This window comes from Benincasa hispida, unplaced genomic scaffold, assembly GCF_009727055.1.
Source record: "Benincasa hispida cultivar B227 unplaced genomic scaffold, ASM972705v1 Contig544, whole genome shotgun sequence".
Lineage (NCBI taxonomy): Eukaryota > Viridiplantae > Streptophyta > Magnoliopsida > Cucurbitales > Cucurbitaceae > Benincasa > Benincasa hispida.
This window is the reverse complement of record NW_024064913.1, coordinates 111952-184040: the sequence shown is the minus strand read 5'-3', so window position 1 is coordinate 184040 and position 72089 is coordinate 111952. Positions and strand designations below refer to the sequence as shown.

Sequence of the window (72089 nt, the reverse complement as noted above, 5' to 3'; positions counted from 1 at the left end):
GTGGGCGGTCCCGTAGACCCATGCTCTGAAGGTGACCCTCAACCACTGTAGTCGTGAGAGCTTTCGTAAACGGGTCAGCAACATTGTGCTCCGAAGCGATCTTCGTGACTATCACGTCCCCTCGATGCACTATTTCGCGGATCAGATGATACTTCCGCTCTATCTGTTTCCCGTGCCTTTAACTCTTGAGCTCCTTGGAGTTCGCCATAGCATCACTATTGTCACAATAGAAGGTGATGGACCTAAACATATATAGAACAACTTTCAACTCTATCAGGAACTTTCTGAGCCAACCGGCCTTCTTAGCAGCTTCACGAGCTTCTATGTACTCGGCCTCGATCGTGGAGTCGATGATCAGGAACTTGCCTATGTATAGGATATAGTGGTATGCGGTCATCTTGCCTATGTGTGAGAGCATATGAGCGGGAATAGTGACTTAGAAATAAGGTCTCTCGAAACTATCGCATATACATCGCATGAGTCTACATTAAGTGTGTATAGCATGATCGCATAGCATGCGTTGGCAGGGGTTACCTTTGCGGTCAAGCTTAGTGTTGCGATGAAGACATTTTCGCTATTTTATCCATTTTCCCATGCATTTTACTATGCATTAACAGTTTTCGTGTCTTTATCTCTCATAGTCAACTTCCACTGCTTAATCTGTTAGTTAGGAGTAGGAGTAGCGCATAGCCAATAACCCTCAACATCCATTTATTCTTCGCCGCAAACACGTTACTTCATGACATTTAGCTACAAGTCTCTGAGTTTGACCTCGGATCACCTGAGAAACATGCGATCTCATTATACTTAGCGAGAACGCAAGAAAACTTGTTATAGGAACGCATGGTAATTGCATATAAGATTAACACATACTTTCCATTCCAACGCATGATCACCGATGCATGAGAACAAACGCATGGCCTAAGACATGCATCATATGCACTTCCAAATTTTCATCATCAAGTTTTTGAAACCTCTTTGATTTTCTTTGCAGCTTTCGACCTCTGTGCATTACCATTCCTTCGGTAAAGAAAGGAGCAAGCGTCGCGAAGGACACTCTCCTGAGCCCAACTACAACCCATAGATCGAAAGAACATTTTGAAGAAGACAGAGAAACAACTACTGACAACAAGAAAGAACTCCCAGAATTGCGGAATAACTAGAAGAAAGAGTCGCAAATGCAAACAACATTATGGCAAATCCTATCCTCTGGCAAAGGATTGCAATAGATCCATCTGGGACTATGCTTCACCTAACCTGTATGATTTCTCCCCAGGAATCATGCGGCAAGATTTGGATGGATCAAGGTTTGAGATGAAGCTGGTTATGTTACAGTTGATCCAAACAGCTTAACAGTTTGGTGGACGGCGTGGCAAAGATCCTCACGCCCATCTCCGGAGCTTTATTGAAATTTGTAACACTTTTGTGTTCCCGAATATCTCTACTGAATAAGTTCGACTCAAGTTATTCCCATTTTCGTTATGCGATAAGGCAAGAAAATGGGCATACTCCCTTGAACCGGGTGAGATAACTTCATGGGAACAGGTTGTCGAGAAGTTTATGAAGAAATATTTCCCTCCTACAGAGAATGCAAGAATGAAGAAGTTAATCACAAATTTTGAACAAGAAGAAGACGAATCGCTCAGCGGCGCGTGGGCGAGGTTTAAGAGATTAGTGCGAGATTGCCCACACAACGGATTACCAGACTGCCTCCAGATGGAAATTTTCTACCATGGATTAAATCCTGCATAGCAGATAGCTGGCAATGCAGCAACAGCTAATGGTCTGCTAGACAAGACTTATGATGAGGCTAAGAACATTCTTGATCATATATCAAAAAATCATGACGATTGGCAAGAAAGCGATCAACGAGTAAAACCCAGAGAAGGTAACGCAAATAATGGTGCCATCGCATCTTTGCAAAATCAAATTAATGTGATGATAAATTTGTTACAGGGCATTGCAATCGAAAATCCGGGAACGCAAAGAGGGCAAGTTAACCCAATAGAATAGTCGAGCACTAGTTGTGCTACATGTGGAGAATCGCATTCGACTGAAGAGTGTCCATGAAACCCGCAGTCAATCTACATTGTCAGGAATAACCCTTTCTCAAATACATATAACTCCGGGTGGAGAAACCACCCTATTTTTTCTGGGAAAAATAACCAACAACAAGGTTACCAACCTATGGCGCGAAAAGAAGGACCACTAGGATTTTTTCAACGAACTAACGGTCAACATCAACAACAAGCTAGCAACTCGCAAACACCGCCATCATCCTCTCTAGAGAACCTGTTAAAACAGTACATTGAAAAGAATGAGACGGTCCTCCAGAACCAAGAGACTTCCATCCGCAATCTAGAAATCCAAATAGGACAGATTGCGGGAGAGCTGAAAAATAGATCGCAGGGGACATTGCCGAGCTCAACTGAGCTCCCTCACAACCCGGGGAACACAGGGAAAGAGCACTGCCAAGCAGCCACCCTTTAAAGTGGAAAGACAACGACAAAAGAAAGGAAGAAGCCCAGCAGGACCAATACGAATGCGATGGAATCAAAGAAACCATTGACGCAAAATGAATGAGAAGATCCCGAGATGATGGAACCTGAAGTTGCGACCACTTTTCAGCCTCTAGACCACGGAACAGTGAAAGTACAGTTACCGCTATTCCAATAAAGTCTGAAAAAGAAGCAAAACGATGAAGGTCAGTATCATCGCTTCATGGAAATATTAAAACAACTACACATCAACATTCCATTTATAGAAGCAATAGAGCAAATGCTGAAAATGACAAGTTTTTGAAGGACATGGTGTCAAAGAAAAGAAGCACAGGAAAATTCACTACGATGGCATTAACGCAAGAGTCAAACACTATAATCCCACCGAAGATGCGCGACCCAGGCAGCTTTAAGATACCCTGCTCAATTTGGCAGATCAACATCGGTCAACGCACTATGCGATCTTAGTGCCAGGATAAATTTAATGCCCTTTTCAATCTTCAAACAGTTGAAAGTGGGAACAGTTGATGCCCACGACGGTGACTCTCCAGCTTGTAGATAGGTCCTAGCACACCTGAATTGAAAGTTGAAGGATGTCTTGGTCACAATCAACAAATAATTCTACCAGCCGACTTCATCATTCTAGACTATGAGGCGGACAAAGATGTGCCTATCATATTGAGACGACCATTCCTGTCTACTAGTCGTGCCCAAATAGACGTGCACAAGGGAGAGATCACGATGAGCATCAACAGAAAGAAGCTCAAGTTTAATATTTTCAAAGCGATGAAGTATCCAGAAGATGAAAGCCTATCAGAATCTGACGATGAACAAAGTTACGATGAAGAATTGAAGCCCGAAAAAAGATGAAGAAGGAGAGAATGCAACAACATCTGTAGAAACCTGCCATGTAATAACGGAGACAGTGAATAAAGATGAAAATTTGAATTTAAATGAAGAAAGAAAAACACAAGAACCTTCCTTAGAGCAACCACCAACCTTGGAGCTGAAAACTCTGCCAAGTCATTTGAAGTATGTTTTCCTTAGGCAAAATGAAACCTTGCCGGTAATAATATCCTTTACGCTCCCGGAAGAGAAAGAAAATGCGCTGCTCAAAATTTTGAAGATGTATATAAAAGCAATCGGGTGGACGCTTGCAGATATAAAAAGAATTAGCCCAACATACTACATGCATAGAATTCAACTAGAAGAAAACCAAAAAGGGTCTGTCGAACATCAACGCAGACTGAACCTTGCGATGAAGGAGGTTGTGAAAAATGAGATCATTAAATGGTTAGACATTGGCATCATATACCCTATCGCCGATAACACGTGGGTTAGCCCCGTGCAATGCGTTCCCGAGAAGGGCAGAATGACAGTAGTCCCGAACGAAAACAACGAGTTAATCCCCATGAGGACCGTCACTGGCTGGAAGATTTGTATGGACTATCGAAAGCTCAACGCGGCGATGAAGAAGGACTATTTCCCTTTACCTTTCATTGATCAAATGCTAGATTGGTTAGTAGGGAATGACTACTTCTATTTTCTTGATAGGTATGCGGGCTACAACCAGATAATGATCACACCAGAAGACCAAGAAAATACCACATTCACCTGCCCATATGAAACGTTTTCTTTTTGCCGCATGTCGTTTGGATTATGCAATGCATCGAGCACATTTCAGAGGTACATGAAGGTAATCTTCACCGAGTATCTCAAGGATTCAATATAAATTTTTATGAACGATTTCTCAGTTTATGGGAAAACATATGAAGTTTGTCTGAAAAACTTGGAGAAGATACTAAAATGATGCGAAGAGACCAATCTGGTGATGAATTGGGAGAAATGCCATTTCATGGTTAACGAAGGAATTGTGCTCGGACACAATGTTTCATGGGAGGGGCTAAAGGTGGATAGAGAAAAAATTGAGGCCATTGAAAAACTTCCACCTCCAGCAAACATGAAGGCTTTAAGGAGTTTCTTGGGACATGCAGGGTTCTACCAACAATTTGTGAAGGACTTCTATAAGGTAGCTCGACCGTTGAGTGCATTGCTAGAGGCCGACATAACTTTCAACTTTGATTCAGAATGCCTCAACGCATTCAAAGTACTGAAGGATGCGTTGATTTCAACGCCTATTTTGATCGCACCCGATTAGACAAAGCCATTCGAGCTAATGCGCGATGCCACTGGTCATGTGATGGGGGCAATATTAGCACATAAGGAAAAGACAATGTTACACCCCATCGCATGTGCAAGCAAAACATTGAACTCCGCCCAGGCGAACTACACTACCACAGAGAAAGAGCTTCTATTGGTAATATTTGCGATTGAAAAATTTAGACCTTACTTATTGGGATCCAACGTTATAGTTCACACCGACCACTAGACAATAAGATATTTAATGACAAAAAAAGATGCAAAGCCGAGGCTAATCCAATGGGTTCTTCTCCTTCAAGAATTTAACATGGAGATAATTGACCGCAAGGGAACGGAGAACTAGGTCGCTGACAAGTTATCGAGATTAGAGAATCCTGAATAGGATCGCATTCAGTTGGATGTGAACGCATCCATTCCAGACAAGCAGCTGTTTAAACTTGAAGAATTATCGTGGTATGCAGATGTTGTCAATTTCTTAGTCTGTAACCAATTTCCAGAAAATTACACAGCCTACCAAAAAAGCGGCTCATTCATGAATGTAAATCCTATTACTGGGACGAGCCGAATCTTTACAAGAGGAGACCAGATCAAATCTTGAGACTATGTGTGCCAGAGATTGCTTTTCAGCGCATACTTTTTCAATGCCATGACTCACCCTATGGCGAACATTTTGGGGGACAACGCACAGTAGTAAAAGTCTTACAAAGCGGGTATTATTGGCCAACTCTATTTAAGGATGTGCGAGAATATTCTATGAAATGCGATAAGTGCCATTGCACTGGCAACATTTCAGAGAAAAATGCGATGCTGATGAACATTATATTGGAATTGGAACTTTTCGACGTTTGGGGCATAGATTTCATGGGACCATTTTCACCATCAAATGGTCATAAGTATATTCTGTTTGCCGTCGATTATGTCTCCAAGTGAATTGAAGCGGTATCATGTGTCGCAAACGATGCGGTGACAACATCCAAATTCTTACGAAGAAATATCTTCACTCGTTTTGGTACCCCACGTGCCATAATAAGTGATGAAAGATCTCACTTTGTCAATTCCATCATTAACAAACTATTGCTCAAATACAATGTCCATCACATGATCGCCACCGCATATCAACCCCAGACAAACGGCTAAGTCAAGGTGTCTAGTCGAGAAATCAAGCTAATTTTAGAAAAGGTGGTGAATCCCTCACGAAAGGACTGGGCCATGAAGCTTGACGATACCTTGTGGGCATATAGGACTGCCTATAAAACACCCCTAGGCACGTCTCCATATGCATTGGTGTTGCATGTCATCTACCGCTGGAATTAGAGCATAAGGCGTTGTGAGCAGTGAAGAAGCTTAACTTTAATCTAAAGGCCGTAGGGGAGGAGAGAAAACTTCAGTTACTCGAGCTGGATGAATGGAGAATTCAAGTATATGAAAATGCCAATATCTACAAAGAACGTACAAAGCGTTGGCATGACAAACGACTGCGTGAAAAGAATCTCCATGTTGGTCAAAAGGTCTTGCTATTCAATTCTACGCTACGACTCTTTCCAGGCAAATTGAAATCACGTTGGTACAGACCATTCATAATTAAAGAAGTATTCCCGCACGGTGCGGTCGAATTAACAAATGAAGAAGGGACAAGCGCATTTAAGGTAAATGGACAAAGAGTCAAGACGTATCATGGAGGAGATTTTCATCGCGAGAAAACCTCCGTGGACCTGAGGAATCAAGAATGAAGAAGAAACGAGTAGTCCCTGCATTGATATGCAACACAAACTCATCAGGGACAAATCCTTTTTTTGAGTATCTTTTTGATATTTTTCTTTCATGAATTTATCATACTTTTTGCATAACCACTACTCTTTAAAATTACCAACTCTATCGCTCATACTTTTTACCCTCTTGATATTTAGCAATGATCTATTGAACAATTGCTATAGAGCTATTCGATAACCTAAAAACACGCGACCGGTTCGATCAGCCCATCGCAATCAAAGGATCAACCCACTGCAAGAAAAGATGCGATAAAAAATGATGCGGGCAACAGAGCAAATTTGGGGGTTGTGTCTTTCCTTGACTCATTTTATTTCAATTTTTCACTTCTCGCATTTCAAGTTAATTTTGCTCAATTCTACTAACGCATCCTCTTTAGTTTGACTCAATCTTGAAATTATGATTACTTGATTTAGTCGCGCATTCTTCCTCGTACCAATTATGACTTCAATGATAAAATTCATGCCTTTATTTATTACCGTATGTACTAGAGTCAAATTAATTTATGGACAGTCAATTCATGAAACATTTCTAAAATTTAGCGGTCTACCAGTTTTCCTTCAAAACTATTTTTATGAAATTTCCTAAGTCCATGGCATGAGTTATTTCGTCTATCAGCAATGAGGACATTGCTGTGTGTAAATTTGGGGGTTCTAGTATTGTTATTTTCAACCTTGTTACATTAAAAAAAAATTATAACGTTGAGATTGGATCCTGCTCGTAGTTAGATGTCCGCATGACACCCGTGGGGGCAAGCCAAAATGAAGGTGGGAATCGTGATCAATGCATAAATCAAGTGATCGCAACTCCGCTGCCAAATAAAGAGAGGGGCATGAGTTTTGACTGAGAACGCCTTGCTCGTAGTTGGATGCCCGCATTACACCTGTGGGGGTAAGCCAAAACGAAGGCAAGAAACTTAGATCGGCGCGAGATCACAAAAAGATTATCTGAATCGCACAAGGATAAAAATCACTTGGAACACCTCGGTTGGAGAAAGTTGGAAATAAATCATGTGATGCCCTGGAAACAAATAAAATTTTTTTGAAGGTTAAACTTGTAGTCCCTAAAGAGTAGAAATATTTTGGGAAAAGATTAGGATAGAAATTAAAAAGGCATTGGTTCATGAAATTTGAATAAGGCACTGAAGAGAATTTTTTAGAATAATAACTCTACTGTCAACGCAATGAGGAAACCTATGTTGATAAGAGTTAAGTTGTGAAAGGCATTTACCCGTAGTTGGATGTCTTGACACTGGAGCCTCGAATCATATGTGTGGAAAATGCGAGATGTTTGTGGAGTTGAACAAGATGGAGAAAGGTAATATTGCCTTTGGAAACAATTCTTTGGTCGCCATCAAAGGAATAGGTAAAAGTCTCATTTGATTAGAAAAAGGAGAAAATCAAATATCACAAATGTTTATTACATTCCCAATGTAAAAAATAATATATTGAGTGTAGGACAATTGTTAGAGAAAGGTTTTGAAGTTCAAATGAAAAAAATTGTTTGTATTTGAGGGATAATCATGACAAACTTATTGCTAAAGTCTCCATGACCAAAAACCGAATGTTTCCTTTGAATATATGTAATGATGTTCCAAAATGTTTGAAGAGGTGTTATGAAGATCTCTCTTGGATATGTCATCTACAATTCGGGCACCTCAATTTTGGAAGTCTAGAAGATTTGTTGAAGAAGAAAATGGTGCGGGGTTTACCACATCACAAGCCAAACCAAGTGTGTGAAGGGTGTTTGCTTGGCAAACATCATCGAAGTAGTTTTCCGAAGGAGTCTATGAAAAGAGCAAATAAGCCTTTAGAACTCATCCATGCCGATTTTTGTTGAATGATCATACCAGAGTCTCATGGTAAAAGTAAATATTTCCATGGTAAAAGTAAATATTTCCTTCTCTTTATTGATGATTTTTCTAGAAAAACATGGGCGTACTTTTTGAAGGAAAAATCAAAAGTATTTGAAATCTTCAAGAGATTTAAGGCACGTGTGGAGAATGAAAGCAACCTTACAATCAAGGCCATGAGAACCGATCGAGGTGGTGAATTAACATCAAATGAGTTCAAACAATTTTGTGATGAAAAATGTATCTGACGTCCGTCAACAGTCCCAAGGACACCACAACAAAATGGCATGGTGGAGAGGAAGAATTAGACAATCTTGAACATGAAATGAAGCATGCTAAAGATAAAGAAGATGCCGAGGGAATTTTGGGTGGAGGCCATAGCTTGTGCATTTTATTTGACAAATCGAGCACCAACCAAAAGTGTGCTTGACAAGACGCCTCAAGAAGCATGAAATGGAAGAAAGCTTGGGATTGGTCACTTCAAGGTGTTTGGGAGTATTGCATATGCTCATGTGTCGGAAGAAAAAAGGACCAAGCTCGATGATTGAAGCGAGAAACTCATCTTCATCGGCTATGATGCAAGTTCAAAGGGTCATTATCTTTCCAATCCTTTGAATAGGAAGGTAATGATTAGTCGTAATGTTGTTTTTGATGAGGAAGCCTCTTGAGATTGGAATATACAAGAGGAGGAGTATGATTTCCTTCCATATTTTGAAGAAGACGATGAAAATGAGCCAACCAAGGATGAAATGGGTGAAGACGCCCATTCCAGTGCCACCTCATTCGACAAATCGATCATCATCTGAAGGTTCATCCAGCGATTCCGAGAACGAAATTGGCCCAAGAGGAACTCGAAGTCTACGGGAACTTAATGAGGTAAATGAAAATCAAAATGACATAATTCTCTCTTGTCTTTTTGGTGATTGTGAGCCTATTAGTTTCCAAGAAGCCATTGCAAGTAAGAAATGGAAGGATACAATGGATGAAGAAATTCGAGTGATAGAGAAAAATGACACATGGGAGTTGACCAAGCTTCCAAAAGGGCACAAACCGATCAGAGTGAAGTGGGTATACAAGACAAAGAGAAAAGTCAATGGCGATGTTGAGAGGCACAAGGCGAGACTAGTGGTGAAAGGGTATAGCCCTTGTTGACTATGATGAGGTATTTGCCCCTGTTGTTCGCCTTGAAACTATTCGTTTGATTATTGGTTTGGCAGCCCATAATCATTGGAAGATACATCAAATGGATGTCAAATCGGAATTCTTGAACGAAATTCTTGAGGAAGAGTTCTATGTGGAACAACCATTGAGTTATGAAGTCAAGGGTGAAGAAGATAAAGTTCTTCGATTGAAGAAGACACTTTATGGTTTAAAGCAAGCATCAAGAGCATGGAATTCAAAGATTGATGAGTACTTTCAAGAGAAGAAGTATATGAAGTGTCCTTATGAGCATGCCCTTTACATCAAAATGCAAGGTGAAAGCATACTAATCATTTGTTTATATGTTGATGATTTAATATTTACCGGAAACAATCCTAGCATGTTTGATGAGTTCAAAAGAGAGATGGCAAAGGAGTTTGAAATGACAGACATTGGTCTCATGAGTTACTATCTTGTGATCGCAGTCAAACAAGGTGAAGATGGGATTTTTATATCCCAAGAGGGCTATGTTAAAGAGGTGCTTAAGAAGTTCAATATGAATGATGCTAATCCAGTTGCAACACCGATAGAATGTGGAGTCAAAATCACCAAGCAAGATGGAGGAGAGAAGGTAATTTCTACATATTTCAAAAGCTTGGTTGGAAGTTTGAGATACTTGACACGTACAAGACCGAATATTCTTTATTCAGTTGCAATTACTAGTCAATTTATGGAGGAATCGATAGCAACACATTGCAAAATGGCAAAAATCACTACATCAAAGAGACGATTGGGTATGGTCTTTCCTATGTCTCTTCTAGCAATTTTGATATTGTTTGTTATTATGATAGTGATTGGAGTAGTAATTTGGATGATCGAAAGATGTAAAACTCGGATTTTCATTTTTTCTACTTAAGCAGGTGGTTAAGAAAATTAACTAAGTGAAAGTTAAATCCTATGTTGATGTGAAGGAAATTTCTAAGTGTTGAATAGATTTTCCTTGAGTAGTTTTGAGTTAAGCTTTAATTGAGGGAGTTTGCCTAAGTGTAAGGTCAAAAGGACCCATGCATGAAGTATTAGGAGACATTAACGCATAAGTTGAGAAGGCAACCATGCATTTGTAAGGTTAGACGCATGATTGGCCAAAATATTTGCAAGAGGCATTGCCAAGAGTTGTCATGCGTTGGAAGCCAAGGAGAAAAATGACTAAGTGTTGTACTATGCGTTGATATGGTGCCTTGCGTTGGCTATGAAGTATTGAGAGGTTACTTGGGCATGGAGAGAGAGGCTGAAGTATGGCCAAGAACAATGCATGCGGCGGCCAAGTGTTTTGAGAGGTTAGAACAACGCATGTGGCAGCCTCAAGTTGCACATCCAAGGGTGCTGGATGTTGGATGCGATGGAAGCGATGGATAGAGGCATGTGGCGATGGATGCAGGTGCGATGGATGCGTTGGACGCGACAGTATACGGCCGATGGTTTGCGACCGAAGGGTTGCATTGGTAGCATGCGGCGATGGATGTCATGCGGTGATGGGGGTATGCGTCGATGGTATTTGGTAGCACTATGCATTGGTGTCACACGGTGATGCTATGCAACAACGTTATGCATTGATGACATCGGCGGTGCTATGCGTTGATGACATGGGATGGTGCTATGCATTGTGCGGTCGAGGGCATGCGGTGCAAGGGTATACGGTGATGTGAGGACATGTGGTGCAAGGGTATGTGGTGATGCAAGGGCATGCGGTGATGCGGCCTATGGTATGCGGCCGAAGGAATACGTTGGAAGTATGAGATGGCATGCGGCGATGGATGCGATGGCATGCAACGATAGATGCGATGGATGCAGCGACCTTGCTAATGTATGAGCTAGGAGATGGAATGAGCTAAGATGAATGCATGGTGATTTTTCCTTGCATTGTTAAGGCATGCGGTAACAAGGTAAATGAGGAGGGTTGCGTTGGTTATAAGAGATGTGTTAGCAAGAACCTAGGCGATGGTGAGCTATGCCTTGAGGTGTTGAGTTAAGAACCAAGTGGACCCAAAGGTTGTTATGCGTTGGTGATATGTTATGCGGTGGTGATATGCTATGCGTTGGTGATGTGTTATGCGTTAGTGATGTGCTATGCGCTGGTGATATGCTATGCGTTGATGATGTGTTATGCGTTGGTGATGTGCTATGCATTGGTGACACGCTATGCGTTGGTGATATGCTATGTGTTGGTGATATGCTATGCCTTGGATATCCGAGGCTAGCAGTATGCGTTGAAAGGGGTGTTTGTCATCATCCTAGTTGAATGCATATTGAGTTGGATGGACGCATATGAAGAATGAACGCATATGAAAGACATCATCCGGACATGTGGCTCTTTGGGAAGAAATCTTAAGCCTTAATCAAATGAAGTGGATGCATAAGAAGACATGAAAAGTTGAGGGCTATGCATTGGTGAAAGGGGAGCAAGACACCTTGGGTTGTGCTGATGCAAGATTACGTTGATAGTGTGGAAAAGAGACACTTGGACATGCAGCCAAGTAGGAGGTGCCAGCCTTAGAGCAATCTTGGACGCATATAAATAGGGCCAAGGAATTCAGATGAGAACTCAATTTCTCTTCAAAGGACATAAAGAAGAGTGTATTGGGAGGAGGCTATGCGTATTGGAAGGAGGCTATGCGTTGATGGTAAGACCATGTGTTGGCCAAGAGGTTCTAAGAGGGGAGATGTTGTCGGACAGAAAGTAGCATCAAATTTGGAAGAAAAGTTCTCCCAGAATACTCGTGCGTTTGATGTGATTTTAAAGCCATCTGAAATCTATGCGAGTCTAGTTTTCAGAAATGCTGCGAAGAAGAATCTCCAAAGAATCGGGCTGGAGAATGAGGAAAAGACAGAAGGGTCGAGCTGTCGGGTAGGCTGGGCCAGTCTTGATGTTTTGATGTTTCCGGCCAAACCACGAGAATTTATGAGCTAAGATTTTGAGTAAGCTTCTTGAGAAATTTTAGAACATGTTTGCAGAAAGAAGTATCTTAAAATAAGTTATGGAACTATGAGTAATCTAAGCTGATAATTAAATCTGGAATTTAGGGTTCAAAAGGGAACCAAGGAAACCTAAGGAACTTCGGAAAGGAAAATTCCTAACCAACCAAGGTGAATGGTTATTATGTTGTTGTATTGCTGATGTAATTTCTATATATAGGGAAATGTATATAGAGGATAATGTTAAAATGGCATGATTAGGGATATATGTTTGTCTTGTTATGATGCTTGTTAAGATATTGCTTGTATGTTTGTGTTGGAAACTGAAATTGTACTCGAGATGTATAGTTAGCATGCTTGAAAAGGTACTTGGCAGGAAAATATAGTCCGCTTTGGTCGGCGAAAAATGATAGTCGGTGACGACCGACGGGAAATATAGTCAAGTTACCTAAGCATAGCTAGCGGAAAAATTGTCGATGTGCACATTGGCGGGATAATAAGGTACAGGGAAAGTTTCCACAGGAATTGTTGTTATATTACTTTAATGTAGGATCATGCCAGGAATAACCAGTGATAAAGCTGGGGATGTTTACTTTAGGTGATGACCAGCAGTCAAGCTGGGGTTGTTTGTTTTAACCAGGAGTTGAGCTAGGGATAATCTAGCGGTCTGGCTGGAGAAATAATTGTGAACTTGTGGTAATGTTCTTGTTGACTATGTATTGATTTCCAAAAATATATTTATGTAGTCAAAGTTATTTGTTTATCTAAAGGCACCACTCACTGGGCTTTATAGCTCATGTTTTCCATGTTTTATGTTTTATCCCTCCCCAGATAGCGGAAAGGTGAGGAGTTCCAAGGTGCTACTAAGGTCAAGGTCTGCCAAAAGCCACAGTTACACTTCCGGAGGGTTTTACAGTTATTGTTGTAGACTTTGTTATTAATTCTTGGAGTTGTATAAACGTTACATTGTCTTAATAAAATGGGCCTACTTAATCAGTTGTTGTTTGCCTCCTTGATTTAATTAGCCGGTTGTTGAATTTGTTCATTGGTATCAGAGTTATTTCCGCAAGAGTTATTAGGCAGTAAGTGTCAACAAAAGGGTTGATAACTGCTGCAGTTACGCCCTTTCTCAGGCTCAGAGGGTAGTCTGGGGCAGGGTGTGACAAAAGAGCACTATAGGGTTTGTGTTTTTTATTGATAAAACGGCGTTCACATGGATGTCAAAAAAACAACCCATAGTCACATTATCAACATGTGAGGTAGAGTACGTCGCAGCAACTTCATGTGTATGTCATACAATTTGGCTAAGAAACTTAGTGAAGGAGTTGAAGTTTCAAATGGAAGGTCCAATGGAGATTTCTGTTGACAACAAATCAGCCATTGCCTTAGCCAAAAATCCGGTATTTCATGGGAGGAGCAAGCACATTGATACCCGATTTTACTACATTCAGGATTGCATTACGAAGAAAGAAGTGGAACTCAAATATATCAAGTCACAAGACCGAGCGACAGACATTTTCACAAAGCCCCTCAAGTTGGAGACTTTTATCAAAATGAAGAGTTTACTTGGTGTAACAAATAAAGTTTAAGGGGGGGTGTTGAAAAGTTTGTCATTATTAAACTTTATTTGTGACATTTAGTGTGACTTTTGGGTTTTGTGACTTTTAGTTTTTTGTAACCGATAGTGATTTTTGAGTTATAGGAGTTATGTGAGTTACGAGGATTTGATGATATTTATAACTTTAAACTATTGGCATTCCTATGGTTATGTTTGTAAGCCTATATAAAGGCATGCTTAGTTGAATGAAAAATATATATCTCTCATTTTTCATATTTGTCCTCCACGTTTTTTTCTAACATTCTTCTCCTTTTGTAGCCTTATTGAATGGGTGAATTGAAATTTATTGAGGATGTAAAACATTTCATGATTTATAAAAACTATTTCTTCTATTTTTTTAATTTATAATTACAATTTGTATTATAGACATTGTTGCTCCATAAGCATTTTAAAAATTGTGAACTATTTTATTTTAGGTTGGTATTACTGAACTTAAAGTTGCAGTTGAAAAGACTGGAGGGCTCATGGTGCTTGGAGAAAGTTTTGGCCACTTGTTTTTTGGAGTTGAGGGCTCTCCATTGCTGTTGCATCCTTCAAAGTCATGCAAATGAAGTGAAGAAAGAAGGTTCTACCTAGAAATAGTTGAGATTGTATGTTGTTTATGCATGATTTTTTATTGATGACTTCATCCATCATGTCTATGTATCAAAACTAATGTAACTAGTTCATAGGTTACTTAGTTAAGCAATTGGTCACTTTCTTTATTGTGTATTAGTTAATTTTTCTTTTTTTTTTTTTGTTGAAAGTTGAGTTGTATATATAAAAGATTTAAGATTTTGTTTTGTGTTTGTGCATGTAAAAGAGAAATACTATTGATCTACACTTGAACAAATAGTATATATATATATATTACTTTTAAGCACCAAAAAGATGACAGACATCGTCTGTCACATTTAATGACGGACAACCAACATTAAAGACAACAACATTGAAGAAGGTGTTATTTAAGGTGTTTAATGTCGATTGTCTTTATTGTCTTTATTATCGGTTTAGAATCAACATTAAAGACAACCACTTTGCAGAGCCACTCTGAACATGGAGGTACAAATCAAGTAGATACCTACATCTTTCTATACGATGCAGAAAGTTAAGTTCCCTAGTTGTCTTGAGAAAAATCAAAAGGAAGAACGCAAGGTTATAACTCTCATGAGTAGTAAGGCACTGATGCAACCTGCTGTGGAAGTGGTAGCTATGCATGAGAAGGTGGAGGTTGAGAACCTGGATGCAAAGAAGAAAGAAAAAGAGATTGAAGAAAGGAATAAAGTTGATGAAGATAAGAACAATTTTCCTAAATAATCATGTTCTCCAGAGAAGTTTTTCTGATCCTAATCCTTTTGTTCTTAAAAGTCTCCCTTATCCTCAATGTAAAAAAAATAAAAAATGGATACACAGTTTTCTCGTTTTCTTATTCATTTTTAAGAAAGTTTACATCAATATACCATTTTTTGAGGCACTTTAACGTGCCAAACTATGTGAAGTTTATGAAGAAATTGTTATTCGATAGAAAGAAGTTTGAGAAGAATGAAACAATAAACCTAACATAGGAATATAGTGCATTTTTGGAAAAGAAGCTATTGCATAAATTGAAAGACCCAGGTAGTTTTACTATTTTCTGCATTATTGACTCTCTTATTTTTAAAAAAGTTCTTGTGTGATTTAGGTTCTTCTCATTTCTTTGTCAATCTACAAGAAACTTGTACGGAGAGAGAAATGGAGGGAGGGAAGGAGTTTATATTAAATTTAATCATTATGAATCCAATTCATATAATGTATATTTGAATTTTTTTTTTTTTGAAAAGGTATTGTAATTAAAGTGTAGGGTAAGGGATCGAATCACGAGGTTAATAGTATGAACACTATGTCAGTTGAGCTACGCTCTAGTTAGTAATGTATAATTGAATCTTATTCAAATATTTATTTCCTCTCATAAATGCTATAATGTATCAAATACATTATAATAATTATATCATATATAATTAAATCCCTCAATTAATTCGAACAATGTTCAAATTAATCTAAAATTGATTCTTATTTAATCCTATTGAGCTACCAAGGGAACCTCATGGACCTGTAGCTTCAAACACCAACGGTACATGAATAATTAATCAAACTCTTTAATTAAATTATTCACCATTCGTTAACTATTGGACACTCCACTAAAGACCGACAATTGTATTATTTGCACTACAGATATATTTCTATGTCGATTGGATATAACCAATCAACAGTACGGTGGCCCTTCACAAATTGTTCGTAAGTACAACTAGGCCAAAAAATACCGTTTTTCCCCTTTAGTTACATCTAACTCCTTAAGTACTATTGATCTCTTTAATGAACAATAGATTATAGTCCAACTATGACTAATCCCCTCTCGGGTTAGGAGAGGGTGTGGCACCATATTGTTCAACCCTTGACATCAGCCCTTAAGGGAGCAATTTATCTACTTACCCCGACCATGGGGAATGAGTGAATTCCTTCTGGTGTAGTTGTGTTCCCAACTCTCCAATTGGATGAATCCCCAAAATGGTAAGCTTATTGAGTCGGCAATCTAGCCATTCTCATCCATACAAATCAAAGGATCGCTCTCATATGGAAGAGTTTACAACTCACTCAGGATTCAGGTCATGTTACCGATGGTCATCCTGGTAAAATGTAAATCTTTATTATGAATAACGTTATATAATGAGACTAAACATTTCGTGGTCCGGTCTTATACAAACTCCTTTGTATAGAATATCCCAACTCATATGTCTATACATGAATGATCAAAATACGATCATTTGTAGCACTTTATAACAATTGTAACACCTATAAAGCGGGCCACACTCATAGTGTCACCAAGATAAGGTACCCAATCTTATCCATCTACTACAGACCATTTAGGTTATCACCTAAACATGATCCATGTTAGTTTATTGGTTTGTGGTTGATGCAACTAAAATATGGAATAAAATATCATATATTTGATTAAATAAACAATGAGATTGTAAAAAACATTTACAAACTATAGGACCCTGTGAGATTCGACCCAACCATTAATAATATTACCAATGAGCATGAGATTGTCGTTTTTGATAATCATACTAAGAAGAAAATGAATTCTGCTTCTGTGGATTTTAATTATTATGAGGTGACTGATGACCCTCCTTAATAATGTTGGTGGTTTATCCACTGAGCATGGTTCAACATTTTTATTTCAGATATAATACAAAGAGTGATAAAGAAAAACCACCTTCGAATCCAATGTTAAGTGAAAGAGGAGGACGTTAAACTCAACATTGTTTGGTGGGCTTACGCAAACTCCCAAACTTGTATCACTCAATTGATTTATTTTTTTTTTCATGCATTTTGTACTTTTATGTTCCTTTCTGTCCTTCTATCCATATTAATTAAGAATTATGAATAATATACATGCAAATTTGAATTAGTTGAAATATAGAGAAAGAATTTTTTTTTTTTTTTTTTTTAAGAAATAGATAAGAGGTTGAGAGGATCTATATGTTTTCTTTTGGTGATGACTGTGTAGGATTTATTTAGAATACATGTTTGATCATGTGTTGTGGAAGTAGAATAAGAGACTCTTTGGTAATGATTTATTTAAGTTAATCTTGGAGTCTCCCATATTTTGAGCATCTAGTCACTTTAACATTGAACAATTAACTAAAAATGAGTTAACTAAAGTCAATTTGGTTGTTACCTCGAAAGGGCACATCAATTAGAGAGTCTTTTCATGATAGTTGGTAATATTATACTAAGGGAAAAGAAAAGAGTATTTTTGCCTGCTAGATATACATACATATATATATATATATCTATATATTACTACCTATATATACATATAAATATATACACATATATATCCAAGCTCAAAAGAATTAATGAAGCAAAAAGAATATCAAAAGAAAGAGAATTGAAAAAAAAAATTTGATCTTGCAATGTGTATACATGACCAGGGGTAAAAAGTGTTGTCTTTCTTGTGATCAGTTAGGACATCTATAGAGCTAATGTTCTAGATACGGTTCTTTGTATTAAATATGTAGAAACTATTGCCCTTAGGTGAAAGAAATGCAAGTTTAGGGTCTTATAGTGTTAGTTGGGGCACCTTCGTTGATATGTTATCTTCTGGGAGTTTTTTAGATACTTTATGATTGGTGCTTGAGTTAGAGTAAGGGAAAAAGGGGAAAAACACCTTCAAGTTAAATTTTTAGTTTATGAGTTATGAACTGAATGTGACTTGCACACACATACACGTGGAATAAAAGGATTTGGCATTGAAATTTCTTGAAAATAGATGTGTTATAACGTTTCTACTTATAAATCTAACTTGTAACTATTAATACTGAGGCTTGAACATGAATATGCTTATTTAGAACTTTCCTATGGTCTTGTTCTATTTTTGCTCGGGATTAGCAAAATTCTAAGTTTGGTGTGGTAAAAAGGACTTCAAAAATATTTTATTTGCTTTCTTAATATTGTTCGATTCGATGTTGTTTGCTAGTTAATTTTAGGACTTGAGCAAGAAAACGAGATTTGAAGCTCAAGAGAATGAAAACAAAAAAATTTTCAAGAAGGGGCGAAATCTTCAAAGTAGAGATGAAAAAAAGGCCAAAATAGTCCAAAAACGGGCATCATGGAGCCCAAACCAAAAAAGAGAGTTTGAGACTGTTGGGATTGGTGTCTTAATTCTCCCGAAGTCTTGTAGTTTGTAATATATACACATTGTTATGAATAAAATAAGAGTTATTTTATCTGGTATTTACTCATATCCAATAAACAAAGATCCATGGTTATCGTATGTAAACTTAACCATATATATGAGATATACAAGTGGATCATACCTTAAGTTATAATCTAAATAGATTTCTAGTATAAGTATAAAGGTAGGATACCTGATCCTGGTGACACTATGGATATGGCCCGCTTTGTAGAGGTTTGCAAGTGTTGTGAACTACTACATATGGTAGATTCTGACAATTCATGTGGAGATATGCGAGCGTGGGTGTTCTATACAAAGTGTTTGTATAAGACTGAACCACGAGATGATTCGTCTCTGTATATAATGTCGTTGATATTGGAGACTTACATCTCACCTAAATGACCATAAGCAACATGACCTCAATCCTGAGTGTTTTGGGAACTCTTGCCTTTGAGGACGGTCCTTTGATTAGTATGGGTGAGAGTGGCTAAATTACCAACTCAACATGCCTACCTTTTTGAGGACTTGTCTGATTTGGTAGCTGGGAACTCAATTACATAAGATGAAATTCACTCCTTCTTGAAAGTAGGGGTAAATAAATAGATTTCTCCCTTAAGGGCTGATTTCGAGTCTTAAACATAGTGACCACAACTTTTCTTTGGAAGAAAGGTCTCAGTCATAGTAGGACTATGACTTATGTTCAATAGAGAAATTAGTGGTACTTAAGGAGTTAGATGTAACTACAGAGGTATAACGGTTATTGGCCCAGCTGTACTTACGGGCGATCTGTGAAGGGTTATCGCACTGTTGATTGGTTAATATGAACATATAATATATATATAGTAAGGAGAGTTCAACTGTCAGTCTTTAGTGGAGTGCCTGGCAGTTAACAAATGGTGGATCCCCTGACTAAAGAGTTTAGTGAGTTATTCACGTATCATTGGAGCTTCGAGCTACAAGTCCATAAGGTCCCCTTGGTAGCTCAATGGATTCAAGTTGAGGATCAATTCTTGGTGTTGATTTGAAATGTTCAAATTGACAAGAGATATTTCGATTATATATGATATGATCGGTGTGATGTATGAGATACATCAAGTGGAGGATTAATGTAAATGAAATTTACATTAAGTACCATGAATTATAAAAAGAGCTATGATTTATATGTTTCATGAGATGAAATATTAAAACTATAGGTTATAAATACAATATGGTAAGTTTGTTATTTATGATAATATTAATTATTGGATAATTATCTCTTTTTTTCTTATAACCAATTGAGTGGGAGGTTATTGATAATTTCATGGTAATCGTGAGATAAAAGGAGAAATGTTTTCCTAATTTTAGAAGTTGAAGTGAGAGTATCTATTCTCGGAATGTTCTCACGGTGGCTGATAACTGGCAGATATGTCAGTTATTAGAAGCCTTTTATTTAGAATTATGAGGACTAAGAAGTAGAAAATAAGGTGATAATACTTGGAATTTGTGATAAATTGAGTTTTGCGTCAATCAATACCTAAATTCTCACTAACCCCAGTATTATGCGTTATTTTGTGCCAAAGTGTCTATTTCTGTAGCTACCACAGGAATCAAATGCATGCGCTGGAAATAAGCAAGCATAAATTCAGATGCATGTGCTGAAAGTCGAGCTATCGCATAGACAAATGCATGCGGTGATCGTAGTTGCGGTAATCGAATGCGTCCATCACATGGAAGTTGCGGTCGTCAAACGAATGTGGTAATCACTTAAAGATTATGGCCACGGAGTGATAACCTTAAATAGAAGGGTGATCGCAAAATGGGTAGAATGCGTTGATACTTCAGTCGAATCGAACTCGGATGCATACTTTGGAGTATCAACAAGATAAGATGATGTGACATTGCCCATACCGCGACAAAGGCAGCAGTGAGACATAAAGCAATCATGATTGCTGACGGTATTTAAACTCTATAAATAGCCCCTGGGGCCTTCATTTTCAAGCATCTGAACTTCTGCCTTATGAGAGCATGATTGAGATTTTCGATCATGATTGTTTGCGATCACAGATGAGAGCATGAGTGAGATTTTCTATGAGGATTCTTCATCTCCACAAACTAGACCGAGTGACGATCGGAACTTTTGCCAGAGATAGAACTCGAGAGAGACGTTTCCACCATCCCTCCATGGCACCACCAACAGCCTTGACATAGAGTCTTTCATTTCTCCTCTGATCTCTGTATTGTATTACATTTTAGCTTAAGATATTAAGACATTTTGTAATCAATGCATATCTTAATTCCTTCAATGCCATCTTCTTCATTGTCTTTATCTTTATCATCGTTTACCTATATCGTTTATTCATCAAAAGGCGATCGCATACTCAATCGCGTAGCTTAGAGATAGGACGCATGTAACAACCCACCGAGAGGTGTGCGTTGTGCGAGTATAGTGAGTTAATCCTCTTTACTTGGTGAAAGGCTGTAACAATGCTTGTCGATGGGTTATTGCAATGCTTGTCTATAAGTTAATTAGCCGCATCTACCTACCTGAGAAGGTAAGAGATAGAATGCACTAAAGCAAAGTATGCATTGTTCCTAGATTAATGCATATTCCAACGCACTACAGCAAGGTAAGAGATGGAATACACTACCTACCTGAGAAGTGTGTAATCAATTAAACTTCTTCTTTTTACTTTTATTCATCGCCTAAAATGCATTGTTTCACAAGCATTCTTGAGTGACAAGTCCTCGTGTTCGACCTCGGATTACCCGAGAATCTTGCGTTCTCGTTATACTTGGCGAGAAAGTAAGGAAACTTGTGATAGGAACGCATGGTCATTGCATACTAGATTAATGCATATTCCAACGCATGACCTTATGGGCATAAACGCATAGCTTAAGCCATGTACCACACATGATTACGTTCACCCCCAGCTGGCCGATTCGCTAAACGATCACATAACTTTTGGAGTGTTTCTATACAATAGACACTCAGCTAGCCGATTAGCTAAACGATTGGGCATCGTTATACGATAGACCCTGTCATCTCCCACTTGCTCAATCGTTTACACGATTGTTCTTCCTCCGATCTCGTCCTCTAACCAAGTCCACATGGAGCCTACACTTCTGGATTCTCACACCGAGAATACCAAGGTAGCCACTGTGGTGGTGTCATACTCAACTCGACATTGTCGAGGTTTTTGGAGGTCGTTCGTTGAGTTCGCGGTGTTCATGTGGTAGTTGTCGATTGTTCGTGATCTTGAGATCACTGAGTTCAAGCATTCGTGTGTTGTAGTCCTGGAGTTTGTTCGAGCATTCGTGATCAAGGGTATTGAAGATGAGTCTTCAAAGGTATGTAATTCTTCCCTTGATCGTATAGTAAAGCATGCTGTAATTTCGTTGTATACATGACCAGTATGTTTCCGTTTCGTGTTTGTAATTTTTGTTGTTCAAATAGATTGAAATTTGGTATGATCATTCCGCTGCTCATCGAAATCCTCATGTGTGATTTCCTTCAATTGGTACCAGAGCCAGGTTGTTCTAATATTCAAAATTTCACTTCTGTTTTGTGTTGGGTTTTATGTCCTAAAACTCATGGTATGTAAACAATGGAGCTTATTCTAATAATTCAATAAAGGTGTTATTGAATAAATCTATTGCTTGAATAGAAATCCAATAAACCTAAAAGTACCTTGACTATTGGATGAGTACTTGAACTTTATGTGGAGACATAAAGGTGGATCAGGTTCGAGTAAATAGTCAAAATGATCTATAGTACATGGATAAGATTGGATACCTTATTCTAGTAACACTATTGGATACGGCCTACTTTGTAGTTGTTACAAGGAGTTGTAAAGTGCTACAAACGAAGTGATTCTAATTCGTTCATGTTGGACATGAAGAGTGGGGGTGTCCTCGTGCAAAAGAGTTTGTACAAGATCGAACCACGAAATGAGTCACTCTTACTTTATAATGTTGTTTACTATTTAAAACTGCCTATTTCAAGCGACGACCTAGGTAACTTGACCTTAATCCTGAGCTAACTATAAACTCTTGTTTATCTGGTATTTCCCTTAGATTTGCATAGGTGAGGGTTGGCTCAACAGTGCTGGCTCAATATGACTACCATTTCAGAGGTAAGACCGGATAGATAGTTGGGGACATAGGGTGCAAGAGGGAATTCACTCCTACCTGTTTTAGGGATAGTAGAGAGGTTATTCCCTTAAATACTGATTCTAGGGCTTGAATAAAGGATCACACCCTCTCATTGGACTCAGTTTTTTGATTGGATCATAAAACAATTTTTCATTAGGGGATCAGTGGGGACTTAAGAAACAAGAGGTAATTTCGAGGGTAAAATAGAGATTTGACCCAGCCGTTATTACGAACAACCTGTGAAGGGTTAACTTACTAATCATGGTTATATCGAGTGGACATAATATATCTACAGTGAGGGGAGTTCAACTATGGGCTTTAGTAGAGTGACCCATTAGTTAACGAATGGGGGTTAGATCGGTGTAATGAGTTTAGCCGATTAATCTCGGATCGTTGGAGCCCATGATTTGTAGGTCCATGAGATACCCCTCGGAAATGGATTAGCTCTACAATAGTGTGATAAGTTAATTTGAAACGTTCAAATTAGAATCAAACGGAATTGAAGAAAATATATTTAAATATGATTTAAATATATGAAGATGAATTTGTGTAAAAATTAATTTGATATTGGATATTAAATTAATTAAAATTATTTTAATTGTTTAAATAATTATTTATTAATTTTATTAGAAGCTAAGAAGAGGAATTAAAAGGTTCATAAACAATTTGCTCCATTGTCATACCTTGGCTAAAGTCTTGAGGAATCTGCTGCCCATCTTGGCCTCCTAGCTCATATAAAGCTAACCCTCCCATCCAGGATTGTATGCATGGGAATCGCCATAGGAGAGGTATGGGCTAGGAAACTCCCATGAGGAGCGAGCATCGCATATAGGGGTATGATGCAGCTGAGAACATGCCTTAGAAATGTGACCTTGAAGCAAAGAAACTCTACATGCCTCAAAATCCTACATATTCCTAATGACCAAATCTTGAACAATAGAGATTAGCTCATAAAAACAACTATTTATCTCAAAAAGCTCACTAACCTCTTGGTCATGTTAAGCGGCACGCCTTGCACACAATGCATAATACTGACATAAACCCTCATTTGTCGTGATAGAACTAAGAGTCAAAGAAACAAAATAAAGAAAAATAAAACATTAGTTAGAAAAGTAAAAAACTTAAATTAGTTGGTTTCCCTGGCAACGACACAAATTTGTTTTGGGCCTGCCAGGACCCCAAACAAATAAATTTAGAAACCACTATTGGGAACTTGTAGACAAGTGAGAACGGGTCGTCTCCACGAGGAATCTATGTCGATCTTGGACTTAACTTGAATTTAATTGATAATAATGCGGGTTTTGAAATTGTTTGGATTGCAAAGAAATTAAATTGCATGAATGTAAAAGCATAATTTAAATGGAAAGTTGATTCCATTAAAGATCTAGCCTAGGGATTTGGAATCCACCCATCACTTGGTTGATCATAGGTCTTCTAAAACCATGCAATTTTTTATTGCTTAAACCTTAGCCCATGTGTTTGAGAAGACCCAAGCTACATGTGCTACTGTGTTAATTAATTTCTTAATCAACCTAGAAGCATGTAATCATATTCTTTGATTTTTTGAACGAAATAAAAAATACAAATAATCAAGAAAATATTAACTACTTACCTTGGCCGATACACAACAGCATGAAAATCTTCTCCTCGAATTAGTAGTCTTCTCCTTATAGTCTTCCTTTTTCCATGAGATCATCCTTGCTATGACTTTGACAAGGATCTGACTTGTGGGAACCATTATTGAAAGATGAGAGGGAATAGGGAAGAAGAATGTTTAGAGAGCCCTTCTCTAAAAATTTGGAGAATTCTCTTGAGAACAAAATCTCTGCAAAATGATTGTAGAAATTATTTTGTAGAGTGTAGAGAGGTTGTTCCACGAGGCTCCTTAGGGCCCTAAAAAACATCTTCCTATTTAATATCTCATATTAAAAGGTTTAAAATATTTAAATCATATTTAAATATTTATCTTTTGCAGATTCTCTCTAATTTGAATCTCATTCAAATTGATTATTTAATTATTTGGATTATATTCAAATAAATTAATTATCCCATTATCTATTTAATTTGGATCTTATTCAATTAAATAATTTATTTATTTATATGGTACTCATCCAAATAAATAATTAATTATTTGAATCATATTTAAATAAATTAATTCTCCATATTATAAAGTTATAATATGAATCTCATCCAAATAAACTTTATAATAAAATATATATTTTATTGTATCCAATACAATTAATATCTTTCCTCATAAATTTGAACATTTCAAAATTTTCTATCAACATATTTGATCCTTGTTGGTTTGTGGTGAAGTAACAAGGGAACCTTATGGACCTACAAATTTTAAGCTTCAATGATCCAAGATTAATTAGTTAAACTTTTTATTAAGCTAATCTTCATTCATTAACTACAGGACAAACCACTATATACTCTTCATTGAACTCTTATGCACTGTAGGACAAGTTGTTACCATGGATATATTTAGTATAAGCAAGTTGATCCTTCACGAGTTGTTCATAATTACAGGTGGATAAAATGTTCGTTTTATCCCTGTAATTACCTCTTTTCTCTAAGTACCACTGATTACTTCAATGAACAATTTGGTTATGGTCCAACCATAAACTAAGTTCCTCTCGGCTAGTGAAAGGGTAGGCCCTTTATTCAGGACTCAAAATTAACATTTAAGGGAACAACTCAGCTGCTAACCATATACGAGAATGAGTGAATTCAATCTCGTCTAGTTATTCTCTCCATTTAATCAAATCCCTAAAATGGTAGATTTATATATTCACAACTCGAGCCACTTCACCCTTGCAAATAAAATAATTAACCTCACATATAAAAGTTCACTAATCACTCAGAATTTAGATTGAGTCTCACATGATCATCCTATAAAATATTAATCTGATCAATTAATAGATTTATGAAGAGAGATTAAGTATTTCACGATTCAGTCTTATACAACTCTTTGTATAAGATACTCCCACTCACATGCTTTCACATCAACAGTTTGGATCGAACCATTTGTAACTATTATAAAGTCAACCATATTGATAGTGTCACAAGGATAAGGCACTCAACCATATCCATATACTATAAACCTTTTATGTTATTTCTTGTACATGATCCAACTTGTATGTCAACTATATAGGACTACATGTGATAATCTTGGATTTTTCAACTATATCCATATACTATAAACCTTTTATGTTATTTCTTGAATATGATCCAACTTGTATATCAACTATATAGGACTACATGTGATAATCTTGGATTTTTCTGGTTAATGGATAAATTCATAGCATAATTAATAGTTAAATTAATCAATTAATAAATTACGAGGCTTTAGGACATAAATTCCAACATTAAACATGCATAATAAGAAAGGTAATCTAGCTAAGTCGATTAACAATTCTGGATAACCTAAATCGATTCGTTCTTGAATTTGGTTAATCATACAATATGTTTGTGAAAACGTCAATCTAAATAACCTATATTCACACCACAACATGCTTTTAACCCTTGCCTCTTTGAGATTAAAAATGTGATAGATGCATTCCTAGTTTCTAGCAATCAGGGAATAAATGAGAATTGGCCGAAAACGTATAAATTCAATGCATGGACATTAATAAACCTACAAATATCGGCAAACAAACATCATATACATTAAAATTCAAGTCACCCAACCAAGATTTAAAGGATTTCAATCCTACTTGGAACTAGAAACACTTACCTTAATGGTGTTTCAAGATGAAGTTCAATGTCAAAAAATTAAAAAGATTAAATGTTGGGAATGAAAATAAAGAGAATTTAGAGTTGGAGGCTAGAGGTAAGAAGGACCTAAATGGATCAAAGAAATCATTTATAGTGTTGATGCCAGCCACTTTATATCAAAGAACCGACCACAACGCTAGATGACGCGCAACGACGCCCAATTCGCACGTGTTCATCATTCTATCGGTCAAAGTCCATAGTACTACGATGCTACTCCAACTACTGATATTTTGGAGAATGCATCGGACGTAGTGTCGAGCAGGTGCTGCTGTGCCAGGCGCTGAAGGCAAATCCATCTTTTTTCTTCTCTCTTAATGGTTGATGCTCCAAAACTTCGATTTTGTATGTTTTCATCTCGTTTCAGCTTCAATGGTCAAGTTTGCCTCTTAATTACGTAATATCTACAAAATCATAGAATAAATGTGTAAAATCCTAGAAGAAACTGGAATTGAGCTAGAAAAAATAACCCTTTTATAGTGCTATCAAATACAGGGATTTTTTTTATAGTCAAACTAATCTAATAATAATTTTCTACCAAGCTTCACTGATCTAAATGTAACAATGTTCATATGAGACTAAAAAGAGAAAAAAGAAATAATAGAAACCGAAAGAATGTAATGGTGGAAGTGAATGTTCAACAAGCACTTGCAAAGAACCAAAATGATGATTCGAGAAAAATATATAGATGATAGAAACAATCATATCATATATATATATTAATCTCCCACTGAAGTGTTCTAACATATCATATATGTTATTTTATTCTCACCGAAGTGTTCTAATAACATGTCATGTATGTTATTAAACTCCCATTGAAGTGTTCTAACGTTAAACTAGGTATACAGTTTCTTAGCCTTGTTTCGGCTAATTAAAAAACCTAAGTATAGGTTTTTATCCAAGTATACGTTTATATTTTGATTTAACCTACGATGTCTAGGTGATAAACCAGTTTAAAACCTCACACCGCTCACATATTGCTCATAAAAATTGGTTAACGCCGCTCAATTATTCGGCCATAATCCCTAGGTAAGTGGTGTTCCATAGACCGTCAACATAAATACCCCCAGCCTTAGACAAGATTATATATCAATTGAGTTTGTAACCGTAGTTTTACAAGATGTCGACCTATTTTAACTATTAAAACAAGTGATTAACTACGTGAACATGCAATTGTTCTCTGTTATGGATTTTAAATGTCAAACTCAATTTTATAACAACTTACAAAATTTTAGACATGCTAAACATCCACAACATACATCAAAGACATTCAATATTTAATATAACACTTATATTAAATAAAAGAAACCCTAAACATGCATACTATATATTATAACATTTTATAACATACTTGCAATGAATGTAACATGCTTCTTATGGTGGGATTTTAAATCTACATGGCATACCTTATGCACATATAAGATTTATTTAATTATAACATACATCACATGTATAAATAATTAAACACATACGGATATGGTTTTAGTTTTGGCATTTTCAAGCAAACAGAAGACTTAAATATTAAAAAATTCAGCAAGAACTGGCTCCAAAATGCTTTCGGAACGCTCGAACCACCCCAAAGCGGAGCTGAACAATTCGAACCAGACCTCCAAACCTTCAAAAGTGGTTGAACTAGGCCGAATCAGGTCAAACCAGACACTCTTGACTCGAACCGGCCGGACAGGTTCAGTTGGATCGTCGGTTTGGGTTGAAGCATGCATGTTGGGCTGGGATAAGTAGCGTTGCAATGCTCTCACCCTAGCGTTGCAACGCTGCAAGCGTTCTTCATCATCTAGGCAACAAAATGAGTAGTGTTGCAATGCCGCCCTTGAGTGTTACAACACTGCTTGGACAGTAGCTCAGCATCAGAATTCTGCAGCTCGACCTTCTTCATTTCTTTCTTCAAATACATATTAATTTCAACTCTAATGACTTCAAATAAATCAAGAGCCAATTATAAATTTAAAAAAGGAATCAAAGAGAATTTTAATGCCAAATCTTAGAAAACCATATCACCATTTTCATATATCTCATGAAAAAACACCCATCAAGTAAAAATTAAACCAAATTGAATACTTAAATGATGCTCTGATACCAATTGTTAGAGTTATAAAACATAAAGCAGAAGAAAAACAGATCATTAAGCACTCTAATTCATTAATTTTAGCTTTGAATTAAGCATGCTCCATAAACTATGAAGAGGATTTCATAACATACCTTTAAAACAACACTTGAATCTTGAATTCCAGCTACAATTCCTCTTCAACTCAACTTGCGAACCACCTCAATGTCTTCCTTACTATCCTCTTGGTACCTTGGATTGAGTTGTGAGACTCAAAATAAGTTTGGATTAAGGGAATTTGGAGGAGAATATCACTGGTTATCAGCAGCCTGAAGAACTCTTCTTCAGGAGAGATTTTCAACCAAAATCAACCCTTTTGCATGCCCAATTCTACTCATATTCTCCAGGATATATAGCAAGATCATCATGCAAGAACAATTGCTGCATGAATTGCACCTCCTACTTGAAAATTTGAGCTGAACAATGGTGGAATTATGCGTGTGCTCCTTGGAAATTAGTGGGAAAATCCAACTTTTTTGGATTTTTTCAATTTTCCAATTTTCTTTTCACTTTGATTCAAATTTTCTTTTCAAAATAAATTTCCAAATTTAATTTTGTTTTCAAAAATGAAATTTTATTAATTTTACGAAGTTAATTCAATAATTAATTTATCTAATAAAATTAATAAAAAATTAATTAAACAACTTAATTAATTCAATTAATTTAATATGAAATACTAAATTAATTTAACATTAATTACACCATCATGAATCTCTATTCATGAATTTAATATTTAAATCATATTTAAATATTAATTTATTCTCTAATTTCATTTAATTCTAAAATTAAACGCGTAATTATATCACATATAATTACTAATTTCCTTAATTATAATTTGAACATTTCAAATAAACTTATCACGCTACTCTAAGGCTAATCCATTTGTGAGTTAGTAGGGGGGCCTCGTGGACCTACAGATCATGGGCTCCAACGATTCAAGATTAATTGGCTAAACTTTTTACACTGAATTAACCCCATACGTTAACTACTGGGTCACTCCATTAAAGCCTAGAGTTGCACTCCTCTGACTGCAGATATATTGTGTCTACTCGATATAACCATAATTAGTAAGTTAACCTTTCACATGCTGTTTGTAATAACGACAGGCTCAAATGGCTTTTTTACCCTAAGATTACCTCTTGTTTCTTGAGTCCCACTGATCCTCTAATGAACAATTGGTTTGTGATTCGATCATCAAATCGAGTCATTCTTTAGCCAATGAGAGGTGGGGCCTCTTGTTCAAGACCTGAAGTCAGCACTTAATGGAATAACCTTCCTACTATCCCTGAAAGGGGGTAGGAGTTAATTCCATCTTGCACCCTATGTCCCCAGCTATCTACATAGTCTTACCTCTGAAATGGGAGGTTTATTGAGCTAGTGCTATTGAGCGAACTCTCACCTATGCAAATCTAAGGATAATCCTGTATAAACAGGAGCTCATAGTTAGCTCGGGATTCAGATTCAGATTAAGCATTCTACCTTTAAAGCATTACGCAACACCTCTCCTAGGGTTGTGACACTGAAACTCGATGGAGAAACTCGATCCTCAATAGCATTTTGGTAATTTAATCGATTCTCTTCAATTTGTTGAATTTCTTGGCTATTTTGGATCCTTTTCGGCTCGATCTTCTCTTAATGACTCCTAATGCTTCAGGGACCATTTTACCTATAAATTAAGCATTTAAAACAAATAATCAACACAATTTTGGAGGAAATAACATAGAAAATATGCAACCTTTAAAGACCTAACATGCTTGTAAATATATATAAAACATTATTGATAATTAATAAAATAATTTATTATCTTATTATGTTGCATAATCCAATAAACAAAATTTAAGGTTATTTATATGAGGCTTGAATGGTATGTAGTTGACATAAAGTAGATTATGTTCAAGTAATAGCCTAAAGGATCCATAGTAGATTGATAATGGTTGGGTGTCCTATCCCAGTAAGGATACGACCCCCTTTGTACTTGTTGCAAACGTTGTAGTCTAAATCATTCATGTGGAGACATATGAGTGAAGGTATAAGATATAATGAGTTCGTATATGACTGGACCACGAAATGATTAATCTCCGTTTGTAACGTCGTTGACTGAAGAGATTAATATTTTATGGCATGACCATATGTAACTCCATCTCAATCCTGAATGAGTTATGAACTCCTGTCTATGAGGGCTAGTCCTTTTATTTGTATGGGTGAGAGTAGCCTAAGTCATCGACTCATTAAGCCTATATTATTGGGGGACTTAACCGAATGGAGAGTTGGAAATATAACTTCACAAGATGGAATTCACTCCTTCCCAATTAGAGTAAGTGAATGTGTACTTTCATTAAGTGCTAACTTAAGGACTTGAATAATGGGATCCCATACTCTCACTAGCCTCATAGGGACTTTGTTTATGCTTGAACCATAAATAAATTATTCATTAGAGGATAAGTTGTAGTTAAGGATAAAGAGGTAATTAAAGGGGTAAAATGGGCATTTGATCCAACTGTAATTAAGAACAACTCATGAAGGATCAACTTATGTGCAATAGTTATATCCATGAGCATCACACGTTCTACAATGCATAAGAGTGCAACTATGGGTCTATAGTGGTTTGCTCCATAATTAATGAATGTCGATTAATTTAATTATAGTGTTTAATTAATTAATCTCAGATCGAATTAGAGCTTATAATTTGTAGGTCCATTAAGTCCCCCTGCTAGCTCACAATAGATTAACAAGGATAGTAGTTTGAAAGGATAATTTGAATTGTTCAAATTAGCTTACGGATATATTAATTGTATATGATATGATTAATAAAAAATATAATGTATATTAATACATTATAATATATAGTTAAATGTAAATAAGATTTATAATTAAAACTATATATTATGGAAGAATTGTATTTGAATAAGATTCAAATATTAAATAAATATAAATAGGATTTATATTAAAACTATAGGCTATATATTAATGTGAATAAGATTCATATTTAAACTATGGGTTATGAGAGAAACGTATATTTGAATATTATTAATGATCATTTAATGAATCATATTCAAATATGCATTTCTCTCATAACCCGGAATCAGCACTTAAGAGAACAAATCATCTACTTAACCTAAAGGTAGGAATTAGTGAATTTCATCTTATGTAGTTATGTTCCCAGCTCCCCATTTGGTGTTGTCTCCAAAATGGCAGGCTTATTGAGTTAGTGACTCGGACCACTCTCACCCATACAAATGAAAGGTCAAGTCCTTGTTCACACAAGGTTTTTGAAGAAACTTGATTCGTGGAGTTGAACTTATGTGTGTTGATGTTGATTTGATATAGATGTGGTTTGATTTCTAGTACTTGATCCTTTGATTCTCTATCAATTGAATGTATATGCTTGATGTATAGAAGCGATCGTGTGGATGTTCTTGACTTTGGAGTTTTGGAATAATGCTTGTATCTCCAAAGGTAGAGAATTCTGATTGTAGAGAATTCAATGAGTCAATAAGTCTTTTGATGGTAAAGAATTCTCTCTAGGTTCTCTGGAATCTAAAATTTAGGATCCCCACAAATGTAGAGAACTCCTTTTTTATAAAGTTCTCCAGTGCGCTTCGTGGCCTCGAGCTTGGTTAGTCAATGGACCTGGTCCTTGGGCCCAACTAATTGGATTTGGGCTTTATATGACATTTGGATCAAATTAAGCCTATTTCTTCGTTCAATAGGAATTTAGCCCAATAAATAATATTAAATTGGAACAAATTATTTGATTCAATCCAACGATCATGATGAAAACACGTGGCATCATCGAGAATCGCCAATTTATTTCTTAAATTTCAATTTAGGACACATGTCAATTTCTTAATTAGTTCTAAATTAGATGATTTGTAAATTCGTCATTAATTTGTTAAATGACGTGACAATTTGTGATTGGTCTAAAATTTCTCTTTCAACAAATGTCCTTTTTTGAGATTTATGCACATTTGTAGGTAGATGAATCTAGAAAAGATAAACTTGGAATTAAAATGCATGTTATATGTTCTTGACTTTGAGTCCGTTTGATGGCCCCATTTAATCAAACCATGAATTTAGAACTTAGGGTTGACTTGAATTTTATATCATTCACACACACACATATATTTGTAATATGTCACCTTATCAAAACATAAATTTAAGTCAAAGTTCTAATTCCCTTTTTTGACATAAACTTCAATTTGAATTTTAGTAAAATTTGTGCTACTTAATTCAAAGTTGAAGTTGGAGTGGAATTGAACTCCCATCTAATATACTTGCACTGATTTTGGAGTAGAATGCAAACATGAATTTGGAGTGTACCCAAGCTTATAATTTGAAATATGACCAAATTTTAACTTGAGATGAACTTGAGATTCTATTCTTAATTTTATTTTATTTAAGAATAAAAACCTAATTTGATATTGGAATAAAATTTGGAATATGCTCAAATGTATTTGACATAAGGTTCAAATTAAGTAACTTATTCTTGATTTTGACTTAATTTGATATATCAAATTTAGGGATGGATTTTGAATTTTCCCTCAATTTGGTTTTGGGATAAATTTTAGATTATGCCCTCAATTTAAATTTGAGATAAATTGGGGGTATTATCCATATATTAATTTGACTTGGGAATAAGAGCCTAAATTTGAAACTTTAGTTGGAGATAAATTTTAAAATATGATCAAATTTTAAATTTGAGATAAATTTGAGATCCTACCCACAATTTTATTTGGACTAAGGATAAGAACTAAATTTGGATCCATTTGAGAAAAATCTTGATTATCCTCCGATTTAAGTTTGAGATAAATTAGAGGCATTGTGCATAATTAGATTTGGATGATTTAATTTGGATTATGACAATATAAAATGGATTTTAGCAAAATTTGGATAGCTTTAGTCTGACGAGGGAGAAGAGATGAAGATCGAGAGGTAGAGAGCAAAGAATGAGGAGAGAAAAATGGGAGGGGGGCGGTTGGGGGAGAAAAAGGAGACATTGGGTTTCTTTCTATTTTTTTCTCTTTTGTTTATTATTATTATTAGGTTGGAAAGGTACGTTACTAAATGTATTGCAATTAAAGTGTGGATGAAGGAATCCAATCTCTCGTTCATTTATTATTATTATTATTATTTTTTTCTTTCTTTTTCTTTTTTCTTTTTTTCTCTTCTTCTTTCTTTTTTTATTTTTCTTTCTTTTTCTGTTTCTTTCTTCTACTTTTACGTTTTTTAATTTTTTTTCTTCGGTTCTTTGTTCCTTCTCTTATATTTTTTTCCTTTCAAATTTTCTCTTCTTTTTTTTTTTTTATTTTAACTTTTTTTTTAAAAAAAAAAGAATTATTAACTTTTCACCTTTTTTATGTATTAGAATTTTTACCTTTTCTCTTTTTTTTAACTTATATTTTTTTCCCCTTTTTTTCCTTTTTTTTATATCTCTCTCTCTTTGTTTTTTTTTTCAAATTTTCTTTTTCCATCATTTGGAATTTTAATCTTTTTACTAACTTGCCCCTATTACATTTTTTTTATAGGAATTAAAGCTACTCGCAACTCGCATTGCAAAGGAGTAACTTTTTACTTCGCCAACTTCTACATATCTTTGCAAAAGTCGAGTTTTTTTCCTATTTATTTCGAGTGGAATTTGGAATGATCATTCTATTGCTCATGGAAGTCCTCATATCCGTAAAACTTGTGAGCGATGTCAGAAATCTGGCGGATTTTCCCATAGGAATGAGGTACGACAGTTCTCTATCCTTTTCTGTGAGATATTTGATGTTTGGGGGATTGACTTTATGGGACTCTTTCCTTCTTCTTGTGGGTATAAGTATATTTTGCTAGCAGTAGACTATGTTTCCAAATGGGTGGAAGCAAAAGTCACAGTAACTGATGATGCTAAAGTGGTTGCAGGTTTCTTGAAGACTAACATTCTATGGAGGGTTGCTTCCCTAAAGGAATCATCAACAACCAAGGATCACACTTTTCCAATCGGTTCATTGCCTCCTTGTTGAAGAAGTACGGTGTTCAACGTCATATTGCCACCCCATACCACCTTCAAACTAATCGGCAAGCACAAGTGTCCAACAAAGAAGTAAAATCAATTTTTGAAAAAGTGGTCAACCTAGAAAGAAAGCATGGAGCCCCTGACTGGATGACGCTCTAGAGGCTACAGGACAGCTTTCAAAACTCCTATTGGGATATCCCCCTATCAGATGGTTTATGGTAAGGCTTGCCATCTTCAAATTGAAATTCAGCACAGGGCGTATTAGGCAGTCAAGAAGTGCAACTGGGACTTAAAGGCAATTACGGAAGCCAGACTTCTACAACTTCAAGAGCTAGAAGAGCTAAGGTTAGAATGTATTGATGATTCTTTGATTTATAAGAAAAGAGCGAAGGACCTTCATGACAAAATGCTTGCACCCAAGGACTTTCAAGTAGAACAAAAGGTACTTCTTTATAACTCTTGATTGAAATTTATGCCTGGTAAACTCCAGTCCAAGTGGATTAGACCATTTGGTGTTTCTCAAGTTTATCCTTATGGTGCAATAAACATAGTTAATCTTGAGATAGGAAAGGTTATTAAGGGCAATGGGCACAGGTTGAAGGTCTTCCATGATAGCGAGTCGTTGGACTGCTTTAACATCACCTACCGGTTAGACTCGCCGGTCTACATCTGAAATTGATCCATCACGGTCGAGCAACCGACCATAAATATTTGCGCTATCTGGAAGTTGCCAGGATTTAAACTTACTTACTTTCTAGGATTAGATTTGAATTCAATATTTTTTCTTTTTGTTTTTCATTTATTTTATTGAGCCTAATTCTTTCTATTATTCTTGTTTACTGGGATTTTTGGACAAAATGAGCTGAGAGAGTGTCCTACATCCTTCCTTCAGGGAAGTATTTTGATCCCTCGTACTTCATTTTAATCACATTTGGAACAATGTATGTTTCCCAAGTTGGGGGTGGGATATTTGGAGTTTTGGGCTGATTTTTTTTATGTTATTATTTGGGGTCCTAGAGCGTTGTGCTTGGACAATGCTTGCATGATTGAGTTTGTCTTGTTATTTTGTTCCTTACGATGACTAGTCTATGATGCACTCATATGAATTGTTTTTGCATTAGAATAGGTTGGATGAAAGGATTCATAATTTTCATGAGGTTTTTGAAAAATTCTACTTTATTTTTTTTATTACATCTCCAAGCGCTTTGCATATCTATCTTGATCTGTTTTCTTGCTTAGAATTGATTTATGGAACCATATGTTTGTTGTCACTTAGATAGGCCTAGGTGATAGATATTAGTCTTTTTGTAGTTCAATTTAGTAATGCATGCTTGAGATGTAGACAATTGATATCACTGTCGCCTAGTAAAAAAAAAAGAGAGAGAAAAGGAAGAGAGAATTTTAATTTATGTATGTTCATGGGTCTACTCCTCTTCTTCAAGAGTATGATTAACCTAGGGCGGCCATGACACCCATGGTTTCCCTCTAAGAGAAAGTATCCTAGAGGAATGAGTAAGCTTAGGCACTTTTGAAGAAAAATTGGCCCGTAGTTGGATGACTCGAATGACACCCATGTGAGTAAGCCAAAACGAAAGTTGGTTTCCTGGATTAAGTTTCCCCTTCGAGCTTAAAAAAAGATAACAATAATAAACGAGAAAGAAAAACATGCAGTAAGGCAATGGATGATTAGACTTTGACCGATCCCATTTTATGTCATTACCACTTTGAATTTAGGAAAGGTAATTCAGGAACCCTTGAGCCAGTGTAGAGGGAAAACAAATGGAAGATTCATAAGGCCATTCCGAGATTGCTCTTGTTCAAAATAAATAACTTTGAGCTTGAACATGCATTAAAAAAAATCTTTAAAACAACTTTTCAAACGATTCATGAAATGATGGAATGCTTTTTGATTACCTAATTGATTGTGAAATTAATTCTAGATTGACTGTTGAGGCTTGAGTAAGGAACATTCTAGTTTGACAAACTGATTATTCTTGCACGATTACTTGTTTTAAATTGTTCGAGGACGATCAAGAATTAAGTTGGGGGTGTTTGATAACACTGGAAATGTGCTATCTTCTTCTGCTTAACTTGGGGTTGTTTAGCTACTTAATTTGATTAAATTAATCATTTTGTAGCATTCGAGTGTACAAACAGTCAAATTAATTGTTCGAGACAAAAAGGTACTAAAATGAGGAAGTTCTAAGCTAAATTGATCAAATGACGAAGGAGTGAAGACTACTGCCCTGCCAAGCGTTGCAACACTTCCAATAAGCCTAAAGTTCAACGCTAGCTCAACACTAGAAGGAAAAATGCTCGAATGCAAGGTTACGTTGCAACGCTGGCCTTCAATGCTCTAAGACAGAATAGGCAGCATTGTAACACTCCAGCCCAGCATTGCAATGCTACGTGGTTTGACGAATGCATAACCCCAGCATGCACGCAATGTAGTGTCAGGCTAGCCTGCAATGCATTCCTGACGCTCGACCATTATGAGTCGCAATATTGCAACGTTCTTCCTAGCATTGCGACACTGCGGAAGTTTTATAAAAGAATAATTTGGGTTAGACAATTACAGCATCCCTGAGTACATCGTTTCTTGAATGGCACCACTCTATCCAGCCTAGTTTTAGCTTTCTTTTTGCACTAGAATTCTGTAAAAAGTCTTCCCTTTGCCAATTGTAATGAATTTGAGCATGATCGAAGGCTAAAAGGTAAGAACTTAGCTTGGGTATGTTAGTTTAGTTTGGTTCCAATTCAATTCTTGAGACTCGTATTGTAATTTTGTGAGTTTTTATTATGAATTTATGAGAATTTATTTTGAGCTTATTCTTCAATTTTCATGTATGGGATAATCAGACATATTGGTTGTGCATGTTTAATTGATTGCTTTGATTAGCCCTAATTGTAATCGTTAGGTAGTTGTAACCTAGAAGCATTAGTTAAGTTAGTTTATTGTGTTAATTTGGGATTTCAAGTACCTAATCGTTACGTAGTCGTCACCTACAAACATTTATTTTCTAGATAAATCTCGCTCAATTAATTGGTTAGACGATGAAAATCAATTAATTGACTTAACTTTGCCTTTAATCTTAATGTCTGTTGATTGATTAATTGGTTGAGGATTCTCACTTTTTTTTTTAATTAACTTGATTTTATGGACTACCAGTTATGATTCTATTTGAGTAGGCTAAGTTTTAATTCGAATATTCTCACGCATCTTTTGAGTAGTCTATGATGGAATTGATGAGGAATGAACTAAAACTATAATTACCCAAGCTAAGTATTTGTTCAATTGATAAATTTTCATATTTGTTCGTTGCACACTTTTTGTTCTGTAGAAAAATTATTTGAGAATTTTCTCACAAAAAATCTCCCTTTTGGTTACTTCCTACAAGTTCCAATCTTGGAGGATCCATTTTCGGCTGTCTGTAGTTCGACCTCGTACTTACTACTTGTACTACTAATTAGTATAAGGGGTTAGTTCAGTGCATACACATTTTTATTTGCATTTGACGTGGGTTCACGAACGACAGTGAATTCGATGACCGGCCACATATCCTGCATTTGTTAGACTGATAGGGAGGCAACAGAGGTAGATTGTTGTGGCTAACTTTTCTGCAAAATAGTCTTTCCTTTGTCATTGGCTTAGCAGTTGGAGTTTGTCTCGTCTTAGCAGTTTCTCGAGCCTATAATTTGATGAAATGAACACATGCACATTGGAAGAAAAATAGATACAAAGTACTATAATTAGGTTAATTACAAAGATAAGCATGCAAATGAAATAAATAAAAGGGGAAAAGAATACAACCTTTGTAGATTTTGAATCATCTCCAAATTAGCTCCAATCTCCTCACGAATAGTTCGTAAATCACCAGAGAGTCTTCGCAACTATACACGTCCTTAGAATGAGATGGTAGGATCCAGTGAGTGACTAATTAACAAATTCCACTATGGCCAAGAGTTTTTGAAATTCAATAAACACTCCTTTTTAAAGACCGTTGCACACAAAACGTGCAACTTTGAGTTTGATAAGAATTTGACACTAAAAATCTACTCACCCAAAGTGGGATTTAGTGGGGCAAGTGTTTTCAAATGAAGACAACACTTAGCAATTCAATAGTTGGAATTTCTCACTCACAAATATTGGATCTTTCCACTAACTTGGTGAAATTTTGACTCTCAAAGTCATAAGTCAACAAATTTGACTTTTTGAATGTCAAAAATAAAAAGTCAACAATTTGACTTACATTGCATTGTTTACCTAGTCAACAATTTGACTTTTAATGCAATTTTGACCTACTCCATTTAATTTCAAAATTAATTCTAATAATTAGTTTTAAAATTAAAGTAATATTAAATAATTAATTAAAAATTTTAATTAATTTAATTTAATATTAAATCCAACGTCAATCCCTATCTATATGAATCCTATTCATAATCTTGATATTTAAATCTTATTTAAATATCTCCTATTTTTTTTACTCTTTCTGTTTAATTTATAATTAAACATTAGGTTAAATATATCGTATATATTTACCGCTTTTCTCCAAAAACCAAATTTGAATACTTTAAATTCGTTTGTCACATTGTTCTAAGGTTTAGTTCGATATGAGCTAGTATGGGAACCTCATGGACTTATAGATCATGGGCTCCAACGATCCACGATTAATCGGCTAAACTCTTTAACCTAATTAATCACCATTCCTTAACTATCGGATCACTCTACTAAAGTCCAATAGTTGCACTCCTCTCATTGTAGATATATTATGTCTACTGGATATAGCCATGATTAGTAAGTTAACCTTTACAGGTTGTTCAAAATAATAGTTGGGTCAAAAGTTGTTTTACCCCTGAGATTACATATTATACCTTAATTCCCACTGATCCTCTAATGAACAATTAGTTTATGATCCAATCACAAACCAAGTCCCTTTCGGGCCAATTAGAGGGTGGGGCTCATTGTTCAAGATCCGGAGACAACACTTAAGGAAAGAAACACTCTACTATCCTTAAAAGTGGGTAGGAGTGAATTTTATCTTGCACCCTATATCCCCAGCTATCTACCCAGTCTTATCCCTGAAATAGGAGGCTTATTGAGCCGGTATTGTTGAGCCAACCCTCATCCATGTAAATCTAAGGATAATCCCAAATAAACAGGAGTTCATTGAAAAAGACCGAAGCCGCGGTATTTATTTCACTCAAGATTGGGTCTCCCTTCCCGACCACGATTTCTTTTTTTGTTCTAGTCATTAACTCAGAATTAAGGTCAAGTTACCTAGGTCATCGCTTTAAAATAGCCAGTCTTAAACAGTAAACAGCGTTATAAAGTAAGAGTGACTTAATTTTTGGTCTGATCTTATACAAACTCGTTGCGTATGACGCTTTCGCTCCTCATGTCAATACATGAACAAATGAGAATCACTTCGTTTGTAGTACTTTACAAGAAATTATAACAACTACAGAGTGAGTCGCATCCATTCGTGTTACCATAATAAGGCACCCAACCTTATTCGTATACTATAGATCCTTTTAACTATCTACTTGAACCTAATCCACTCTTATGTCTCCACATAAATTTCAAATACTCATGTAATAGTCATGGATCTTTTAGTTTATTGGATTTATTTCTAAAATGAAATAAGCAATTCATATATTCAACAACAACTCTATCAATTTACAGAGTAAGTTTATTCTTTATAAACCACGAGTTTTAGAATATAAAACTCAACATATTTGATCTCTTAAGGCAGTGATTTCATGGTCACGTTCCTCAATAGATTTCATTAAGTGATTTATCTTCCTCTCCATGTCTGCCATGGCCGACTCAATCGTTATTCAAGCCATCATGACAAACACTACATCAATGTGTAATTCCTTCTCCGATTGATCAGAAGCAGGAGCATAGTTGTCAAACAAGCGATTTTCTTTAATGAATATCTCGCCTATAGAAGATTCCGTCAGTTGTTCCCAGATTTTCTTTGTGATGACAGAGCATTGTTATTGCTCATGTAAGAACCCCTTTGAGTGTCTTCAAGTGACAGGTCTTGTGTAAGCATCTCTTGCAATAATAGTTTTGGATTTTGCTTTCTTTGGTATCGTTTGTTGATTTGTGTATTTGGATGATGAGAGAGAGATGAGAGGTAGAGATTTCCCACTGGGCATGTCAATTTGTTCGCACGAGGTTTCAAGAGAAACTTGTTTTGTGGAGTTGAACTTGGTTTTATACTAATTTTAATAGCGAGTACAACTTCTAATACATAATCCTTTGATGCTTTCAAAATAAACTATAATCTTTAAGTTGGTTGATTTTCTTGGATAATCGACCTTTGGGCTTGTTTATCTTCATGTGATAGGTCTTTGGGCTTGATCATCTTCTTAGATGATCAGTCTTTGGGCTTGATGATCTTTTCAGATGATCAACCTTTGGGCTTGATGATCTTCTTGGATAATCGATCTTTGGGCTTGATGATTGACAACGAGCAGAAATGAACGTTATTACAGTGCTAAGTTATTAAACAATGAAGGTATGCGTTGATAAAATATATAAAATTGCGTCAGAAAAAACATTAAGTTCATAATATTGCGGTCGCATGCGTCCATCGCATGAAAACAGTTAACTTTTGTATTTATGTGTAGAATATGTGTTGACGCAAAACGAAAAATACGATCACAAGAAATTAGCGGTCAAACGCAGCATTATCGCAAGGCTTTGCGGTGATTTGTGCTCGCAAATATCTACTAAAAAAGGACTACCGCATAGAGCCTGCACAATTTGGTGGGCGCATCTAGATGAAAAAGTTGATGAAGGTCGAGTCCGAATTAAGTTGACAAGCCGCTAATGAACTACTGTAGCTAGCACACTCAACTTTTCGGTGACAAATATGCGACGCATTAGACAGAGAACTAATGCCATCCCATCAGTGCAATCATAAGAGAGAAGAAGCCTTTCATTTCAAAGCTCTATAAATACCAAAGGCAACCTTCAGTGAAGGGGTTCGTCTAGTTCGAACAGTTAGAGAATTTTTCCTTAGATAGAAGTAGCCTTCTTCATTGTTTTCCTTTTTACTTAGAAGGCGGAGCAAGAGAAGGGAAGAGATGTCGAACGATCACTAATTTTGTATCATATCCCTAATATATTTATCCTTGTTTTACATTTTTTTATTATTTTGTGTTTGAGTGTTATTCGTGCAATCAACCTTTATATTAATTATATCTTATATCATTGATTACGTTTATTAATTTAATCAATTTTAATTAATCCAAAATTAACTTGATGCTCATTAATCCTTATTGAGCTAACAAGAAGACCTTATGGACCTATAGATTGAAACTCCAATGGTAATTGATTAATGAGTTAAACTCTTTAATTAAATTAATAAACTTCCATTAAGTACTGGTCACTCCACTAAAGACCAACAATTTCAATTTGTGCACTATAGATATATTTCTATATCCATTAGATATAACCAATCAATGGCGTGTTGACCCTTCACAAATTGCTCGTAAGTACAGCTAAGCCAAAATTACCATTTTGTCCCTATAGTTACACATAACTCTTTAAGTACCCTTGATCCCTCTAATGAACAATTAGTTAGAGTTCAACTATAACCAAACTCCTCTCGGGCAAGGAGAGGGTGAGACGCCACATTGTTGAAGCCTTGAAATCAATCCTTAATGGAGAAATTCATCTACTTACCCTAACATTAGGGATGAAGTGAATTCCCTCTAATGTAGTTACATTCTCACCTCCCCAATCAAAAGAATCCCTAATGTCACACCCTGTTCCAGATTTCCCTTCTAACCTACAATGAAACATGAAAACGTTAAACATCACTTCTCTCTATGACATCTATCATCCCAACTCTTAAAATATCCTGTACTCAAGATCAAACCCAGACTTCCAAACCCATTTTAAAAAATAATCTATGTTCATTAACAGAGTTTAGGAATTTGATTCAGTTTAAATCAAAATACTATTTAAAATGATTTATAGACCAACCGTAAGGATTATTTTGAACAAAATCTCTAATAACATGTAACTCACAAGTTTTAGCTATTTTTGAATACTCTCAAATACATGCACAACCAATACAACAGATGTTTAACAACACTAATGGTGTTTGACGGCTCAACAAGCATTGGGAACTTTGTTGCTACCTGAGGGTGGGGAAAAACATAAAACATTGAAAGCATGAACTAATGCCCAATGAGTGGTAATTGAATATAAACATAAGTTATCGCTTTTTAAATCATTAATATAGTTCATCAAATCATCCAGTAAATCATTAGCAAGTATAAAATTTTCAATAACACTCAAACACGTGGTAATGCAGTGGTATGATCAACTCTCATAAGCTTATTATAAAACATTGAAGCATTATCAGAGAATCACACCAACTTTGTACCCAAATACTCATTTACAACGGTATGTTACTCTGGACGAAGAATGCCCCCCACATTGTAAACCAAATCACAAGGTCATACATTCACGCAGAGTTGCCTCAAGGCTAAGCATAGATACACACCACAGGCCCAGCTTATTCTGGATTCCCCTAATAGCCTGGATGGCCACATTTGACCCTGGTGGTAGCCTCCTGATAGCCTGGATGGCGCTACAGGCACAGGTTTCTTTGGACTTTCCGGTATGCTCTGGCCACATTTGGCCCCGGTAGTCCTCTGATCTCTGAAGCAGTGCTACTAAAACACATTCAAGCAACATGGAAAATTAACCATCTCTCGAAAAAGAATCAGTAGTTTAAAACCATTTCCACAATAATTCAACAACCTTGATTCCATCATCAAGATGTTTTTATAAAAACCATACAAATCACGGGTATTTAAACTTCGATTCCAAACTACGTTTTGATAAATCAATATCATATAAAACCCTCAAGAGTTTAGAAATCATGATTTAAACATTTTTTAAATATCCGACAAGTAAAATTGATCATGCCATCACATTTCATAAATCATAACATACTATAATATATAATTAGTTTCTATATCAAAACATTTGAACATAACCACTCACTGTTAATCATCTCCTCCTCATAATTTTGGTTTCTCCATCTCCCGTTTATTCTGAAATTATATTCATAATCCTCTAGTTATCCTCCACATAACCATAATCCAATTATTTGAAAATTAATCTTCAAGTATTAACCAATTTCACTTAAACTTTTTTCAAATCCCCAATTTGATCCAAGGTAGAGTTTGCTTTGTAATTTGGTCCTTCAATTGCTCTAAAATTAACTCAAGACCTTAAAATTAATCTTTAATAGGAACTAATTCTATTCCAATTTTCCTTTATTTTTCTCATTAATCTTAATTAGGGTTTACTTTAAATTAACCTCTTAATCAACTTCAAAGTTGACTTAGGATCCTAATTTCTTCTAATTCCAGGTTTAAGGTATCATAACAGTACTAATTGGATCCTTAATTATGCTTGAGAACACCTCAATTTAACTAAATTTGATTTTTCAGCTTTTAATGACAGACAATATATGACGGACAGAAGTCATAGGAAAGTTTCTTCAACCTCCGGTCCATAAATTTCTAGATTTGACCTCTGTTTTTTCGGTGAGCATTTCGGTCTTAAATTCATCATTTTCCAGCTAGTTAAGCTTAATTACCTATACAAACCTTTTACCCATCATCTTAATTAACTTATCTCAAAATTTGGACGTCCAAATTGCCCTAGAACTCCTCGAATCGACCAATCTTTCCACGGTGCCCCTGTTTTTCCTGTGACAAAATGCAGAATTTTCAAAACTTAAAATTAGAAATTCCAGCCAGTAATGATCAAATAAAAGACCATAGAACTCTAGAAGAACCTTAGAAATAACTTACGTTTAAATTTGGAGCTTAGAATTAGCCTCTAACTCCATGAATTTGCTAAAAGCCCGGGCATCGTCTGTTTTCCTGATTACTCCGGCACAACTGTTTTTCTTCGTTTTCCTTACTTCTCCTTCAAAATTTCATTAAATCAAGCCTCCCATGAGTTTTTTCTTTACTCCCTCTTTAATTTGATTGCATTTTGCCCAGTTTTTCTTCACAAGAACAGCCCTAATTCGAAATCAACTTTTTCCTCTTCTCCTATTAGCCAAACTAAAAAAAAATAAAAAATCGAAATTCCCCTTTTCTCTTAGTTTTCCAGCTTCAAATTCCGATTTCCTCAAAGCCATCCAATAACAAATTTCAATAGAAAGCACCTCAAATTTTTAAAAATCTCTCAAATTCTCTTTTTTCTTCTTCCTCTCGATTCTCTTCATTTTTTTCCCTTAATTTCCTTTAATTTTTAGCTCAGTTATGCCCAATAAGTTTTAAACAAGTGGAATTTACCTTTAAAACTTAGAAATTACAAAAATTTCACCACTTTTCAAAATGTTGATTTTTTTACTTTGACTTGGACTATTTTACCGTTGACTTTGACAATTGCCTTTGACCTGTCCCGAGCATGCCAACCTCAACCTTCAATGTCCTTTACACGCTTAATTGATTTATTACCCTTAAATTCTTCTCCGAGTTCTTACTTTCTCTTCCTAAATGAAACAAACGTCAGGCCAAATCTTTTTGGGGTCGTTTAGGGCAAGGATTATCATCCAAATATAATAACCACCTCTTGCTATAGTAAAAACTATTTCAAAACCACTAATTAGCTACAATGAACACGATTTCAAAACCCTCATTTGCTATAATATTTACTATTTACTACACCTTTTACTATTTTATATTCATTGTTTTTTTATTATTATTATTATATGTTATAGTGTTTACTATTTCCTTCTCAAACTAAAATAGTTTACATCTCAAAAACATACTATTATAATCCAAATTAAAATAATTTATACTCCAAGCACAAACTATCATAACTCAACTATAATAACCTAATACTATAATAACTAACTCATTGTCCCAAACGCTCCCTTTATTTTTAATTATAAATCTTAACAACAGATCCACATCAAACTTTATCTCAAATCTCCGAGTTCAATCTCAACTATATGCATCCTAATATTCCAAGAAAGAGTAGAAGAAGAGAGGGCTTACACCCAAAATGGTAGGCATATTGAGTCGGCGATGTTGGGTTTTATGCCCTAAAACTCGTTGATAGTCAATGTTATTAATCGACCGTCATCAATAAAGAGTTATAAATATTCAATAAATTTTTGTATTCTTTATCTATTTTGTCTTAATAACCCTTAATCCAATAAACTAATATCCAAGGCTTCCTTATGAGTCTTGAAGTATATGGGTAGACATGTAGGGATCAATATTCAAGATACAGCCTAAAGGGTCTATAGTATAGGGATAAGGTTGAGTACCTTATACTGGTAAGACTATGGATACGACCTACTTTATATTTGATACAGACGAAATGACCCAACATGTTCGTGTAGGTGACATGTGAGCGGGGGTATCCTATGCACTGAGTTTCATAAGATCGAACGCGAAATAGTAACCACTAGATGTAACATCGTTAACTAGTTAGGCTCCTAACTCAATAGGATGACCTAGGCAACTTAATCTTAATCCTGAGTGTATTATGAACTCCTATTCACGAGAGATTATCCTTTCATTTGTTTGGGTAAGGGTGGCTAGTTATCTAATTCAATATGCCTACCATTCTGGGGACAAGACTGAGTGAGAAGCTGGGAACATAATAATACAAGGTGAAATTCACTCTTTCCCGTCTTAAGGGTAGATGAGTGTTCCCTTAAGTTGTGTCTCCGAGACTTTAACAAAGAGCCCTACCTTCTCATTGGCCCAAGAGGGATTTCTGTTTATTGGTTGGATCATAAACTGGTTGTTCATTAGAGAAGCATTAGTACTTAAGGAGTTAGAGGTAATCCAAGGGTAAAATAGTAATTTGACCTAGTTAAAGTTACGAGAAATATATCATTAGTGAGAAGAGTGCAATTGTGGTTCTTTAATGGAATGTACCAACAATTAATGAATATTGATTGGAGCTTCTAATCTATAAGTCAACCAGGTCTCCTTGTTAGCTCACTAAAAGATATTAATTAAGGATGATTTGAATTGTTCAAATCAATTTGAGGAAACTATATATTAATATGATTAATATGTAATTGATTATGGATATGATATATAATTCAAATTAAATTGGAAATGAGCATTAGAATAAGATTCAAATAAATAATTCAAGTGAATTAAGTTCACAAAGAAATAATTAATAGAGAGAAATTGCACATATACATATGATGTTTATGATAATTATATATATATATATACACACTTTAAATTAGATTTAATATATAAATGGTTTTTTAATTAATGTCAAAATTAAATTAAATAAGTGTTAGTTAATTAATTGTGCATAAAGGGAAATAAGAAAAGGAATAGGAAACGAGTTTGACTCTTCTCTATATAAAGTCTTCCTTATGACCCTTTTGGGAGATACACCATACACACAACACAAGTGAATTGGCAGAATTTATTGTGCAATTTTTCCTTAACCCATTAAAGAAAAACCTTTCTACTCTCCAAAAGTTTTTTCTCCTCACCCTCTTCCAATAGTTGGATACCACCTATCATTCTGTTGGAATCCTTGAGAATAATGAGGTTACTCTCGTGGTCGTATTCAAGATATTTCAAGAAATCGTTCGTGTTCAAGATCGTTGGAGGAGTTGTTCGTTGGAACTTCGAGAGGATCATTTTTGGAACTTGAGAATCTACAAAAGTGAGAATGGTTCTAACTTTTCCCTTACAACATGCTACTTACATGTTTATACTGTGCATATTGTGTTTTAGTTTACTTCTTTGTTTATGTAGAAATCGACTTGAGGGATGCAAGGCATTCACAACGCTTTCGCTTTGGGATCTGATCCCTTCAGATGAAACTAACCACTCTCATCCATGCAAATCAAAGGACTGCCTTCATAGGCAGGAGTTTAAAACTCAGTCAAGATTCAGGTCAAGTGATCTATGGTCATCCTGGTGAAATGTAAGTCTCTTCTTGTAACGGTGTTATATAGAAAGACTATTCATTTCATGGTCCGATCTTATACAAACTCTTTGTATAGAATACCTCTACTCACATGTCTCCACATGAATGATCAGGATCAGATCATTTGTAGTACTTTACAACAATTATAACAACTACAAAGCGGGTAGTATTCATAGTGTCACTAGAATAAAGTACCAAGCCTTATCCATCTATTATAGACCGTTTATGTTATTACTTAAACATGATCCACCTATATGTCTCCACATACATGGTTAAGTTACAAAAGATAACCTTGGATATTAGTTTAATGGTTTGTGGGTTAATGCAATTAAATGTCAAATAAAATACCTCTTATTTTATTAAATAAATACAATGCTTGTACAATACAATTACAAATTATAAGACGATGAGATTTAGGACACCAACCCTGATAGGAAGAGCTTGGGCAATAGCTTTAATCAAAACCTCTTTCCCCCAACTGAAAAAAAAAAGTCTACCCATCTAATTTGCAAGCACCCGTTGAACTTTTTCGGTCAGAAAACGGAGGCCCGAAATCTTTTTCCTGGACAAACAAGAAGAAAGCCTCGGGTACTTCTTCAAATCATTCACCTCTTTGAACTTCAATTGATTGATACAACAAACTCACAGTGGTAACACAATCCATAACAAGATCAACCTATACATCTAAAACCCTATCTTCACTATCAAATGTTTAAAAAAAAAAAAACTCCATTTGATTGTATCATAAGCTTTGCTCATGTTGAGTTTAATAGTAGCAAAACCCCTCTTTCCTTGCATTTTATTAAAAATATAATGCAAACAATCTTGCCTAATAAGTGGGAGATAAACATGCAAAATGCGGAAGTAATCATAATCAATAATCACTCTAATTATACTTAATTTGTGTTTAAAAATATGTTGAAAACGGATTTTATAAAAAGAGGGTTTCAAGAATAATAACCTTTGATGAAACTCTTTGATTCCTACTCCTCACCACGAATTGGATCTCCAAATCACCAGTAGACCATCACAATGATCTTCTCTACTATTCTCTAACATGGACTGAGAGGTAGAATTTCTAAATTGAGGTGAATTGGGTTGAGAAGGAAAAGGGTTTGAAGAGAATGCAAGATTTTTTAATTTCAACTTGCATGATCGTCTCCAATATAAAAAATTTGAGTATTTATCCATTCAATTTAGGCAAGTATCCACTTACTTGGCAACTTGACACCTCAAGCTGCATGAGTTAGTGGACTTAGGTATTAAAGAAAAAGATTAATCCACCTCAATTAACAAAAAGATTGGAATAATCCACTAGCAAACTAATTTTACTATTTTCCAATTTTTTCTTTATTTAATTTTCTAGTAAAATTAAATTTAAACAAAATTCAAATATGAATGAATTTATTAAATTGAAAATAGTTTTATTTAAATAATTAATTAAACTTATTTAATTATTTAATTAAATAATAATTTAATATCAAATATGAAATTAATCAAACACCTAATTTATACATGAATCTTATTCATATTAATTAATATTTATAACAATATTTTAATATTTTAATCTCTCCAATTACGTTCAATTTTGATAAATTAAACGTTTATTATGTCGAATACAATTAATCAAACCCTAAATTGAATTTGAACACTTCCAATTCAAAACCTTAATTTCGAATTGAACATTTCAAAACCACTCAATTCACTAATCCAAGATATAATTTTATGAGCTAGTAGAGGGACTTTATGGACTTATAGATCATGAGCTCCAATGATTTAAGATCAATTGGCTAAACTATTTAGACCGAATGAATCAATATTCGTTAACTATTGAGACATACCACTATAACTCACACTGTAGATATATTTATGTCCACTTTAACCATAATCAGTAAGTCAATCCTTCACAGGTCGTTCGTATTTACAGCTAGGTCAAGATTACCGTTTTACCCCTATAAATACATCTTATTCCTTAAGCTCTCACTGATCCTCTATTGAACAATTGGTTTATAGTGCAACTAATAAACCATGATCCTCTTAATCATTAGAGGGTGAAGCCTTGTTGCTCAAGACCAGAAACTAGTATTTAAGAGAACAACTTATTTGCTAACCCTAAGTCGAGTAGGAGTAAATTCCATCTTGTAGGACTATGGCCCCATTTATTTATTATATCTTATCCCTAAAATGGGAAACTTATTCAGAAGTGTTGTTGGACTACTCTCACCTATGGAGATCAAAGGATAATCCCGAATAGACAGGAGTTCATAGTTAGCTCAGGATTAAGATCGAGTTACCCTAGGTCATCGAATTTGAAATAATCAATTTTAACCGTAAACAGTTGTTATAAGGAAAAGTGACTATTTAGATGTCCAATCTTATGCAAACATCCTTTGCATAGAATGCCCGCACTCACATGTCTCCACATGAATGATTTTTGGATCACATATATTTGTATCAATATACAAAGTCGGCCGCATCCAATAGTGTTTCCAGGATGAGGTACCTAATCCCATCCATATACTTATAGACCATTTTGGCTATATACTAAAACTTGATCCACTTTTATGTCTCCATATAAAATCAAAGTATTCATATTATAGCCATGAATTTGGTTTTTAGATTTTTATAACAGAATGCAATATCAATAACATTTTAGTTAATGAAAAAACTCAGTAGTACTTTTATTGATAAATAGAATATGTTTCTAACATTCACGAACGATGAGTTTTACAACATTCCCAACAATAAGATTATTGTATAATATGTCTACCGGGATCAAATGTCTCTAAGCATGAGATATAATCTGAGGTTAGATGATTTTCAATCTGTTTGATATCACCTTTGCAACAATCTTATAAACAACATTGCATAGACTAATTATATGAAAAAAATCTGACGCCTCAGTCGAGTTTTTCTTGCTAGGCATTAGGACAATATTTGTTTGGTTGAAGCTTCTAACAAATTTCTATCAATTAAGAACCTCTCGACAAGCTACCACAATTTTATCCTTTATGATGTCCCAATACTTTTGATAGAAAGTAGCAAGAAACCTGTCAGGACCAGAGCTTTAGATGGACACATGTGACATAATGCAGTTTTGATTTCTTCCCCAGAACACTCACTTAAATGAAAAATATTCATCTCCTGAGAAACTCTTCCTTGAATGGGTTCCATTGCAAGATCCATGTGCACATCATTAGGGTTACTAAGATTAAAGATGTTAGAGAAATACTGAACAAACACGTTTTCCATATCACTATCAGACGTAAAACCCATCATCCAGAAACGTCATTAATTCCTCTAATGGCATTTTTATTTCTTCGAATAGACGCTTTTCGATTGAACCACTTCGTATTTCTTTCCCTCCATTTGAGCCAACTATTCTTCCATGTCGAGCACCGATAAATATCCTCCTGATTTAGAACATCCTCACGGTTTCTCTCAAGAGCATTAACAAACTGAAAATTAGGCCCCGCTCTATCATCCATCACTCTTTGAATCTGATCATGTAAACAACATATCTGCTGTGAGAAGTTTCTTGGCTTAGAATCATACCAAGCCTTAAGCTTTTGACCGCACTCATTGATATTCGTAGCAAGACGTAAGACCATGCAGCCCCACATTCTTCCAACGATCACGAATTACACTCTCTCATTCCTTATCACCTAGCCAAGCTTCTTCAAACTAAAAATGCCTTTTCCAACCTCTTCTACGATTTCTACAAGATCTAGTAACAATTCGAGAGAAATGGGTTGATGATCCGAACTATACCATTTAAGATGCTGCACCCTATAGTTCAAAAACAACCATTGAAGTTTTCATTTCCAAGGAAATGGTCCAATCTTTTAAGGATCGGCTTGCTATTTGTCCATCTATTAGTCCATGTAAACGGACTACGGCATTAAATCCCAGATCAAATAAGTTGACATCAAATACTATCTCCTGGATTTTTTCCATATTGGGCTTATTATGAATCGCTCCCCCCATTTGCTCACTTCTCCGCATTACTTCATTGAGATCACCACCAACCAACGAAGCAAAATCAATTTTTTTTCAATATAGTAACAATGAGAGTCATTTAATGTCGGATAGACCCTTTAATGTCTGTTATTGATTGACTTCAAAGGTGAATGGACATAAAAAATAACTGGTATTGAAGAAGGTTCTATTGAAGGTGTTCAATATCGATTGAAACCGACATCAAAGAGGATTGATCTTCATGTATAATGTCGATTCCAAACCGACTTAGTAGACAACCAACATTGAAGACCTTTAATAATACGATCTTCAATGTTGGTTGTCAACCGACATTGTATCAGCTTTCCATAGACATTATAGTCCAATTTTATATTAGTACTTCTAAATTACTAAGTTATGGTAGTTCAAGTTCCATACGGTAAATGTATCAGATATTAAGAACCCTCAACATATTTTTACTATCAACTTTTCATCATAGATATGATTGTTCAATCATCTACTGTACCCCAAAAATGAAATATATTAGCATCTAATCACCACTACTATTACATAAAGATGACCCTGGTTTTTATTTACCTTGCACAGATACAAACCGTATAGCTTATAGAAATACAAGAGTACAATAGTAAAGATACATAATCAATTCTAAAAAAAATAAAAAAATAAAAAATAAGATAAGATAAGATGCATAATCTTCACACAACCTATAAACAAGCCATGCACTTCAGACTGTAAATATTATATTGAAGCTTATATTGAGGCATTAAATACTTATTTAAGGTGAGATTCAACGTCTTTAATCATGCCAATCGTGATGTCAATATACTTATAAGGATAAGAAGTGTCGTCATTTAAGTTTCTCATATTCTATGGTCATAATTGCTAGGCAATGGTTAAGATCCTTGGGCACAACTTGGAAATGTCGGCTTGAAGTTTTTGTAATGATTAAACACATCTCTTTCTATTCCAACCATGACCATTGCCAATTTCTCGTTGTGAAATTGCACTCTCTATTTGAAAACTTTAGTCTTGCCATCTTACAAAACGAATACAAGAACAAAATAGATTTAGAGCGAATTTAGATTGATTTGAGAAAAAAATATTTTTCAAAAACTCACTTTTATTTAGAGGCTGTTGCAAATATAGAAACTAGGACAAAATTATTTGTCGATATAGCACATTGCAAAAGAATTTGCATTAAATAGCAAAATTTAGATTTTGCGTTCAAAATCTATCGGTGATAGGATAGAAATCTATTAGCAGTAGAGATCTCACTACTAGATTTAACTATATTTACAATTATTTTAAGATTTTGATAAACACTTAATTATTATCCTCAAAAGTGCTATCCATTAATATTATTATTTAACTATTCATCATAATTTTCCTAAGAATTAAAGTCGGAGATATGTTTCTAGACCTCAAAATAAGGTAGCCCACAATGTAGCGGGCCAAACCCTTATTCAAAATGGTTACTTGGAGATCCTCTTTAGTGGTTGGAGGAGATTTTATTTTCTAATTTTACTATTTGTATAAGCCCATTGGACTTTTCTAGGTTTTAATATTATGCTAATTAATTTGTAGAGATATAAACTATTTGTATATTTAAATATTACTGATTTTTAATTTATTTTTCGAAAATGGTGAGAATTTTAAATTTTGGACCTATTTTAAAATATTTTTATTTTATCAATAATATATGTTGTAATGTATTTTTTTTAACTTTGATTTTATGTTTAAATATGTGGTCTAATCTCTCTCTTTAATCTTAAAGTCCCTTAGGAATATGCCTTATGTTTTAAAATATTTTAATTTATATATCTTTATTCTTTAATCCCCTATTTCTCATCTCTCCTCTTTTGATTATAATTAAATGTCACATTTGTGATAGTAATTAATCATTAAAACAATACTAAAAAAAGGTAAGAAATTATTGGATCTTGTGAATAATATAATAATCAGAATATCAATGTGATTACTGTTCACTTAACCCACCAAATAAAATAATAATCCCTGCATGATCATCTCAATCTTTCCAAATTAAATGTGACACCAAAGACAACATTAAATTGGTCCAACCCAACAACCAAATCATACCCCAATCAGATTTGATATTCAAATCTATATAAATTAAAAACAAAATGAGAATGAAAATTTGAACCAAAAAAAAAACAGAAAAAAAATTATGACAAGGAAGAAAGTGAAACTTGCTTACATTTCAAATGACACTGCAAGAAAGGCAACATACAAGAAGAGAAAGAAAGGGCTTATGAAGAAAATTAGTGAATTGAGCATTCTTTGTGGGATTGAGGCTTGTGCAATCATCTTTAGTCCCTATGATTCTCAGCCTGATTTTTGGCCTTCCCCTATTGGAGTCCAACGTGTTCTCTCCCAATTCAAGAAGATGCCTGAGATGGAACAGAGCAAGAAAATGGTAAATAGTTCTGAAACATTTACGAAAGGTTGTTACATTATTATACAACGTAGCTTCTGAAAGAATAGACATCTTTTGAAATAAATAAATCAGGAGACGTTTCTACAGTAGACGATTGCAAAGGAAAACGAGCAATTGAAGAAAATGAGAAAGGACAACCGAAAGAAAGAGATCACACAACTCATGTTTCAGAGCCTCATTGGTACAAAAGGGTTGCAGGACATCAACATGCTTGATTTGAATGACCTTGGTTGGCTCATTGATCGGAATCTTTAAGACATTGCTACACGCATCGATTCTCTTAAAACGCTTTCGATGCAGTCTCAGCCTCAGCCTCAAGCTCCACCTCCGCCTCCATCGCAACCGTCACCGACTCAGCCGCAAACGGAAGCGTGGCTGATGGAGCGTGTGAGGTCTCAGGATCAAATGGGGTTTGTTGGGGATGATATGCTTTTGCCTTTTGAGAATCAAACTTATGACTATAATAATGCAATGTGTTCCAATGTCTTTTTCCCTTAGATTTCACTTCTTCATTTTTAATTTTAATTTCTATATTTTTTTTCCACATCCAAAATGCACTCTATTCTCATCATCATAAATATCAGTTTCCTTCATTTTCACTCTTATTTTTCATTCTTCTCTCTTTTCCTACACCCTAATTATTGATCTTTATAAAAAATTAATATTGATTCCTTTCAAATATTGTATGTATCTCGATGATATTGATAAATATAGTACGTGACATATAAGAAGGGTTATGATGAAAATAATTTAATTTACTATGATTTTTCTCTTATGATTGGGATAAGACGTAAAGTATGAAAATATACCTACATATATATAAAATTGAATTAACCTTTTCAATGCCACCAAAATCATGTAAAACAATGTGTTTTAAAATAATAGGTTGTATCATCTTTGTGAAATCGCATTCATTCGTCCAACCACAATTCATCACTTAAGAAATTCTTCATAGATGTTTTTTTTTTTTTATTTCATTTAAAGTTATTTCCACAATATGGTTAGAGTGAGTTGTAAATAGATAGATTGCTTTCCATATAATTTGAATTATATGAAAAGATTTAATCTACAAGCTAGTGCATCAGTAGCCTCTAAAAGTAAAACCAAAAGAAAGAGAAATAAATACAGATCTTGTTCTGTTTCATATGATATATCATAGGTAGGATGGGACACATTTGATTAAAAAAATAATATGGACATCATGCACCAAATAACATATTTATCTCTTTTATATCATATATTATAAGATAAAACACATTTTACAGAATAAAAATAAAATTTTGTATTTCATATACAAAACATATTTTTTATCGTAAAAAAATATTTTTGATCTTTGAACTTTATAGAATTAATAATTTAAGTCTTGAATGTCAATTTTCAAGAAGATTTATTAAAATTTATAGACTCAATGAAGCAAATTATATTTATCGTAGACCTATATACTTGTATTGGCATAGATACTAATTTTGTTTTTAAATTACAAAAATTGAACCGACACTTGATTTTATTTCATTTTTAAACTAAAAGTGTTTAAAAAAAAATGTAATATACTAAAGTTTAGGTATTGAACTGTTGTAAATCTCAAAAGTATAAAGAATAAGTTGTTATACAAACTTAAAGATTAAATTATTAATTAAAAAAATATGTTTAACCTATATTTATCTATTTTAAAATTTGTAGATATATTTTGTTTGGACAGATGAGCAATAAAATGGTGGAATAAGACAGCAATAACAGAAAAAAAGACAGCAATTGCAAGCAAATTACAAACCATGATAAATGAAATGTCAATTAATAAAAATGAAGGCAAATTGATTGATGGTAACTGATGATTAGTGTTTGCATTTGGTGGCAATATTTCTAGAATAATTAAGACATTATTGCATTTAATTTCTCACCGTTTTTATTTTTATTTTTATTTTTTGAATAGGTAATAATACGATAACAGGAGTGATCTCATAGTCGGGGATCAAGAAAACAAAGCAAAAAAAGCACCTACAAAGACGGTAACCGACAAAAAGACAAGACCAACAAAGAGGACAATACAACCAGAAAACAAAACAGCCAGAAGAACAAAAACACCCCACAATCCGGAGACTGCAGAAACTGGACATACAAAGAAAAAGTATCCAAACAAAGAACAAACAAAACAAACTACATAAGCCCATGAAGATCAATTTGCCACGAAGCAGCACGCGCACGAACCATGGAGACAATTACCTGAAACACAGTAGATGCCAATCTTGGTTGACTGCCATGCGACCGACGGTTACTCCTCACAACCTTACCAGACCCCATCCAATACACCCAACTCAACTCCACATCCCACCAAGCAATACAACGAGACGAACCCAACAAGCGCACCAAACCCTCCTAAATCTCATGCCCAAACAAACAGACAAAGAATAGATGATTCCTAGGCTCTACCTCACCCAAACAGAGTATACAAACACTGTCCACCGACTGATCCCATCTCCTCAACAAATCCCGAGTACCCAACCTATCCTTCATCGCCATCTAGGCACAAAATGAATACCTTGGTATATTACCCCTAGACCAAACCAGACAAACTGAAGACATTCTAGGATGCCTAGGACGCAAACTTTTCCACGCACTAGCAACAGTGAAATGACCATTACAACTCCGAACCCAAACCCAACTATCTTCCCCACCCACCCTCGGAACCACATCCTGAACCAAGCCCCACAAATCACACAATTCCCAAGATATCAAAGGCCAATGCCAGCAACCATTCTTAGATAAGAAATCTAAGAGTCTAGGCTCACAATGGTTTGCAGCATCATAGATCACCCCTCCCCATAATTCTCCAAGGTAGACCCTATAGGCAACCACGGATCCCACCAAGCTAAACATCTACTCTCATTACCAACCTGCATCGTGACCAACAGCTTAAGCCTATCCTGACAACGTAAGATTTCCCTCAGACACCAAGATTGCCCCAACTCCGAACGAATTTCCCATAAAGGTCACTCCCGAAGTACATACGTCTCCATCCAAGCGATCCATAACGATCCAAATATACACATCTAGATGTGTATAAGAGACAGAGCACATACGTCTCCATCCAAGCGATCCATAACGATCCAAACCGCACCAGCAATAACCATAACAATTTCAAGATAGGTGCCACATTCCAGGAGGAAGTACGGTGTATACCTAAACCCCTTCAAATTTTGGTAAACAAACCTCATACCAAGCAACACGCCTACCCCATCTACCACCGGCCCGCCCATGCCACAAGTACGCCCATAATATATGATCCAACTCTTGGCAAACAGAAACAGGCAACACAAATAAGCTAAACTAGTAAACCTGGAAACACTGCAACACCGATCGGACTAACTACATGAGCCCTGCAAAAGAGAGAGATCTCGCAGCCTAACTCCTAATCCTTGTAGTAATCTTCTGAATCAGCGGAGCACAATCCTCAGCCTTTAACCTGCCCGACAGCAAAGGCAACCCAAAATAACCCACAGGTAAAGACCCTAGGGCAAACCCCATACTCCTAACCAGGTCCCTTGTAACGTCACCAGAAACACCAGCCACAAACATAGAGCTCTTCTCAACATTAGCCACCAACCCAGAAAACCCTACAAACTGATTTAACACCTGATTCACAAAGCTCAACGAGGCATGATCAGCCATACAAAAAATCATGAGGTCATCCGCAAAGGACAAGTGGGTCAGCCTCACCTTCTCACACCTATGATGAAACACAAAGGAGGGAGGAGGATTGTTCAACATATGGGATAAGACCTCCATAACCACGACAAACAAAAAAACGGAGGCAGGGGATCTCCCTATCGCAACCCTTTCCTACCAGGAAAATATCCTTCAAGAGCTCCATTAATTATCACAGAGAAAAATGGGGAGGTAACACAAGCACGAATCCAGCTAACAAACTTTAAAGGTGTTTCAATAGCTAGAAGAACACCAAACAAAAAGTCCCAATTAAAAAAGTCATCAGCTTTCTGAAGATCCACCTTCATCACATAGCGCGGTTTACCCTTATTAAGCTGATAACCCCCAACAAGCTCTAGGCAAAAAAGAATGTTATCAATGATACTTCGCCCTTGTACAAATGCTGATTGGTTCCCACTAATAAACTGAGGCAAACACACACGAAGTCTATCTGCAATCATCCTAGAGATGCATTTATCTATCACATTACAACAAGCAATAGGGCAAAAATTCTCCATACGATCATCCTCAGGTCTTATAGGGATGAGGTTAAGAGTCGTGGCATTCACCCCATTGGGAAGATAACACATATCAAAAAAGTGGCAAACATATGAGCAAAAATCATCCCCCACCACACTCTATGCAGATATATAAAACTCCACAGGAAAACCATCCGGACTAGGAGCTTTCACCGACTTCATTGAGAACAGGACCTTTTGCACTTCCTCCCTAATAACGGATCTGCACATCTCGCATATACAATCATCAGGCCACTGAAACTACACAATAGCATCAATCTGGGATGTAAGATCTTTATAACCCACCCTCTGCGACCCTAAACTTTCATTAAAATATTCAACAGCCACATCTACCACCTTACTATGAGAAGACTGGAAAATCCCATCAGAATCAAACACCAAAAGTAAACCGTTCCTTACCAAATGCACCCAAACAGTCCGAATGAAAAAATGACGTGTTCTGGTCCCTTAACTTCAACCACCAAGCACGAGACTTCTAACGAAGTGAAGCCTCGTCTAATCTCGCTAGTCTCCAGAACTCCTCAGTTGCCATGGCAACCTCCCCAATCAAAATATAAGAAGATGGGTTAGACTCCACAGCACCCTGAGCAACCTCCATCCTACCTCTGGCCTCTCGAGTCAAGCTACTTAAACCCTCTATCTTCTTCCCAAAAGTGGTACGTAGGACTGGTCTTAATACCATCAAGTTCTTCATCAAACTAAGCAAAGGGCACACTCCAGGATGAAATTTCCAAATAGAATGCACACAGTTAAAAAAATTATCTGAATTAGCCCATTGATTAAAATAACAGAACGTGGGAACTGGACGAGTGACACAAACAACAATGGTGACCAGAACGGGACTATGATGATACCCATAGACACACCCTAATCCCAGTATGAGGACTCAAATCCAACCATAACTCATTCACAAGGAATCTATCCAATCTGTGTAGAATACCAGACCCCTTAATTTTACTTGTCCATGTAAACTAGTTACCCTGAACACCCAAATCCATCAGGTCAACCTCACGAATAGTCGCATCAAACTCCTCCTTCTTGCCCCTACAAGGATTACCACCAAAGTTATCCGAAAGGTTGTAGATATCATTAAAATCACCCATAACCGCCGCTTTGGTTTTTTAAGAAGAGCAAATATCCACCAATGACCTCTAGAGGGCATGCCTCTCAGTCACAATATTAGAAGAATATATAGTAGCCACATTCACAGTATCCGACGAGCTTAGCTCTCTAAGACACCCTACAATACACTGATCATTAATAATCGAAGGAGAGAAGTCAAACAGATGCTTCTTCCACCTCACCCAAATACGCCCCACACCTCCAGGGCTATAACTACACAGACTCCATGAAACCTCAAATTTGCGAAACATCGTATCAAAGTTGTCCGCCCGCATCCTAGTCTTAAGCAGACAACAAAAGCTAACTGATGACGAACAAAGAAAATCCATCACCGCCCTACATTTAACAGGGTCATTCAACACAGTAACTATCCAAGACCACCGAATCATAATACTGACAAAACCTCCCCACTGCTACCTCCCACAATGTCTTTTGCCCATACTTTCAGTATTACCATCCATAACAAGCAATGGATTAGAATCAGATTGCACTAAAACCCGTGAAAGTGAGTCAGCCCCCCCGTCTCGTAGAATATCGAACTAGTTATGTTCATCTACATGCTGCACAAACCTCTTAATCCAAGGGGATCTACGAACTAATCTACCCGAAGGTGTAGAACCTGAAGACTCATTTCTAACTCTACCACCATCAACACCCCTCTCACGCCGAAGGCGACCAACCAATGTGAACTCATCATCACGCCCTAGACCCCCATCACACCAACTGGGCTAGCAACCCCCGCAATATCAACTACATCAACCCTCACACCCTCAGGACCAAGACCACCCACATTTCCACCGTTCTCCCTAGAACCATCCCCATCCACATCAATATTCAAAACCTGAACCTTAGACATACTCTGTTTCTCATACATACCTGCAGTATGTCCAAACGAACCACAACAGCCACAATTACAAGGTTTCCACTCATACGACACTGGAATTATAAATTTTCGACTTTGCATTCTAACAGTAATCGTAGAGGGAATCAACGAATCACCATCCACCTCTACCTAAACTCTGGCATATGATAAATGACACCTCTATCTAGTTACAGCATCAAGTGTTATAGGTCTACCCACTGTACTAGCAAGAACAACTACCCCCATTTTCGTCCACATCTCTAATGGAACCCGATCAAATTTAATCCAGATAGGAATAGAATAAAAAACAAAGGTTTCGGGGACAATACCTGGAGACCATTAACGAAGTAAGATGGGTTTGGTCCTCAACTGCCAAGGACCATTATCCATCACCTAATCACATGATTCCGATTTAAGGAATTTGAAAATAATCAAAGCATTCTCAAATAACGTAGTGGTAGGCATCTCCACACGGCCCCAAATCCTCTGAATGAGCCGATAAATCACGGAGTAGGGGAGCTTCGCATCTACAAACTAACCACCAGGGATTTTTCCCACATAGTAATACCCGCATCAACAACCTCCTCTCATGGCTCAATAATAACTCTATCATTCTTCACCGCTGGAGGGGTAAAGTCCAAAATTTTCTTCAAATTAGACCCAAATAAGATGGTCCACGACTTCTTTCCCATCCAACCACGTCTCTCCATTCTAGAACTGGCCATCGAATTCCTCTGTTCAACCACCTTGCCCTCCAACCAGACTCCCAATCCAAATGAACCGGAGCAAGACTCCCCCAATGGACCACCCAAATTATCATTGATGTTACCCCTATTCAACAGAGACTCCCCCACCTGGTCAACCCTACCCATAGCCCTTCCATGCAAACCCTCCAGCCCAACCCCAACGACCTGATCCAGCCCACTTCGCCCAACTCGGTGCCCTTCGCCCATCCCAGCAAGCCCGGGTTATCTCGAACTGGACCAACTTCGATCAAACCGCCCTTCAGTTTTAGGTTAAATTCCTTCTTCTTCAACCTTTGTTCGTCCACCGATTTGCCCCTACACGCCTCAACCATTGCACCACCATCAGTATCACACCTAGTAGACGCAACCAAATCCATGGCTACAGGTTTCAGAACGCGACATGGCTTTCTTAGAAAGGGACGATAGCCAACCTTGTCTTTGAGTCGAAGTGGTGAATGCTTAGAACCATCAATCATTCAACCTAGATCTGCCCTACACCAACAACGGAATCTAAACCAATCGGATCATACAAAAACACAGATCTAAATCAAACACCCATGAAATCAATCAACATTTGTAGAGATTCACTTTGAAACACCCACGAAATCACATTGCAATAGCAAGGGAGAATCACTTCAAGTGCACCATTGTCGAACGAACGAAACCCAGAACGAAAACCCAGATCGTGCAAAGTTTCGATTCACTTCGAATGCACCATCATCAAGGGAGAAGTTCATCGTCATCGATCGAAGAGCATCGTCGAGGAGCACCCACAGATTGAGCGCCCAGTTCCGATTCATTGTAGCAACGAACTCCAGGAGGGATGACGGTGCGTTGTTCTTTTTTCTAAAGAAACTAAGTTCCTTTTTAAATCATAAGCTACGTATACATCTTTTAAAATAAGAAATTTGTTCTGTAAAGTCCACCGGAGACCTCTCACTGCAACAACCGAGATGACGTACCTAGTTCCAACCCGCATCATTATCACACTAGCATCTAGTTGGCGCCAGGAACTAATTCCTTGAAATGAAGAAAAACATGGTTAGTGGCCACATAGTCAATAATCCAGACAGAATCATCATTCTCTACTAAACAAGTTTCCAATATAAGTAAATCACATAGCTTGTTTGACCTTTCTTCCCTACCAAATATTTAGGGCAGTTTTTTTTCCAATCCCCATCTTGGTTGCAATAAAAACAGTTTCCTTTTTCAGCCTTGATGGGTTTTCTAGCCCTATGAGCAGCAAGTACGGGGTTAGCATTCCTCTTTCCACCCTTCTTCTTCTTCCACATTTTGGTACCAGAAGAAGAAGGTACAGAATTAATTCCAGAGGTCGAACCTTTGTGGAATATTTTAGAAGATAAAGCAACATTTGCTTCACCCTTTTGCTCCTTACTTTTCAATAAGGATTGGAAGGTCTATAGCTCATTAAGCAGAGTGGTTAGGTTGTAGTCAATCCTATTCAAAATAGTATTACTACATAAATGTTGGAAACTTTCAGGTAAAGATTCCAGTATGATGCTAACCTGACTGACTTCATCGATGCTTGACCAATTCATCTCCACCATATTGAAGTTTACCATCATGTTGAGAACATATTCTCGAACAGATGCCCTTTCTTGCATACATAAATTGAAGATGTATTTTAGAGCTTCACGCCTGAGCTGTGTAGACGGTTGTTCGAACATTCCCCTTAGGGACTCCATGATCTCACGAGCTGTGAGCATGGGCTCATACTTCTTGGCCAAGACTTCATTAAGGCTTGCTAAGATATATGCTCAGGCCTTTTTGTTTGCACGTGTCCAATGCTTATATTCTTCCCAAACATTTCAAAGAGCATTGGCAGCTGGAATGGGAGGATGATCATCCATTAAGACAAAGCGAAGATCATCGATGATGAGGATTGTGTTGATTGTGTTTTTCCAACTAGCGTAATTCTCTCCCGTTAACTTATCCGTGGCAAGTAAACTTAAAGTAGTAGTAGACATTTTAAAGAATTTGCTGAAAAAGGACAAACTATTTTTGTCTACTTCCATTAAATCACCTAAGAAAACCAATCTGAATTTAGCAAAATAGTTTAGTGTACCCTAAGTTACATCTATTTTGCAATGATGTTTCAGTGAGGCAGAACAAAAGTCACCGTAGGGTGATTAAGTGCCCCTTCATTGAAATGAGACATTCTCAACTATTAGACAGAAACAACAACTTGTCATTGTAACTAATATTCACCATTGTTAGGTCCAGAATTTATTAACATCCCTAAAAATTATGTGCAAGTGTAGCCTCTCATTTTAGGTGTTAGAGTTCTGCCCCAATGAGCCAAACGTAGGGAAAAATCAATTGGGACATGAAACTAAAGAAACCCTCGATTTCTGAAGATCGAATAAAACGTCATACATTATTGCCATCCTTTAGAGTGACACCCAAGATGCCATGAGGCAATGCATGAAACTTTATTTAACCTAATGAGAGTGACCAAGGGATGTGCTGTCACACGTCTGGCTCCTACTTACTATAAACACTCTCTCCATTCACCTTATTATTGACCTACCCAAATGCCACCCGTAGAGGGACACCCATAGTGCCTTGAGGCCGAGTGTAGATCTCACGATGTGAATCTATAGGAAGAAACGTGTATAGGCTAAAATGAAGTATCATATACCTCATTTTTCTCCCACTGAGTATTTTACCTAAGGTTAATTAACTTATGCAAAATCTGGCTACTGGTTTTATCTAAGCGTTTGTTTAATTTCCTAAAAAACAGCTCTTGTCTTTGATGATTAAACAATTTTTTATTAAAGTCTCATTAAACTCTTTAATAGACTTTGATCAAATTTGCATGCATGTAACAAATCTATCTGATTCACCTTTCCAGGTAGGTTCCTAGGTAGGGGTACGACGTTTCCTTCAACTTAAGTACCCCAGCCTAGCCAGAACGTGCCTTAGCCAAAAGGTCTCTTATAGATACATTTGTTACATATTTAATCTTTTATTAATTATCAATTTATTCTTATTAAACCGATTAAAAGATTAAACTTAGATTTCTAATCTCATTAGAAAAGTGATCTTAGGTCTATCTCAATCATGTTTTAAAACAATTTTAAAAAAATGATTATAGCCTAAGGTTTGCATGCACCTCTTAATTATTGATTTTAATTCTAATTTCATTTAGTTATAACAATTATAAATAAATGAAACAATTAAAAAAAACTATTGCATGCTTGACATACTTGAGTTAATTATAACATTTATATATTAACCTAAGGTAATGTCATGCTTCATGCAATCTCCATTCATTACTAATATATAACAATTATATAACTAAGTAATGAATCATGCTATAGTATACTTTCCATACATTCATTCAACATTATATTATAATTATTATAATATAAATGATGCATGGATATGCTATAATGAATGCATACATATACTATAACATTTATACTATATGATGCGTGAGCATCCTATATGTAATTTAAATCATGCATATTCATATATTATAACACTTATAATATAAAATGATGCATAAGTATAAATTCATAACCTATGGCGTGTTTTAAAACTATATGACATATAAGATAAAACATACATCATGTGTATATTCACACTAACAGTTGATGGACCAGGATAGGACCTCTAAGAGGAAAAAAAAAGTAAAATAAAAGGCTATCTATTACAAAGTCATCTGGTTCGAATAAAGTGAACCAGGCTTTGAACTGCTTGAACCGAACCACCCTTCAACGAACCATCTTGTAGTAATCGTGTAGCAATTGATTGTGAGATCTTGTAGCAAATGGTACAGGATCGTGTAGCAAAGTCTACACGATCTTGTAGAATTAGCTACACGATCCTTTATCAAATGCTACATGATCGTGTAGCAAAAGCTACAAGATCGTTTAGAAAAAGCTACACGATAGTTACACGATCTTGTAGAACTGCTTCGTCTTCTCCATCGAAATAGTGCTTTGCAACTTTTCTTTGAAGCATCCCGGGAACAACACAAGCGACTCAAACTTACAAATTACAAACTCTATAGCAAGATTAATACCAAAAAACGTAGGGGCCTTTACAAACCAAATTGCAAACAAAGAAAGCCTTAAAACAGAGTTCTATCCCAAAACATCCATCAACAAAACCACATTCACAACCATTAATCGCATGAAATAGAATGCAGATTATAAAACCCACCATTGTTGTAAGATCGATTCAATAAAATGGAATTTGGAATCAGAAAACCTATAACCTGGCTTTGTGTAACAACCCAAATTTGTACGCATACACTATAGGAAATTAAATGTCAAAAGTTAAGCATTATTTAAAGGGGTGGTAAATGTAATACCCTAACCCTAAATTAGAAAGCAGGAAAATAAATAAAATATATAATTAAGAATGAAAAATATATAAACTTAATAGGAAAATCGGGTGTAAATTTAGAATTGGAAAAAAATAAGAAATTTATTAATTATCCAAAAATAATGAATAAGGGGGCAGAATTAGGGAGGATTAATTAGAAGTTGGATGCTAGCTAATTCAGAAGACAAAGGGCAGTAGATAACTTTTTGGTTGGGCACTGCTGATTGGAAGAATTGGAGGTGAATTAATTGCCCATATACTCTTAAAATTTGAAAGAGTTAAAAAGGGGAAGTGGATCCACAAGCAGTGAAGGCAACCCACACGTGAAAACTAGCGAGATTGGAGAGAAAATTGGGAGACAGTTGAGAAGTGAGAGAAAATTTGAGAAGCGAGAGTGAAGAGAGCGAGATTCTCAGTGAGAGAGTGGGCGAGAGCGAGAGCGAGAGAGCCAAACCAGCGAGAGCGAGAGTCACGAGAGCCAAACCAGCGAGAAAGCTGGAGAGATCGAGATTCTGAGAACAAAGAAAGCGAGATTTGGACAGAAGCGTGGATTATGCGTTGAATTTGGCCACGATTTTATAGATTATACATGGAGAACCTTAAAATTGAATACAAACAAAGGTTGATAACGTAAGGGCAAAAGTTAGCCAAAATTCGGTGTCTTATTAAGAGAAATTCTTAAACCTAAGTAATTTTAAAGAAAATAAAATGTGTGGTTGTATGGCTTCACCCCTCTAGTCTAACCTTACGTTTATGCTAATGGTTGATGTTGGATGCAACTCTGGCCCTACTGATTGCATGACCCGCTAATCATCAGATGGGTTAGTTTTCTCTTCCTATCAGGGCGGAGAAACTTAAGTTGGAAGCATAACCGACCATCTCATGTTATTATAAGTTTTTGTTTTGGGTCCCAATCATATGTTTTCATAACATGTTGCATGTGACTGTACATTTGATCACTACCTTATGTGAGAACTACTTACTGGGTATATTATATACTCATCCTATTTTTACATACTTTGTAGGTAAGGACAAAATGTAGGTGGCAGAACTGGACGTCGCTCAAATGGCCAACCATTAAACTCACTATTACAGGCATATGTATTTTTGTATCACTACGCTAGTGTTTTATGGATCCTGGTGTTTTGTAAAATGAACTTTTTATATAGTTTTCTACCTAATTAATAAAATCTTAGATATGTTCTTCTGAGATTTTTACCAAAACTCATCTCATAATAGAAAAGTCTAAGCATGCATGTCGTAGCGGTCGGACCATAATTTGTAAGGATCCAGTCGTTACACTTTGATACCAATTGAAGGAACTCTTATAGAAGAGAATCTTGAGCAGAAGCAAGATCGACCAAAATCTATTTTTCATTGAATATAAATTTTACAATAAACAAAAAACAAGATATGCATTTATTTATAAATTACAACATGCTAATGAAAAGGTTTTAGAAATCTCATCTTTGAAGAATTTCTCCAAGAAAAACCTTGAACAAGTTCGAACACGACCACAATAGTTTCCTCAATATTCTAAGAGTGAGAACTCAGGAGTGGCGGGCTCTGGCTATTTTGGATTTGAGAGAATTTTGTGGAGAGGAAGAAGGAACTGAAATTGTTCTCAAACAAAATCAAATTCACATACACTGAACTCTTCTATATATTCTCTGTCAAATTCGACTATCTTAGCAAGAAGAAGAAACCTTTTTCTTTTTTAATATGCCGAAATTAACAACCACTCACTTACATGGGTGGAGAGAAAAGAAGGGGAAAGGAGTTGTAACTCACTCCCTTATTATTAAAATAATAATTAATAGAAATATAAAAATGATAACTAACTTATCATATTATATATATTAAATTATACGTTATATCAAATATAACATATAACCTATAGTTTTAATATTATATCACAATATAAACTATTTTTTTTTCTCTCTTATATGGCATTTGATATAAATCATATTTATATTAAATTTAATCACTATGAATCCAATTCATAGAAACTATATTTGAATCTTATTCAAATATTTATGTCATCTCATTAAGTATAATGTGTCAAATACATTATAATAATTATATCACATATAATTAAAACAAGTTAATTATATCATATATAATTAAATCCCTCTACTAATTTGAACAATTCAAATTAATCCAAAAACTGATTCTCAATTAATCTTATTCAGCTACCAAGGGAACCTCATGGACCTGTAGCTTAAAGCTCCAACGGTACATGAATAATTAATTAAACTATTTAATTAAATTATTCACTATCCGTTAACTGTCGAGCCCTCCACTAAAGACCGCTAGCTACACTCTTTACACTACGGATATATTTGTGTCCATTGGATCTAACCAATCACCGTAGTTATCAACCCTTTCGTTGACACTTACTGCTTAATAACTCTTGCGGAAATAACTCTGATACCAATGTACAAATTGAACAATCAACTAATTAAGTAGGCCCATTTTATTTTACAACAATGTAACCTTTATACAACTCAAAGACTTAGCAACAAAGTTTACAACAACAACCATAAAACCCTCCGGAAGTGTAACTGTGGCATGTGGCAGACCTTGACCTTAGCAGCACTCTGGAACTCCTCACCTTTTGCTACCTGGGAAGAAAAGAAAAACAGTACAATGATCCTTCATAAATTTCTCGTAAGTACAGCTAGGCCAAATTACCGTTTTGCCCCTATAGTTACATATAACTCCTTAAGTACCACTGAGCCCTCTAATAAACAATAGATCATAGTCCAACTATGACTAAACCCCTCTCGGGCCAGGAGAGGGTGTGGCATCACATTATTCAAAACTCGTAATCAGCCTTTAAGAAGCAATTTATCTACTTACCCCTACCTCGGGGAAGGAGTGAATTCCATCTTCTGTGGCTGTATTCCCAACTTCTAAATCAGACGAATCCCCAAAATGGTAGGCTTGTTGAGTCGGCAATCTGGCCACTCTCACCCATACAAATCAAAGGCCACCCTTATAGGCAGGAGTTCACAACTCACTCAGGATTCAGGTCATGTTACCGATGGTCATCATAGTGAAATGTAAGTCTTTATTATGAACGACTTATATAATGAGACTAAACTTTTCGTAGTCTGGTCTTATATAAACTTCTTTATATAGAATTTCTCTGCTCACATATCTATACATGAACGATCAGGACCAGATCATTTGTATCACTTTACAACAATTTTAACACCTATAAAGCGGGCCATATTCGTAGTGTCACAAGGATAAGGTACCCAGCCTTATCCATCTACTACACACCATTTAGGTTATCACTTAAACATGATGCACCCATATGTCTCTACATACATATTTAAGTTACAAGGATAATATTGGATGTTAGTTTATTGGTTTGTGGTTAATGCAACTAAAATATTATATATTTTATAAACAATGAATTTGAATAAAATATCATATATTTTATTAAATATGCAATGAGTTTGATCAATAATTTTTACAAACTATAGGAGCGTACGAGATTTAGGGCATCAACCCTAACACTTTTTGCGGTTTTCCATTTGCAATTGATTACTGTTTGTGTTTGGTTGTTGTTCGATTATAATTTATGCACTTGAAGGAGATTGAGCTAGCTAAATGGAATGCAATTATGTATTGGGTTTTATGTCCTCTGATGGTTAATGATTCAGTAACTCTAGTCTAAAAATTTTATGCTAGAACTCGATCCTTAATCCAGTCCAGAACTCGATCCTCGATCCCCACTATGAAGAACTCGATCCTATCAATAAATTGATCTAGTCCATAACTCATTCCTCGATCAAACTCATTCCAAGTCTTGATCCGGTCTAAAACTTGACCCTCGATCCAAAACTCGATCCAGTCCAAAACTCGATTCGGTCCAGAACTTGATCCTCGATCAAACTTAATCCATGTCTTGATCCAGTCCAGAACTCGATCCTCGATCCCCCACTCGATGCCACCTACTCGATGCTCCCCACTTGATGCTCACCCACTTGATGCTTAAATTTATTGCTTGAGAAAAATTGTTGTCATTTTGGCCATCTACAAATTTTTGGATTTCAGATGGGCTCCATTACAACCTAACTTCACCTCATTGTCTTCTTCTTTTCTTTTTTTTTTTTTTTTTTTTTTCTGTTTTTTTTTTTTTTTTTTTTTTTTTTTTTTTTTTTTTGCATCTTGTCTAATCTTTTTGTTTTTTTTTTTAATGTTTGGGAGACAAACATAATTCATAATATATTTTATTTATCAAAATTTATCTCCATTGGCTATCTTGTATCAGAGTTAAGTGTGATATGGAGGTGCATCAGAATTAAGTGTGACATGGAGGTCCTCTATTGTACAGTACACTTAATTTGTAAGTTTTGAAGTTCAACTTGTTGGGGTTTGTGCCCTAAAGTCTCGTGTCCTGTAGTTTGTGAACAACTTTGTACGAACACTTGTGATGTATAATATAATAAATGATATTTATTTCACTAATTGACTTTGCACATTTAGATGCTTTTCATTTTACCACAAACCAATAAACTTAATATCCCTGGTTGTCTTTATGTAACTTAAGCATGTATGTAGTGACATACAAGTGGATCATGTCTTAAGTGACAACAAAAATAGTCTGTAGTACATGGATATAGGAGGGAAACCTTATCCTGGTAACACTACGGGCGCGGCCCGCTTTGTGGAATTGTTATAAATGTTGTGACTTGTCACAAATGGTCTAATCCTGAGCATTCATGTAGTGGACGTCCTATAGAAAGAGTTTGTATAAGACTTGACCTCGAAGTGTTAATGTATTGTCATATAACACTGTTCATGACTGTGACTTCACTTCACTAGGATGACCCTAGGTAACATGACCTCAATCTTGAGTGAGTTGAGAGCTCCTGCCATTGAGGGCAATCCTTTGATTTGCATGGGTGTGAGTGGCCAGAATGCCGACTCAAACCTACCATTTTGGGGATTCATCTGATTTGGGAGCTGGGAACTCAGCTACACAAGATGGAATTCACTCATTCCCCGAGGCAGGGGTAAATAGATAGATAGCTCCCTTAAGGGTTGATTCTAGGACCTGAACGATGTGGCACCACGCACCTTCTCATGGCCCAAGAGGTGTTCACACATAGTAGGACTATGTTGTATTGTTCATTGGAGGGATCAGTGGTACCTAAGGAGGAAGATGTAATTACAGGGGCAAAACGGTAAATTGCCATGCTGTAATTACGAGCATCTGTGAAAGATCATCGTATTGATGATTGGTTATATCCAATGGACATAGAAATATATCTATAGCAAGAAGAGTTCAACTGTCACTCTTTAGTGGAGTGTCTGGCAGTTAACGGATGGTGGATATCGTGACTAAAGAGTTTAGTCAGCTATTCACGTACCGTTGAAGCTTCGAGTCATAGGTCCATAAGGTCCCCTTGGTAGCTTGGATACAAGTTGAGAGTCAGTTTTTGGGTCAATTTAAAATGTTCAAATTGACAAGAGAGAGTTCGATTATATATGATATAATTGACGAGTTAATTAAATATGATATAATTAACTTTATATATGAGATACATTAATTTGGAGGAAATTGGATATAAATATGATTTATATCTAGTAGAGGAAAATGTTATAATTAATATATGATATTAATTTATATGTTATGAATATGATAAGATCACATTCATTGGACAGTTATAAAGGAAATAGGAAGGTGCCTCTTCTGTTCTAAATAACGGATGAGTGCATTATAAATAGCTGACGGTGTGTTGATCTTGGGGTGCACGGACATTGTGAAAAGATAGTGTCATCGTTTAAAATCAGTGCCTATATGATAGTGACTGCACGATCGCTTACATATATGATATTGCTAAGCGATTGCATACCGATTACACCGTCGTGCGCTGTTATCTAAACGATCGTTTATCTTTTTCCTAAGCGATCATTTAGCTTCCAATATTTACTAAACGATCGTATAGACGATCGCTTAGTTTTTCCTATGCGATCGTTCGGACGATCGCTCACCCTTTTTCCTACACGATCGTTTAGACGATTGTTTACCTTATTCTACACGATCGTTCAGACGATTGCTTACCTTTCCTACATGATCGTATACTTCACCTAAACGATCAAGCATCTTGTCTATGCAATAGACGACCACATCTCCCACTTGCTTGATCATTGTGTATGGTCTCTCTTCCTCCTTCCCTCTACCAAATCCGTACAAAGCCCACACTTTGGATTCTCACTCTAAGAATACTGAGGTCTCTGAGTGGTGTTGTCTTCTCCGTTTCCTTCTGTCCGAGTGGTGATTGTTCGAGGTAGACGGTTGGGCTTCAAACTCGCTGTGAAGGAGAAATCCTCCTCTAGTATGATTTATTGATCTCTTTAGCATGATGAATGCATATTAGTTTGTTTTGATGTATATGCGGTAATTCTGTCACAATGAATTGGAAAGATCTGCTTCCGCTCGTAGGTACTCTTGAATAAGAGTTCCTTCACAACTTTCACTTCGTCTTTATTTTTGCTTTTAAGTATTATAAAATTTGAAGGAGATAATCGTTATGGTACCTTAAACTTATAAATCGTTCATTGTTTTTTTGGATGGAAAGTTCTATTGGTATAGTTAATTATAGAATTTTCTAA

General features: G+C 35.8%; 1 protein-coding gene and 1 pseudogene across 1 annotated transcript; both read left to right on the top strand.

The window, feature by feature from the left end:
• The first annotated feature begins 4329 nt into the window (after positions 1-4329).
• LOC120069666 (uncharacterized mitochondrial protein AtMg00860-like) lies at positions 4330-4656 on the top strand. The gene has a single exon (XM_039021448.1). The coding sequence runs from the start codon at positions 4330-4332 to the stop codon at positions 4654-4656; it is 327 nt and encodes a 108-aa protein (XP_038877376.1).
• Positions 4657-53829: 49173 nt separating this feature from the next.
• On the top strand, positions 53830-54627 carry LOC120069672 (annotated as a pseudogene).
• The last annotated feature ends 17462 nt before the right edge of the window (positions 54628-72089 follow it).

Coding starts and splice junctions, on each gene's coding strand:
- LOC120069666 (XM_039021448.1), top strand. CDS start 4,330: ATGAATTGGGAGAAATGCCATTTCATGGTTAACGAAGGAATTGTGCTC.